Genomic DNA, 55,711 nt, shown 5'->3' on the forward strand with positions numbered 1-55,711 from the left:
AAAATTATACCTATAGTAAATTGCAAAACATATTTATTTCAATTTAATAGTTATAAATTTAAAAATAAATATTAGAAGTCTATTTTATACAATATAAAAAAGTAGACTTTATTTTTTAGTGTTATTAGTTTTAAATATTTGTATATTTCTTATACAAGATTTTTGATAAGCTAAATATTTTACTTACATTTCTTAAATAAATTATATAATTTATCAACTATTTAATTTCGTGTTTACATAAAGTTTTTTTTTTAATATAATGAAACATAAATCTATATTCAATAATTGGACGTGCATAATAAAATAAATAAATGAAAATCATAAGTAAAATATAAATTAGTCACAGGAACAATATTTAAAACAAGTCCCACATAGTGGCTAAGTACTTGCCTTTAGTTCTAGTAAAAGCTATTAACAAATAATAATGTAGAATATATTAATAACATTAATATAGTTGAAAATTTAACATTGAAAATCTAATTATTAATTCTAAAATGTTCTATCCTTGATGTATTTTAATTAAATAATCAATTACATAATTATACTTATTTATTTTACTATTGTTATAACAATAATTAATTTTTATTATCATTATTTTAAAATATATATTTTATAATTAGTTTAAATTTAAATTTAAATTTTATTTAAATTATTTCTTAATCTTAATTTTTTTATTAATATAGTTTTAAAAAATATATATCTATAAAATTTAGTTTTATGGATTTCATATTTTTCTATGATGAAGGTTATCATTGTAACCTCAAGTTTTTATTGTGTTATGAAAAGGAGTCATTTTGGATTTTTGTGCTTGATGTTTTTTGTTTCTATATTATTGTTGGTATTGTCATTGGTTTTGTGTTCTGTTTTTTCTTGGTTAGCACTATGTCAAGTCACCCCAACTTTCTGGTCGGGGTTAGTTATCCAATCAAGATCTACTTGACTGGCTCAACATTACAGATGGATTATTATCCTAGAAACTATAGAGTTTTCTTGGAAATTGAAGGTTGGGAAATGCCATTTATGGATTGTATTAAGGATGACATGTTGGCAACTATCTTCTTCTATGATTGTCCACATATTTGAAGAGGAATAAAGAGAATTATTAGGCATGACATTCTTTTCCCTATAGGAAAAAGATTAATTTATCCCTCTCAGTTTCTATCAATTCTTTTGTCAAATGGCATAGATCTATTTATAGTCTCTATTGAATCTGGAGTTGATAGTTTCTAGATTTATCAAGCTTGGATTTTTGCAAGCAGGCAAGCTTGCTAAAGCTTGGCAGATATATGATCTCTAGAGTTGCATCACTCTCATAGGTAGTTTATTTCACTATCATGCACTTCTCAGTAATCATGGTGTTTATATGGTTTTTGAAAGTATTAAAAAGGCTCTAGTGATGCTGTCATTTGAACCGGTTAAGGCTGCTTTGCAGCAATATGGTGAGCACTTATCTAGAGATTCTATTAATAGTGTGCATTAGGTTGTTGTTTCCATATTGGATCTTTTGGAGCATGATTCTTCTTAGGCACCCATATCCCCACTAATCTCTCCTTCCAATCCCCACTATGCTATATATTTTGTTTATGTGGGTTTTGTCTCTTATTAGTTATGCAAGTTGTAGCATGGATTTTCTTCAACAACTGGATCTAGTTGAGGATGAAGGACAAGTATTTTTTTGCAACATGTCCCTTTTGTGTGGCTTTATGGTTTCATCTCTAGAAATATTATGTTTTAAGTGATAAAGTATGGGCATAAGTGATTCTTGGAAAATTTGTATATAATATTCAAATGGTAGTGTTAGGTCTTCTATCTTCTCTCTTCTATCTATTATAAATTGGAGGTATCATTCTTGGGATATTATAACCTGGATTGACATCCCTTCACTTCTCCTCTACTTTTTCTTATTGATGGAGTTATGAATGAAGTTTTTCTTCTTGCTTCTTTTCTTTGGGAGCTCCTTATGTTAGAATTAGTGTATATGTAAAAAACTATATATATGGCTTTGCCACCTTTTAAAAAAAATAAAAATAAAAATAAAATTTAGATATAAAAAATGACTAAAATGTATAAACAAAATAATGTGTTTATAAAAATAATAAAATAATATATATTTAAAAGTTTAATATATAATTAATAAACAAAATTAAAAAATTCTATAAATGTTAACAAAATTCATGCAATGTGGAAGGAATGATAAAATTTTACAAATAAGACCTCAAAGGATTTAGCCAATCAAATGACTAATAAATAAATTTTTAATATTGTGAACTTAAAAAAATTGTGCTTTTATTATATAAAACATAAAATATATAATTAATAAGAAAATTGGGAAATTGTAATTGGTTTGTAAATATAATTTAATCACTAGTTAAGTGGAGGTATCCAAAAAGTATCACAATAGTACTTAGCCTATCACCAAGTACTAATAAGATAGAAAATATACATTATAGATTGAAAATAGATATATTTATTTAATAAATTTTTATAATATAATTAACTTAAAAATGCCTATAATATATTATAATCGTTTACAATCATTCTAATTACTTAAATATTTAATATATTTAAAAATAATTTTTTTATCATAATATATAAATATATTAAAAGTTCCATTTCATACACTTAGTTTTTAATCTTGCTAAATAACTAGTTACTTTCTATCATCATATAAAAAATATATACAAATATAAAAGCTGAATTTATGTTTTTCTAAAGTTAAAACTGAAATGATGTCAGTGGGTGGGGAAGGACATTGTTGTGTCAAGAATGACATGTGAATGCTAGGTAGCCGAGGCTCCGACTCGCATCCTCCCATGCATCTACATGCATATCTTTCCAATCATTTCATATTGTCTTGTGTACTTAATAGTTTTCTAGCAAAAGAAAATGTTGTTTTTTTTTTTTTTTTTCTATTGAATAAAGAAAAAAGAATAAAATACAAAAGAGTCAATCAATAGTTCCAAAAGCTCATACAATGAATAGCATGATCAGCAACTAACCAGCTCTAAAGAGCCACAACCAAACAAAGACCATGTCAACATAACCGGCTCTAAAGAGCTACAACCAAACAAAGAACATTACACCTTGAATGTTAACATTTTTTGAAGCTCCTTTGAGCAAAATACATCTCTTCTGAAAAGCTATAGCAGCTGATATTTAATTTTGTGAAGCTGATTACTAATCTTCAACTAGGCCTTGGGTGCTCCCTGCAAAAGTTTGGACAAAAAGATCGTTTGGAAAATGATGTCAGAATAAAACTGAAAAATTTCTCCTTCAAGATGCATTTGAGAATTAGAAAATACAGCCCTACATCTGCACTTCCAAATGTTAAGTAAAATAATCTACCGCAAAGAGGTGGCCACAATATTACCTTTAAGATTAATAGCTAAAATAGCTTCCTTCCAACTTAAAGAATGTTTGAAGATAGCTAGAAAAAAAGTGAAGACAGTGGTCCAATTTTTCTTGGCCCATATACAATCCCAAGAGAGATGTTTCATATCTTCCTCTCGCAAACAAAACGGGCATTTAGCAGGTTGGGTCAGCAAACATCTCAACCTATTGCCAACTGGTAGTTTGAAATGTAAAACTTTCCAGGCCAAGAGCTGAGCATTAGCCTCAGCTTTAGAAAGCCAGATCTAGGCACTCAAATTACACCAAGTGTTTTCATTGAATTTGCAATTCCATTTATTATTAAGTCATGGATTTAAAGGCATTGGTGGCACAAAATTTAAGTAGATTTTCCTGAGGGGGAAGTGACCGAATTGATGAGTGGACAGACATGACCAGTCCTTTGAAAAGAAAATGTTGTTATAATGCGTAGTATAAATTGTTTTAGTAATTAATATAATTTAGATCTAACATATTATTTTCTTTTATCAAGAAAAAATATAATTTACTCTAAGAATTATCAAATTAAATTATTTAAATAATATTTTTATTCTATATTTAAAAAAATTAAGTTTTGTTTTTATATTATATTTATAACGTATCATTATTTTGATATAATATTTCAATAATTTCTAAGTAATTTCTATGTTCAAATTTCTAAGTGGATTATAATTTTGATTATACCAAAATGGATTAAGATTAAAGATAAAACAATACTTGCTTAAGACATTATTGAATATTTAATTTTTTTGGTTTACATTATATTTTTATTATTTCAATAAAATGTATCATTAATAGATTAAACATCTAATAACTTTGATTATATTATGATGTTAATTTCTAAAGAAAATAATTTTAAAACTAAAATAAATATATGTAGTCTAATTTTTACAAAAGTGCTTATATACAACAATATATAATTATCTTTTCACTTTAGATAGTAAAAAAAAAGCTCTAAAAATAATATTTTTCTTACAATGAATTACTTATGAAAAAAATGATTTAAAATTAATATTTAATTTCTCAATTTGACTTTCTTTTTTCTCGTTAAAGAGTTTCCCTATTCTTAATGATATGATAATATATTTTTTTTACAATTCGCTAATCTTTAATCATTATTTGCATTGCAGTGTAAATTATTTTAAAATATTTTTAGATTATATCATATTTTTACCTCCTTTAAAAATGTTGAGATGTGTACTTTTATGATATTTTCTCCTAATTACTTATTATTTACTATATTTTTTTTCAACTCCAATTCAATGATAAACATTAGTACAACAATAAAATAAAATAGACTTAAAAGCTAATTAGTTAAAATAAAATTATACATTATTGATAAAATAATAACAAAATATTAATACTTTTCAATTTAATATTAAATAAAATATAGTGAAAAAATTGATTAAAGAAATTCACTTCAGAGATTAAATAAATTAAATAAAGAAAATTATAAATAGAATTAAACAATATGTTGAATTATTAGCAAATTATTTTATTTTGTTTATAATTTTATTTTATGATCATAATGTACTTAAGGAAAGAAAAAGAATAATAGATTTGTTTAAATACAATAAAATAATATATTAATTCTAAAACAATGTATATCGTGCAGTTTTGACAACATTTGTTTGAAAAATTGTATATGCATGAGAGGATGACACCCAAAAAATACATTAATTAGTAATTAATATCATGCAACACATTCTTAGTTTCAAGCTTTATTTGTCATTTTAGAGCCCAAAGGGAGTGAAATAATTTTAATTTTGTATGATAATATGGTATATCAAAATTTGAAAGCTTTGAACATTTGGCATTGAAGCTATAATATTATTTCAGATCATATCAATTCAATTGGACGGAGCCTTTAAGGTGGATAAATTTGGGAGGGGACATCAGTTTCTCGCTCTTGGCGTTCTTTTTCAGATCGAGCAGAAGGGATCACTCAGGCTCACAACTTCTCTTAATTTATGAAAATCTCATTGTTTGGTTTTTAAGGCGTGCAACAGTCAATTGAAAACAAAAAATTGCATCTTATGGCATGTAAGATCTTCACCAAATTATCTACCTAAAGCTATGAAAACACATAGAGACTAGTTCATTATAATTAATACCAAACACATATTTTCTTTTGGGGCTATGCATATTAGCATAATCTCATATTGAAATTCCATGATTCCTCCAAATGGAACCCACTAATAACTATATGCATAAGCATTTTCATAGTATACTCTTCACTAAGCACTATGAATTCTTTGTTCCTTTTTTAAGTTTCAATCATTTATTCCTTGCATATTAATGTATATCTAGCAAATATAAAAGCATTATTGGAAACTTGTGGTAAACTAAAAAGTGATTGTGATACTGCTATCAGGATTTAACTATGTGATTTTAAGTCAAACTCATTGACCCCTGTTTCATAACAATTTGACTTATTGTGGAAATTATCTCCTAGTTATAAAGAGTGATTGATTACATCCTCAAAAGTAGCCAACTTGGAAGGAAACTTGTAGCATCTTGTCAAATAATGTTGGTTCAAAACTTGAACATCATTTCTAGTGGCTCTCAAAATATTCTAGTGATTATTGTGATTAAACTATGGGTGTACGAGATCAACAATAATGAGAAAGATATCCAAAGATGCACAAACAATAGCAATCCAAGAGTTGTATGCATAGCCTTCAAACGTGCTTAGCCTTGTGCCTTTTTCAATTATAACAAAAATTTATATTTTAGACATCTTGATGATGTCAATTTTAAATTAAATTATAGTTTCTAAATTTTCTTTGGTGAGAAGCATGCCAAATAAAAAAATACTTCTTGCCTTAGAACTATATCAGAGTGAATAATTAAAAGTTTATTTCCCTATCAATCAACAATCGGTTTGAGTAAATGTTAATTTAGAATACTAAATGTTAAACTATTCACTAATAAAAAGGGAGAAATTTTGTGGCCTTCTATTGGCCTCTACTGAAGCCTATAAGATTTTCAAGATGACCTCTATTGAAGGTTGTATAATCTTCAAGATGACAACTTATGTCGCTTGCTTTGGCCACTTTTAACTTAATTTTTTATTTTAATTTTCAATGAAGCACAAATGGAAAAAAATACTTGTGCACAAATAAATCAAATAAAACCAAATATTTTCCTTACTTTTTTCATTGCTTGCTGCACTCAACCTTTGTAACAACCTTGAACTCTTTAGCTACCATTACTTTTTGAGGTACCAAGTTTAGAACTGGGCTTTAGCTCAATTCCTTAGATTAAAACTATCTTCTCAGATTACATGAGTTTGTTAAGGTATAAGGGTAGAGTCAAGGCTATTTTACCTTGAAAATAGAGAGTTCAAACTACCCATCATTAATCATGTAGTATAATGAAATGAATGATCATTATATTTCAACAAAAGAATTTTAACTTATATTTGCAGTATCATCATTTAAACCTCCAAATGGAACCCACTAATAACTATAGGCATAAGCATTTTCATAGTATAATGTGTGCTAAGCACTATGGATTATTTGATCCATTTTTAAGTTTCAAAAGTTTATTTCTTTCATTTTAATGTATATCTAACAAATATGAAAGCATTATTGGAAACTTGTGGTAAACTAAAAAGTGATCAATTATATCCATAAAAGTAGCTAACCTAGAAGGAAAACTGTGGCATCACATCAAATAATGTTGGTCCAAAGCTTGAATATCATTTCCAATGGCTCTCAAAATATTCTAGTTGTTATTGTGATTAAACCATAGGTGTACAAGATCAACAATAACTAGAAAGATCTCGAAAGATGTACAAACAACACCAATCTAAGAGTTGTATGCATAGCCTTCAAACATGCTTAGCCTTGTGCCTTTTTCAATTATAACCAAAATTAATAATTTAGACATCTTGATGATGTTAATATTAAATTAAATTATAGTTTCTAAATTTTCTTTGGTGATAAGCATGCCAAATAAAAAATTAATTCTTTCCTCAGAACTATATCAAAGCGAATGATTAAAATTTTATTTTTGTATCAATCAACAATTGGTTTGAATAAATGTTAATTTAGAATACAATTATTTTAAACTATTCACTAATAAAAAGGGGGAAATTTGGTGGCCATCTATTGGCCTCTATTGAAGGCTATAAGATTTTCAAGATGACCTCTATTGAAGGTTCCATAATCTTCAAGATGATAGCCTATCTCGCTTGTTGCAACCACTTTTAACTTGATTTTTATTTTATTTTTCAAAGAAGCACAAATGGAAAAAAATGTTTTTCCACAAATAAATCAAATAAAACCAAATTTATTTTACTATGTTTTTCATTGCTTGCTACACTCAGCCCTTGTAACAACCTTCAACCAATCTTTAGCTATCATTGACTTTTGAGTTGCCAAGTTTAGAATTAGACTCTAACTCAATTCCTTAGAGTAAAACTATCTTCTCAGATTACATGAGTTTGTTAAGGTACAAGGGTAAAGTCAAGGCTATTTTACCTTGAAAATAGAGAGTTCAAACTACCCATCATTAATCATAGTATAATGAACTAAATGACTGATATATTTCAAAAAAAGAATTTTAACTAATATCTGCAATATTATCATTTAAAACCTCAATAATGTTGCTTTGAAACCATAATCATTATTGAGTAGAAAGAAATAAATTGAAATCATATTGATTAGATGAAAACTTACTGTGTGGTGACCCTATCTCTAACCATCACCCCATACCTTCCATAGAATGCTTGAACAATCTATTCAACATGCTACCAAGGTGAAGCTATTATGATGGTAGGGCTTTGTTAACTACTATGCACAACAGGGGATTATATATGTAGGATTACTAGTTTGGATGATTTTATTTTACACATATTTTGGACAAAATTAACATTGTATTTTCCCTTGTTCTGCACTTCCTTCATGTTCCTTTACCATTGGTAGGGACTTAACCTACTCGCGCAACCCTTATTTTATAATAACTTTAACTAATTATGTAGGTTTGTGTTTGTGTCTACACACATGTGTGTGCATATGTGTTCAAGGGAGCATTATGTCTTCAATATGATAATGAAATGAGACTCGGAAAATATGTAATAGTTTTGTTATTAATAATACAAAAGAAAACTTGTTAATCACAAGTATTGTTTAAGCATCACATGAAGAATTTTTATTTTTAAAAGATTAAGAAGGAATGATGATAATATAGGCTTATAACAAATAAATAGAAGACAAGAGATGGATGAAGTTTTGTGGCCATATCCTTCCAAAAGAATGAAACAAAAATTACAAAAGTAGGTTTCAAATCACAAAAAAACATGCACAATCAAAATATATTTTGTATTTCTAATAAAAATTAAAAATGCTTCAATGTAGACCCAATTCAACCCACTTTTAGTTTGAAGATAAATTTTACTAGTAGTTTGCATCTAAGACATTCCATATTTTTAAAATATGGATAGATTGTGAGTAGTTTTGTTTACTTAATCTATCTAATATGTATGTTCGTTTTGTAATCAATTTAAAATCTAGATTTGTTTAGAACCCAAAGAAAGTCATTTTTAACTTCTAAATGTATACAATTCAGGAATATCTTTTCTCTAATTGGAAGAGATGGGAATAAAAAACTAAACAAGAGTAGTGACGTAGATTATTGGAAATCTACTACTAGTTCTATTTTCTTAATTTTAATTAGGCCTCATTAAATGGACTAGAAAAAAATAGATGGCACTACTATCTTCATATTTAGTAGAATACATAGTAAATTAAGTGAGTTCATATAGGGGAGACGACCCAGTAGCCGCCGAGGCTAACTTTGGGCACCTAGGAGTCTAATTTTTTCAATGAGCCTTTGTAGGTGAGTGAAGAGCATAAATCTAACCTTTTGGTTTTTCTACAATTACAAAGATCTCTATCAAACTCATATAAAGTTCCATTTTAAAACATTTTCCTAGAACCTATTATGTTCAACCCTCAATAGTTGCTCACAAAAAAATAAGTACATTTTGCACAAATGGACCAATTGACAATGAAGAAAGCTAAAAAATGATCAACTATTGGTAAACATGTTATTATTTTTTGGGGCCTTTTATGAGTAGTAACTAGGGGGATCTATAATGGTAAACTAAGTGGTCATAGGAGCATGGGCGACTACTAGGTCATCTCCCCTAGTTTGGATTCAAAATATTTTATAGACATTGATTCACACAACATTTCACTTCTACATAGTTAATATATTTAACACAACTATGATGGAAACTAAAATATTCAAAATATTCCCCTTTAACTAATTTATAAATGAAATATTAAAATTATAGATACATTTTAACATTATAGTTTTTTTAGATTTTATAATAAATTTATAATTGTAAAAAAATATAACCTTTTAAAAGTACAATATGATCATTTTCTTTCAATACTAAATATGTTTTATGCCCTTAGTGTTTGGCTCCAGACTATTTTAGGTAAATATCATTGAGAAATAATTTGGAAATGAATTGTGGGTCTTTAAATGTTCAAGCTTGTGTAGCTCTTATTTTCATTTGATAATGACAAACATTTCTATTTTTCATTTAGATAATCTAGCCTCTAATGTCAAACAACATTGTCATATATAAGAAATTCTTAAGAAATTGTTCTATGCAATAAAGAGAATTTCATAGGAATGTTCTTTTTTTCCAAACATGATAGGTGGAAAACGTAGAACAAAATACCATTTTAGTAAGGAAGGTGTGGTTTATAAGAATTGTAAATATATGGGTACAATTAATTAACTAAAAAATATTATTTAATTCACTAAATTATATTAGATGAATACAAATATTAAATAATATTTTTAGAGATAATACTATACATATAAAATCAAAGATGATACTATGTCTCAATTGAGCATTATTACATAGCCCAAAAGGCTAATATAATTGCAATAGAACGATAGATGAGAGATAGAGCAGATGAGAACAATGGACAAGCATTCACAATATCTAGATGTATGACTCTCCATTATGTTTAACGCCTACTAATGCTCGCTTTGAAGGATTTGGTAAGTTGGTGAAAGAAAATTTTGAAAGCATTGAGTAGACATTGAGCATTGTTGGACGAAGCGATGGTTCATCTTGTGTACAAAGCAAGCAAACATGAACACATCTGAAGCATTCCTCCATAAGAAAATTTTCAACTATAACTTTATCAATTACTTCCAAACTATTTCCTTTGTTGTAACATTCCCATACCTACATAATTTTCCTTCAAATATTCAGAAGTTTTAAGATATAAAATGGCTAATGACTAATTGATCTACTATTTAAATTAAATGACATAGAATGACATCCGTAAGATATAATGTCTTACCAATTGTAGAAGGCCTTGGACTCCATCAGAAAGTTGGGTATCTATGTTCTTTCTTCCAGTTACAATTTCTAAAAGTACAATACCAAAGCTGTATACATCAGCTTTGTCAGATAATTGGCCATGCATAGTGTACTCTGGTGCCAAGTAACCCCTACATATGACAGAAAAAAAGATACTAAGTTGAAACACTTTACAAAAGAATCAATGAAGGTTTGAACTAAAAATTATTCACTGTAAAAGGCATGAAATAAATAAATTTTTTTTATTTAAGTATACATGTGTTGCCTAGTTATAAAATTGTTTCAATTCTATAAGTCTCGGTTAATTTTTGAAACTTGCCTAGTTTTAAGCTTTAAATTGGCCATTTTATCTCTAATTTTTTTTGTGAGTTTCTAAATCTTCATGTCTCTACCTCGTTCCCAGGTTTGCACAACACTTGAAATTTTGAAAATCTAACTTCTGAGCCTCAAGTTATAAAAGGTTAATGATAGCCTTCAAAAACATGTTTTTCTTAACCTCTTAAAAGGTTAATGATACCCACCAAAAACATGTTTTTATTAACCTCCCAACAGGTTAATGATAGTCACCAAAAACATGTTTTTCTTAACCTCCCAACCGATTAATGATAGTCACCAAAAACATATTTTTCTTAACCTCCCAAAAAGTTAATGATAACGTTCAAAAACATGTTTTCATTAACCTCTATAAGATAGTTATTAACTTGTTAAAGTGACATATGCAACATTGGTTAATAATGCAACAGCCAGATAGAAGATGGAGAAAAGCAATATGCTAGAGGGTTTCTTGTTTTGATAATAGCTTCTGCATCATGTCATAGAACTGCAAACCTCCTTCAACAATGTGTAGGATAAAAACATTTTTAAAGAATCAATAAAAGTGCAGTTTATTGAGCAACCTCACGCCACCTCATTCAATATATTACCAATAGTTCTACTCAGCACTATAAATAGAAATGAGATTTTTGTGGAAGTTGTTTGACTCTAATCATTCTGTGCTTCATTAGGAGTTGCACAAGACCTGTTATTTGGCTGACATCACTTAGGTTTTAGATTAGAAGAATCTGATTGAATATCAAATCCAATTGTGCCTGCAGCATTTCAATTTTTGAATTTTGGTTCCCATATCTTGAGAGGCTTAAACTTTCGAATAATGATGAATTACTGGAGGTCAAAGCACTATCAGCAAAATAGCTCGTAGCAGGTCTTCTTGGAGTAGAATATGGACTAGATACAGTGATACGTGGGTTGATGTATGAGAAGTTTTTGTTTTGAGAAGATGAATTCATACCCATATATTATTGCAGAATTCATAGACAAGTTGTCCATGCTAGGAAGTATAATTATGTGGCACGCATCTATATAACCTATGAATAAGCAATGATACACGTATATATATCAACTCACCAACACTGCAGGGAATAGTCATAGTCATCTCGGAAGGAGGCAAAACAATGGAAAAGCCTAAATTTTTGCAACAAATGAACTGAAGTCAAAGCTCTACTTCAATCATTGAATGACCACCATAACACAGTGGTTACATGATTGCACATTTAGTATAATAAGGGCACTCTCTATCGAGAGGACATGTGTTTAAAACGTTTAATAAACTACCAAATTTCAGGCTTGAGGGTGCCAACAGAGAAGGCCTGTTAAGAGTCCTCACAGTAGAATGTTCAGAGGTACAGAGTATAGTTGGTGCAAGGCATGTGTTTGACAAAATGCACAATAATGTATCTTGGAGAGGTAATTCTTGCTTGCAAGATGGCCTATGTGATCCAAGAGCTAGCAAAACAAATTTGGTTGGTGGATCCTATCATGCGGGAGATTCTATCAAGTTCAATTTTCCTAGTGAATTTTCTATGACTATGCTTAGTTGGAGTGTTATCGAGTACAATAGAAAGTGAAAGTATGAATCTTCAAGAGATCTCAACCATGTTAAAGAGATCATTAAATGGGGAACATATTACCTTCTCAAGACATTCAATTCATCTTCTGATGATATAAATGTAATCTATTATTAGGTTGGAAAGGGCGATACCTCAAGTGGGATGAGCAATCCAAATGACCATTATCGCTGGGTGAGACCCGAAGATATTGACTATACACCTCCAGTAATGGCATGCTCATTTGGTTCAGATTTGGCTACAAAGGTAGCAGCTGCTTTGGCAACAGCATCAATTGTTTTTAAGGATAACAAGCACTACTCGAAGAAGCTTGTAAAGGGTGCAAAGACTCTTTTCAAGTTCTCTAGAACCCAAAGAGGTTGATATAGTGCTGGTGGTAGTGATGCTACCATCTTCTACAATTCCTCTAGATACTATGATGAGTATGTCTTGAGGGGTGCATGGCTGTATTATGCTACTGAAAATTCTTCATACCTTTAGTTGACCACACCACTCTGCACCAATATTAGAAAAGGAAAATTGTTCTACTATATCTGACCTTGGACACAATGCCCATTCAACTATACCATGGTTCGTATATATCAAGTAAATGGTTCAAAGTCAATAAAGCATCAACAAGTGGATACGATAATGGCTCATCACAATCACACTAAAAAGGATTGAGACTTCTATGATCTATATGAATGGGAAGTCAAGATTGTACTATCACTAACTAGATTACAGTCAATACATGAGCAATTGGTGTTGTGAATTATTGTTTCTTTGTCAATACTCAATATGTCAACTTGGTGACGATCACGAAGAAGAGTCTGCATCAAATAACTCAGCAAGTCGATGATTCAACCTTTGAAGACATGTTCCAAGCCATACATTTCAATTAGTGATCTTTGTCATTTAAGGTTAATTTTCTTGAGGTTAATTAACCTTCCAAAATTACATATTTTGGAGGTGGTTATTAACTACAAAGAGGTAGTTATTAACCTCTATGTCTATATAAGGATGCCTTTTGGCTTTGTAAAGGGACTTTTTGGGCTTTGAAAAAAGGGAGCACTATGCTAAAATTTTGATTAAAAGATGATATTTGGAAAGTATGTACAGATTTTGTCTTTATAATCAAAAATTCCTCTTAAGTTCTTGGTGCAAGAAAATAATGGAATGTGCAGTTTTAGTTCCCTCTTTTCAAATCTAAATTGTTACAAATGTTGATTCTCTTTGTAGTGAGCATTCTCAGAGTATGGTGAAGATGTTTATGAATCTGTGGATCAGCATTGTGCTAGTAATAGTTTTCAAGCGTAGATCTTGATCATTGTTATTAGCATTTTTAAGTTAGTAGTTCGGGAAAGCTTTGAAGTCGTGTGGTGCATTTGTCATCATGAGCTTTCTCAACTTTAAAAGTTTGATTCCATCTTTTATTTGAAAAAATTCAAAATTATATCATATGAGGGAGCTGCCCCTCTAAACGAAAAGGAAGGCCACATACCAAGGGCCTCTCCAACTATTGTGAATGGTTTGCCACACACTTTGTTAGGCAAATTCTACTGTGACAAATCTGTTTACCAACAGATTTTTGGTGACTCTTCTGGGGAGACTGAACAAGAAAGATTGACAGTCGCCTGTAATGAAGCACAATGGTGCTACCACATGAGAACATTTGTCTAGTTCTCCAACCAAACCTTGGCTTCCAAGACACACAGGAGGATATTATTTCAGACTTGAACACTCTAGCCTAGAAGTGTAGACGAAGTGCTCAACAATACCATCTAGTGAATCAAGTTCTTGAATAAGAAGACGAGTTTGGGGAAATCTTGCGAAGAGCTTCTATTGGTCACAATGTTGTAATTGTTGAAAGAATAGTAGTTATCTCGAGAAGAAATAGGCAAAATCTTGTTCACATCCAAAACCAAGTGAAAAATAATCAATAAAATGACCTTCCCTGCAATGAAGGTTGGTGACTCTATTTGAAGGTGGCAATTCAAAATCATGGTTTGGTACAAGGGAAAAGTTTAAAGTGACATTGATACCGATAGTGATGATGAATACTTTTCATATCCTAAGAAACAGATTCCCGATGAACCTCTGCAAGTTGAATTCTTGAAGAATTTCTGTGGTGGTAGCAGGTTAGACCATAAAATGATTCATCCCCACTTACTTCAAGTTTTTCAAAAGATTAAAGAAGAGGATGGAAAGGATTATGGTTTTCTTTTTCATGATCAAAAATCCTTTTTGGAAAAAGATTCAGCATATAAAGATAAAGAAGGCTTTGCTGAAAAATGTGCTTTGTCTAAATCAGCAATGAGGAATACTAAAAATGTCCCTCATGCGCCTGCATCTTAGCAAAACTAGATTGATCCTAAGCAGGAAAGCTTCTTGAAAAGTTTCTATGGTGGACGAAAACATGACCTAGGAGTGATTCATCCATCTTTGCTTCGAACTTTACAAAAGATAGATGAAGATGACAGTAAAGATAATTAGTTTTTCTCTCACAAACCCAAATCATTTTCAGAAGGAAGTTCCACATGTGAGCATAAGGAAGAACTTGATAATAAAAGTATTTCTTGTCAATTGAAGATGGATAGTGGTGGTCAAAAAGGTGTCCCCATGCTTGCACCTATTGCTCATCAAAGCCATACTTCCTTTGATCCCAATTGGGTTGAATTTTTAAAAAGCTTCTATGACAATGCATGCCTGGATCTTGACAAAGTACATCCTTCTTTACTTCAAATGCTCCAAGAACTTGAGAAATAAGACCCATGCAAGAATTTTTTTCTTGATAGTAGAACATCTTCCGATCCAAATATTAGAAAAGATTCATCTAAATCTTCATGCTTGAAAGAAGACAAGGATCCTATGTGTAATGAAGGAGATGGTCGAGGAAGTGAGTCTATAGGAGAAGAAGGGTTTGCAAATGTATCAAGACATGACTATGAAGGCTTCCAAATCTAGGGTAAATTATTCAATCATCTCAATCCTAATGGGAAAGAAAAAGAAATATCGAAATCTCAGGAAACTAAACAACATATGATTGAAGATGAGGAAAATGTGGATCAAGGTGATTTTCATATAACTTTTATTCCTTCTTGGTGCCTCAATGTTTCAGATGATGACTTTCTATGTGGAGAAAATATTCCAAATCATCCTTTGATGACCATTCATGATGATGAATCTATTGATGATATTGATACTTTAGATGTCATAGAACAATCTGAAACTACTACCATTAATGGAGATAAGAACACCAATGAACTTCAAATATTTGCTTTCTTCAAGGAAATGGAAACCTTTACTTTTGATGACATCGATGAACTTGTGATTAAAATATTGGTTGATCAAAAAGTTAAAAATCAGCTTCTAGGAGAAGAAGTTGAACCATGTAACCTTAATTCTTTATCATGCATACCAACTTTCACATTTCATGAAAGTTGTCTTGGAGAAGAAATGGTGATTGAAAAGGGGATAGATATCATTCAAAAAATTGAAAATGAAAGCTATATGGATATGAAGACAAGTTCCTCTATTCCAATGGGAGTGCAATTAAAGTCCTATGGATCATTCAAAGTTCAATGGAATCCTCTTTTTGAGTCTTTTCATCAAATAGGAAATTCTATGCCAAAGAACTTCTATGAGAAGAATAACCATGATGAAGAAAGTAATGAGTTAGTAGAGGATCTCATGGAGGAATCCAGTGAAGAAGACTCTTATGAAGTATTTACTCCAAGATTGTGCTCAAAATCTTTGGATGGTAAATTTCTCTATGAAGGTAATGTTTACTTAAATCCTTTATTCATAGAGAAAGGCATTTCTATTGATGATTCTCAAATAGGTGTTCAAGGACAAGGTCCAATGGCTACAACTCCACATATTTCTTTGCGTGATAGATCATATGAAGGAAACCCAATGCGAGATTTGATATCTTTGAGTCTTAATCACCAAAAGGATCTTCAGAAGGAAAATTTTGATAATAATGGAAAGGAAGTTGAAGTTATGACCAACCATGTTGACAATGATATCAGTGTAACTTCACAATGCCTAAAAATTCAAGATGATATTTTGGAAGATAAAGAAGAAGAAATGGATCATGGAAAAATTCAACTTAACACAGATGTGCATCTAATTTGGAATAATATTATAGAAGATTCAAACAGGATTATGGTAATGGAAAAAGAAGATGGTTCGCCAAGCACAAGAAAAGATCAAAAATGCGTTCAGAGACTTGAGAATCTTATACTTCAACTCTTTCAAAATGAAGTTATCAATGACATGCAACAGGAAGCAGGAATAATTTTAAAGTTTGAGATTTTTGATGAAGCTTGGTTATTTGGATATGTTCTGTCATCCAGAGATGTGGGGCATGCTAGGAATTTCAGGGGTAGAATTCCAATAGCACACTTATATTCAAACCCATGGAAGCTTAAGAATTGTCACATGTTGATACATCATGGTATTTATTTTCCCCAACTAGTGAATGGATTTGCATAATTATAACTTGAGTCATTGGAGGTAGGGAAACCTGCCTTGTATATAGTCTAGTTAGGAGTTTTTGTTGTGCCTAGTTTTTCTTTATGTTGTCCCGTTTTTAGTTTTCGTTCCCTCTTTTATAAAGTGATCCCTCAAGTGACTCTATAACCCCATGGATAAAGCATTGTTCTAATTATTCTGGATTCAAGCTTTGTCATGTATAGTCCTTGTCCCCAGTTAGAGCTAGTTGTTGCCTAGTTATAAAATTGTTTCAATTTTATAAGCCTCAGTTAATTTTTGAAACTTGCTTGGTTTTAAGATTTAAATTGGCTATTTTATCTCTAATTTTTTTTGTGATTTTCTAAATCTTCATGTCTCCAACTCGTTCCCAGGTCAGCACAGCACTTGAAATTTTGAAAATCTGACTTCTGAGCCTCAAGTTATAAAAGGTTAATGATAGCCTTCAAAAACATGTTTTTCTTAACCTCTTAAAAGGTTAATGATACCCACAAAAAACATGTTTTTCTTAACCTCCCAACAGGTTAATGATAGTCACCAAAAACATGTTTTTCTTAACCTCCCAACCGGTTAATGATAGTCACCAAAAACATGTTTTTCTTAACCTCCCAAGAGGTTAATCATAGCCATCAAAAACACATTTTCATTAACCTCTCAAAAATTTAATGATAACATTCAAAAATATGTTTTCATTAACCTCTATAAGATAGTTATTAACTTGTTAAAGTGACATATGCAACATTGGTTAATAATGCAATAGCCAAATAGAAGATGGAGAAAAGCAATATGATAGAGGGTTTCTTGTTTTGATAATAGCTTCTACATCATGTCATAAAACTGCAAATCTCCTTCTACAATGTGCAGGATAAAAACATTTCAATTTTTGAATTTCGGTTGCCATATCTTGAGAGGCTTAAACTTTTGGCTAATGATGAATTACTGGAGGTCGAAACACTATCAGAAAAATAGCTCGTAGCAGGTCTTCTTGGAGTAGAATATGGACTAGATACAGTGATACGTGGGTTGATGTATGAGAAGTTTTTTTTTTAAGAAGATGAAGTCATACCCATATATTATTGCAGAATTCATAGACAAGCTATCCATGCTAGGAAGTATAATTATGTGGCATGCATCTATATAACCTGTCAATAAGCAGTGATACATGTATATATATCAACTTGCCAACACTGTAGGGAATAGCCATAGTCGTCTCGAAAGGAGGTAGAACAATGGAAAAGCCAAAAATTTTGCAACGAATGAACTGAAGTCAAAGCTCTACTTCACTCGCTGAATGACCACCATAACACAGTGGTTACATGATTGCACATTTAGCATAAGAAGGGCACTCTCTATCAAGAGGACATGTGTTTAAAAGGTTTAATCAATCACCAAATTTCAACCTTGAGGGTGCCAATAGAGATGACCAGTTAAGATTCCTCAGAGTAGAATGCTCAAAGGTACAGAGTATAGTTGGTGCAAGGCATGTATTTCAAAAAATGCACTATAATGTATCTTGGAGAGGTAATTCTTGCTTGCAAGATGGCCTGTCTGATCTAGGATCTAGCAAAACAAATTTGGTTGGTGGATTCTATGATGCAGGAGATGTTATCAAGTTAAATTTTCCTAATGCATTTGCTATCACTATGCTTAGTTGGAGTGTTATTGAGTACATTAGAAAGTGAAAGTATGAATCTTCAAGAGATCTCAACCACATTAAAGAGATCATTAAATGGGGAACAAATTACCTTCTCAAGACATTCAATTCATCTTCTAATGATATAAATGTAATCTATTGTTAGGTTGGAAAGGGCGATACCTCAAGTGGGATGAGCAATCCAAATGACCATTACCGCTGGGTGAGACCCGAAGATATTGACTATACACCTCCAATAATGGCATTCTCAGTTGGTTCATATTTGGCTGCAAAGGTAGAAGCTACTTTGGCAGTAGCATCAATTGTTTTAAAGGATAACAAGCACTACTCGAAGAAGCTTGTGAAGGGTGCAAAGACTCTTTTCAAGTTCTCTAGAACCCAAAGAGGTTGATATAGTGCTAGTGGTAGTGATGCTACCATCTTCTACAATTCCTCTAGATACTATGATGAGTATGTCTGGGGGAGTGCATGGCTGTATTATGCTACTGGAAATTCTTCATACCTTTAGCTCACCACACCACTCTGCACCAGTATTATAAAAGGAGAATTGTTCTACTCTATCTGACCTTGGACACAATGCCCATTCAACTATACCATGGTTCATATATATCAAGTCAATGGTTCAAAGTCAATAAAGCATCAACAGGTGGATACGATAATGGCTCATCGCAATCACTCTCAAAAGGATTGAGACTTCTATGATCTATATCAATGGGAAGTCAAGATTGTACTATCACTATCTAGATTACAGTCAATACACGAGCAATTGGTGTTGTGAATTATTGTTTCTTTTTCAATACTCAATATGTCAAATTGGTGACAATCACGAAGAACAGTCTGCATCAAATAACTCAGCAAGCCGATGATTCAACCTTTGAAGACATGTTCCAAGCCGTACATTTCAATTACTGATCTTTGTCATTTAAGGTTAATTTTCTTGAGGTTCATTAACCTTCCAAAATTGCGTATTTTGGAGGTGGTTATTAACCACAAAGAGGTAGTTATTAACCTCTGTGTCTATATAAGGATGCCTTTTGGCTTTGTAAAGGGACTTTTTGGGCTTTGGAAAAAGGGAGCACTATGCTAAAATTTTGATTAAAAGATGATATTTGGAAAGTATGTATAGATTTTGTCTTTATAATTAGAAATTCCTCTTAAGTTCTTGGTGCCAAAAAATAATGGAATGTGCAGTTTCAGTTCCCTCTTTTCAACTCTAAATTGTTACATATGTTGATTATCTTTGTAATGAGCATTCTCACGGTATGGTGAAGATGTTTATGAATCTGTGGATTAGCATTGTGCTAGTAATAGTTTTAAAGCATAGATCTTGATCATTGTTATTAGCAATTTTAAGTTAGTAGTTCGAGAAAGCTTTGAAGTCGTGTGCTGCATTCGTCATCATGAGCTTTCTCACCTTTAAAAGTTTGATTTCATCTTTTATTTGAAAATATTCAAAATTATATCATACGAGGGAGCTGCCCCTCTAAATGCAAAGCAAGGCCACATAACAATTGCCTCTCCAACTATTGTGAATAGTTTACCACACACTTTGTTGGAAAAATTTTACTATGCCAAATCTATTTACCAACAACATGGAGATGATTCTTATTCTAAATAAAGAATCACATTACATCATAGAAACTATAAAATTAGAACATATAACAACAATAATTGAAATTCTTACTATGTTCCAGCAACTCGTGTGCTAACATGGCTCTCATCTTCTAGAAACAAACTTGCTATCCCAAAATCTACTATTTTGGGATTCATTTCTTCATCCAACAAAATATTACTTGTTTTAAGATCTCGATGAATGATTTGCAGATGAGTGTCATCATGTAAGAACAAAAGCCCTCAAGCTATTCCAACTATGATGTTGAAGTGCTTCTGCTAATTCAGCTCTCTACTTCGTTGTGAATCTGAAAATTCAATTTATTTTCTCTTAGCATTACAAATAAACAAACAACCTAAACATTTCTATGTAATTTTTTGAAATTGACTTGTAGACAAAATGGAGTTACCAACAAAATAGAATTTTGCCTAGGTTCTTTTTGATCAAGTATTCATAAACAAGAAAACTTTCTGATCCTTATGTGCAACATCCAAGAAGATTCACAAGATTTTGATGTTGAATCTTGGCCAACAACTTCACTTCATTTTCAAATTCTTGCTTTCCTTGTGGAGATTGTAAAGACAGCTTCTTGACTGCTATCTCTCTTCCATCTAGCATAGTGCCTTGAGATTAACAAATAGCCTGTCAACCAATTTCCATAACACAATTTGACTTATTGAATATGGGTTATACACACAAATATGACTTATTAGTATAAAGAGATTTCATTCTCAGATAATAAGCATGTGCAAGAAGAATGAAGCATATCTAGTTCAATTAATTGTATAAAAACAAGTCGATATGTTATTGAATGTCAAAGAAATAAAGAAGTAATACCTTGTATAAAACACCAAATCCACCTCTCCAAGCTTGCTATCCTCATGGAAATCTCTAGTTGCAACTCTTAATATCTCCAAATCAAATGTTATTTGATGGTATGCACTAAATGGCCAGTCTTGTCCGCCTGCCCACAACGATAAGAGAATATAGAAGAGATTTGGAATAGATTTGTAGGAGATGGGAAAATAATGACCACGAGGAGACAATTGCGCTTATTATAAGGTAGGTATGGGTATAATATTTCAAAGAGCAATAATCATGTTTGATTATAAAAATTGGATAATACGATGTGATCTACCCTATTTCATAGAGTAAGCATTTTTTGATAAAAGTCAAGGAGATTCCCTTTATTGTCGTTGCTCTATGTTAAACATGGAGTCACATAATATTAAAAGAAATATTCCGCTATTCAAGACTTATCATTTTTAACCTCATATATGCAATTTTTGATTGTTCATCAAGTCAAGGAAAGGGTCTGCAAGCTAGAAGGTGAGTCAAAAGGTTCAAATTCCCAATAAGTGAGACCACCAAATGATAGTAAGAAACAAGTTCTTATAGAAGAGATTTTCTCAAAAAAAAACTTAAGAAAGAAAAAGGATTTGGCCATCTTAGAACTTACATACTTAGAATCTAGGGGTTTACTAAAGAGCTCTCAACCATCATCTAACAATGATTCTAATATAAAATCTCAACATTAGAAATGAACCAGCGAAATAATTTGAAATCCAAAAAAAATATAATCTAAAAGAAACCCAAAGTATCAAAATAAAAAAGTTCTTAACATCTAAGCTAGAAATAATAGAAGCAAGACCAAAATTCAAAGAGCCTAAAAGATCCCCAAAGCGGCAAGCACAAAAGCTCCAAACTAGACATTTGACCAATTTTCAAAAGATCAAAAACATCATGAATTTTTTTGAAAATTTCAGCATTTGATCTTTAGCATAGTTTGGAGTCGAGAACAACAAAAGATTTGGAAAAAATAACTTATAGTTCAATAATTCTAAATAACTTACAATTTAAGAATTCTAAATATATAAAGTTGGCCCAAACTACGACTCATTAATAAAAATGGGATTTTGGAAGGCTTAAAAAGGAAAGGTAAGGCTTGTTGGTTCCCAAAACTATAGAATGGAATCCTATGAGCCTTTCCTGCTTGATGCTAGGATATCCAACCAATTAAGGCCAACTTGACGGGATCAATCAATGTGATCTAAATCCCATGTGCTTTTGGCTCTACAAGACCGAGGTAGGTGTACCTGATCCTAGATGAAACACTTAAATCCAAGATGCTTAAAATAGATCAATGCGATGAAAGCTTTCAAAACGGCGAGAATTTTAGAAAGCTATGAAGATTGCAAATTTTGAATTAAGGATAAAAGTAAATAATTGTATGAATACTTTTAAATAAAAATGATTATTACAGATGATTGCAAAAAATAAATATATTATTTCCTGAATGGCAAAAAATGAAATTTTTGCTAGCATATGGATTATGAATTAAGAATAAAAGACCAGTGATTAATTAAATGGGCAATCAGAGTCAACATTATAAGTTGATAGGAAAAACTCTATAAAGTTTAATATATTTAACTATAAACAATTTTAATAATTTTGATGCGACAGATCAATTATATAAACACAATTTAAAGTAGTTTCAAATGCACTTTAACTCCTGTGAAGACAAATTAGACATAAATACATAAATAATAAAACATTTCACAATATCTATGTTTATCAAATTTAAAATGCAATAATGACCCAATCCACTTATCCGAATATGAAAAAAATTATAGAAAATAATAAAAAACACTTATAATGGACACAACTTAATAAAATATTAAAACTCTAATGCAAATACATTAAATAAATACTTCTTACTGATTTGGAAATAAAATAGCACTAGAGACACTCCTTACAGATGATCCATCCAAGACAACTCAACTCCAAACTCACACAAGAATTCAATCAAAAATCCACAATCCATAGGCATAGTTCAAAAATTTATTTCTCCGCCAATTAAAAGAATATAATACATCATAGAGCATGGTTTAGGTAAAAAAAACAAAATATGAAATGTATATCTCTCTCTCTTGATCTTTTACATCTATATTTATAGATAATGAAAAGGTACATGGGCAAATAGACACACCAATTTGGAACCTAATCAAACTAATGCAACTCTTCCTAACTAAAAACTATTGTTAATTCCCTTTCAATATTTTGGGATGTAAAATTTGGATAAACCTAAATGATATATGACAAGAAGAAGGATATATCGATGCCAATAAACTTTATAAATTGGGTACTTTGATAAATGTCAAATTTAGAGTCTCGGCTTCAAAGATATGAATTGGAAATTGCTCCATCACCCTAGACTTGCATGGGCTTCTCCTCTGGTAAGCACTTTATATCTGACTGCACACTAGATGCATCTATATGTCTTTATCATGAGATCTCCACTTTCCACACTTGCTCATATCATTCGCCCTTAATACCTAGTGTCAACAAGGATTCCTTCTTTTTCTCGTCCAAGTACTAAGACAAATTTCCATGGGAATGAAAATTTATTAAGTGGTATGTTGTTTTCCGTACATATATACTCTTCCTCTTCTGATGTGATATTGTTGTGAATGAATCAATTTCAAATTTTTCTAGCATTGAAGATATCATGTGCCTTCTTCAACAACTGTCTGTGGTTGTAGATGGAATATTGAATAAATGTATGGCTTAAATTCCTCGCTCCCTTACTACATGACTTCAGAGGTGATGATGCATCCAAATATTCCTCATTCGATATCCAAAATAAAAGACCCGTGCTTTCTCTTTTCACAGGCATCTCCTTTCTCCATGTGCAATCTGCAAGGAGAAAAACAATATGATTAGGGCATTTTATCCTTAGATTCAGTTGTAGTGGAAGCTGTCGTATATCAAAGTGCACATTTTTTGGATCATATGTTTATCAAAAAATCTCGATGACATCTGTGAAGTGGCTTCTTCAGTTCATTTCGTGCTTAATGATTCTTCCTTTCATGTGCATTGAGATTCCTTTGAAGCATCATCTCCTATCTACCATCACTTGTTGTCTAATTTTCACATTATTTGAACTAAGCAAAGTTGTACCAATCTTCCTTATGGCTCCATTTGGTTATAGGAAGAAGTGAGGCAGAATAGGGTTTCGAGGGCCAACATCTGGTTATGGAGGAAAAAGGGGGCATTTGGATCATCAAACGCAAAACCCAATTTCTACTTTCTTTTTCCAATTTTGCTCAAAAAATGGAAGAAACATCTTCCAAAAAATAGGTGGAAGTTGAAATGAAAACCCAAATTTGGGTTTTTATGAATGGGTTTGAATAAATCATTGAGTTCACAGAATCTGCCTTAGGTTTTTGGATTAGCAAAAGTACATTTTTGTTTTGTCGCCACTTTTTTGTTGTTGTGTTGTGGAAGATGAGAGTTTTTGTGGCTGTTGTGGTGTTTGTTGTGGAATTTGTTGTGGCTGTGGTGTTTTTTGGGTTGTGGCATTTGTCGTGTTTATGGTTGGAGCTAGGGTTTCTCTACTTTGGACGACGGTGATGGCAGCTTTGAACATAGCTCATTTGTGATGGTAGTGGTTGTGGCTAGGGTTTCTCCACTTTGAATGGCTATAGCAGCTTTGAACACAACTCTCTTCTCACATACACGGTTGTCTTCTCCCACCCAAATTTGCATATTGGGTTTTTTTTGGGTTTTTTTTGTTCATTCAAATGGTAATAGTTTGTTGCAGGTCTACTTAGAAAAATAATTAAATATGCTCAGGAATGAGTTCTAGTATGTGCTCACACTATTACCTCTAATTACCTGTATATATCATAGTTAAAGCTCTGATTTTCTGTACCCATAACAATGAAATTTACAAGTATATCAATAGATTTTATCTATACATAGTTTATCATGGTTCTATTTCTATCTGCTATCTACTTAACAATTTAATCAATGTATGTTGTAACTGTTTGTTTCAAATCTGTTTAGCAAAATAGTCAATATGTGCTCACTAATGAATTCTAGTATAGTGTTGTGAGAGATCAATACCAATGAAATGAACAACTAAACTTTGTAATAGTTTCTTTCAAATAATGAGTTCTAGTACAGTGTTGTGAGAGATGAATGCAATACCATTAAATAGAGCCAAGTTGTAAACTTTGTATGGATCAACTATGTATAGATCAATGGCAATCAGAGCTTTTATCTGTACATAGATTATGACAACATAAACTATGTATAGATCAATGCCAATCTTGGCTCTGATCTATACATAATTCATGCACACACAGTTTATGAGGTCATAAACTATGTATAGATCATTGAAATTCCATTAAACATAGCCAAATCATAAACTATGTATAGATAATTGCAAATCCATCAAACACAGCCCAATCATAAACTATGTATGGATGTACCTAACTATAAGCATTTATGCTTGTGACCCTATTTACATGTTTCAGTTTTGCATTGGGAAAGGGTGGATACTAAATTTGTCCTATATTTATGTAGTATACTGTATACATGGTAGATCAATGACAATCATAGCTTTTATCTATACATAGTTGACCTATACATAGTTTTCTTGTGTATCTGCTATCTACTTAGCAAAACAATCAATATATGTTGTAACAATTTGTTTCGAATCTACTTAGGAAAATAGTAAATATGTGCTTAGTAATGAGAGTAATGCAAATCATGCCAATGAAATGAGCAACTAAACTATGTATACATCGACTATACATAGTTTATGAGGTCATAAACTATGTATAGATCAATGCAAAAAGAAACCCTATTCCCACTGCCAACAATGCTGCTTTTCATCTTCTAAAAGACGAGCCTCAACTTTAGCGGATCCAACAGTTTATTAAACCACATTCATAAAAACCCAAATTCAGGTTATAGTTTGTACATTTGTATGTGTACATACCTACATATGTGTTTGTACATTTATACATGTGTGTACATGCATACATAAATAAATACATGTGTGTGTGTGTACATGCACACATACATGTGTGTCTGTACGTACCTACATACATACATACATACATGTGTGTCTATACGTACCTACATACATACATACATACATACATGTGTGTGTACGTACATACATGCATACATGTGTGTATGTACATACACGCATACATGTGTGTGTGTATGTACATGCATACATACATGTGTGTGCACATACATATACACATACATGTGTGTATACATATAGACAAATGGAATCAGTATTATTCTTTCATTGGTATAGATAGATTACATGGAGTAGAATGACACATTATTGTAATTTGTTCATTATGGGCTTATGATCCTTAGTAGTTGGTACTCCTTGCTGTATTTGAATAAATAATTGACTCCTTATGCAATGAGGTTAGCAAATAATCATGTTGTATCTCAATAGGTGATAGTGTTTAAATTGTCCACATTTTAGGCCACTGATGGATCCTATGGAGACTATAGAGGTTCAAGGAAGCATAGTTAGGAAGACCACATACACCTACATTCTCACAATTCTTTTTGCTTTTTCTGGCATAGCCAAAGTACTAGTAGCTTGAGAAGGCAGTCAAATGGGTAAATGAATAAGAAAAGGAAATTCCTTTTGTAGAGACATTATTCATTAAAATGAGGTGGATTGTCATGATCAGATTTGGATGAGTAGGGCAGCCTTCTTTTCTCTAGCTCGTATTCTCAGGTTGAAAGGAAGCTTGAGAGATACGATCCACTTGAAGTTAGAGGAACAACTAGTGATGTTCCTCCACACCCTTGGGCACAATCAAAGGAACCACAAGATTGCCCATAACTTTGGGCACTTAGGAGAGACAGTCAGTCGGTACTTCCACAAGGTTTTGATGATTGTCTTAGCCTTTCAGAGAGATTACTTTATACCACCTAGTCCAAGCACTCCTCCTAAAATTAGTGGGAAGGATCATTTTGAACCATTCTTCAAGGTAAATCACACATTGTTACAAGTTTATCATCTAGATTGTTGTCCTTATCTTATTATTACTTGAGCATACATTTGATTAGTGTATCATATCCCATAGGATTGCATTGGACCCATCGAAGGAATCCATATTCTAGTGCGAGTCGATGTCAACATATAGGGTAAATATCATGATAGAAAAGGGAACCTATCACAAAATGTTATGGGTGCCTACGCCTTTGATTGTAAGTTTTAGTACTGCCTTGCTGGTTGGGAAGGCTTGGTTGTAGACAGTTGTGTTCTAGCCTCGGCTCTATCCACATCAGATCCACTTGTAGTTCCCCCTGGTAAGCCTAATCACATTTTAACATACTCAAGATTTTGCTAAATGGTTCAAGTATTGACAATATACTTTCTTTATGTAGGAAAATATTATCTAGTGGATGTTGGATATCCAAATGCACCTGGATTTCTCTCTCCTTATCAGTGTACACACTACCACTTGAAAGAGTGGTCAAGAGAGAACCCAATAAACTCTACACATGATTTTTTTAACCATCAACACTCCTCTCTTAGAAATGCAATAGAATGTATGTTTGGTATTCTGAAGCAGCATTTTCCAATCTTAAGACATGCAACATCTTATGATATCATGACACAATCCTATATTGTTTTAGCATGTTGCATACTTCACAATTTCATTATGATAGAGGATGGCCTTCCTTTGGAAGTAGTTATTGAAGAGGAAGATGATCGTGATGGGATAGAGGTACCACTACTTAAGACATATGGTTTGTCTCAGGAGGATAGAAATGAGTGGCCCCAATTTCAAGAAGATATAGCAAGTAGGATGTGGGAAGATTATAGATCCTGAGAATAAATGATTTATTAGAAGGCAATGTGCTTTATATGATTAAATTTGTGTATGCATATACAATGATGGTGTGTGATTTCATTATTCTGATATTAGTCCTTGCTACATTCTAATTAAATAAAAAGAGTATTAACTTTCAATTTCACACCTACTTTATGTACAAAAGCTGTTGATCATATCTGCAATACACAATCCAACTTGAAATGTAGATTACATTGTTTTAAATGTAAGAAAGCACAATTACTATACATATTTGCATTGAGAAAGTACAATAACATGCTTCATAATGGAGCTCACGACTATTTACCTACCATTGATATCATCATTTTGTCTTGCTAGTAGTTTTTTTGATGCTGATGTGTTATCATCAATTATTGCTTAAATGTGTATCATCTGATAGGAGTAGCTTAAATGTCTCCCAACTATTCCTCCTATTTGTTGCCTCAAAACCACTCAAACTGTCACATGTTGTAGTTGAATAATGTTTATCATCTTCAATTAAATGCTTTCAAGTTTATTAAATGTTAGCCTCATTGCATTAGGATGTATTAAAAAATGATATTTAAAGTTTATTATCTTCAATTTTAAATGAAATATATCAAGGAGTACCAAAAGATGAAGATCAAAAGCCCACTAGCAATAAGAGAATAGCAAATTTTTTGAAAATCCTATTTTTCTGATGTTACTCCTTGCTGCATTCCATTTAAATTTAAACAGCATCAAGTTTCAATTTCAATTGTATGATTACTTTAAATTGTAATACGTTTACCTATTCAATATGTTAGCCTCATCCCATTATGATGTATTACAAATTGATATTTAAAGTTTATCACCTTCAAATTTAAATAAAATACAAGAAGGAGTACACAATGGCATATACCAAGCTCATGATGAGCATGGATAGATCTGATCATGTGAACCAGATGTCTTCTCCCATTACTTTGAGTGATATAGATGGATCCCTCACTGCAAGCAACAAATCTTCTTCTTCAAAGAAGAAAATGTGGACAAAATCGATGGAACACAAGTTTCTAGATTTTCTCCTCGAACAAGTTCATCTCAAACAAAAAGGTGAAGGTCATTTTAAAAAAGAAGCATGGACTATGATAGAGAGGAAATTCAATGCAAGGATGAACTTGAATCTATCATGAGATCATTTTAAGATCTACAATGCCCCTTGATGCTAAAAAATGACACCCTATCAATGATGCATTTCATGTGCTTGATGAGGACAATACCAATTGTAGTACACCTCTTGATAGCCAAACAGATTTTGATGAAGAGTTATATCATTCCAATCAGTCAAGTGCAAGTGCTAGAGGGACTCCTCCACCATCATCATCAAGGAGGGGAAAGAGGAAGAAGACATCTTTGTCTACATCATTGGATATGATATGCAAAACTATGAAGGAACTGAAAGATGGCCTCGGTAAGCCTCAAATTGTAAAAGATGATAAATCTGAAGAGGATAATGTTTTGAGTGCCACATATACTACTCCCAAAGATGTCCCTAAACTGAGTCAAGTAGTTTTCATGAAAGCACATGATACCTTTGTGCTTCAATGTGAAAGAGCCAAAGTGTTCTTGATGATGGATGAGGTGGAAAGAGTGGACTGGATTGCAATGAAATTTGGTACAATTTAGCTATTTCAGTTATTGACTAGATTGCAATGACATATGCTGCATGATTACTATGTTCAATGGTTTTGCATTAATCTCTAATAGCCCTAAACTGAAACTATATTGATCTCACATCACTATATTGCAACTCATTATTGAGCACATTTTGACTATTTAATTGGCATTTGAAGTAATTCCCATTTATGAATTGCCTCTGTTTAATTGTTTTGCATGGATCAGTTTATGAGTTTTCTTTATTTAATGTTTGGCATTGATCAATACATAGTTTAGTTGTTCATTTAATTAGCATGATTAACATTGATCACTACATAGTTTTGTTGTTCATTTCAGTGGCATGATTCACTTTGATTAATGGTATTGCATTGATCTCTCATAGAAAAATACTAGAACTCATTACTGAGCACATATTGACTATTTTGCTAAATAGATTCTCAAAAAATTGTTACAACATATATTGGATTGTTTTGCTAAATAGATTTGAAACAAATAGTTACAACATATATTGACTGTTTTTCTAAGCAGATAGCATATAGAAATAGAACCACGATAAAATATGTATAGGTCAACTATGTATAGATAAAAGCCATGATTGTCATTGATCTTCCATGTATAGTACATAAATATAGGATGGACATCCATACATAGTTTATGAGTTGGCTGCATTTAATGGTATTGCATTTATCTCAATATTGGACTATTTTGCTAAAAAGATTTGAACCATGATAAACTATGTATAGGTCAACTATGTATAGATAAAAGCCATGATTTCTATTGATCTTCCATGTATACTACATAAATATAGGACAAACATACATACATAGTTTATGAGTTGGTTGCGTTTAATGGTATTACATTGATCTCTATATTGGATTGTTTTGCTAAACATATTTGAACCATGATAAACTATGTGTAGATAAAAGCTATGATTTCCATTGATCTTCTATGTATACTACATAAATATAGGATGGACATCCATACATATTTTATGACTTGGCTGCATTTAATGGTATTGCATTGATCTCTATATTGAACTGGTTTGCTAAACAGATTTGAACCATGATAAACTATGTATAGGTCAGTTATGTATAGATAAAATCCATGATTTCCATTGATCTTCCATGTATACTACATAAATATAGGATGGAAATCCATACATAGTTTATGAGTTGGCAGCGTTTAATGGTATTGTATTGATCTCTACATAGTTTATGACCTCATAAGTATGTTGAATGATTTTACATGGATCAATACATACTTGATATATCCATAGTTTAGTTGTTCATTTCATTGACATGATTCACTTTAATTAATGGTATTGCATTTATCTTCCACAACACTGTACTTGAACTCATTAGTGAGCACATATTGACTATTTTGCTAAATAGATTCTAAACAAACTTTTATAACATATATTGACTATTTTGCTAAATAGATTTGAAACAAATAGTTACATCATATATTGACTATTTTGCTAAGCAAATAGTACATAGAAATAGAACCATGATATGGCTATTATGATTGGCACTATGATATATACAGGTAATCACATGAGCACATACTAGAATTCATTATTGAGCACATATTGAGCACATATTGATTATGTATAGATAAAAGCGATGATTGCCATTGATCTATACATAGTTGATCCATATATAGTTTATAACTTGGCTCTATTTAATGGTATTGCATTCATCTCTCACAACACTATACTAGAACTCATTATTGGCAAGAAAATATTACAAAGTTTACTTGTTCATTTCACTGGTATTGATATGTAAGGAAACTTGGTAATAAAGAATATAACCGTTTCCACATAACCCATAATAGATAAAAAATAAACACGGAATTAAAATCCTCATGCAAGAGAATAGACAACATACCCATAAAATGTGACACAAGATATACCCTGAAAAATCCTCATTGAGGGAAAAAACCCAGCCTCCAAAAGCATCCATCACCATGTATTATTCACCAAAAATACCATTGCCATACAACCATAAAAGCCTTCATGGCCATATCCTAAACCGAGCAAACTATGTGAACAAGCATGAATCCACACATCCCATGCCATGCTTTCAACCTTCACAAATGCTCCCTTGGCTAACCTATCAAGCCTTGTCCCGCTCGACTCTTGCCTTTTGTCTTCTTCTTATCACTCTCACTCTTTACAACAACTACCCTTGTGGCTGCTTATATAGTAGCAAGTCCCACAAAACCACAAAGTGGTATTACATAAACCATGTGCTAAAACCATGTGCTACCTAACCCACTGACCCCACATTTAATATTGGGCATTTAATTGTTTTCCCCAATATTAAATAATTACATGAAATATTTTCACAATGTTACAATACAACTCATTAAGAATATTCCATGGGAATCTTTACATGTTGCACGTCCATCTAGGTACAACATTACATAATAAAAATAAAATAATAAAATAACAATATTATGCAATGTGTGCAACACCCATTATCTCAACAATCTCCCACTTGTTGTATACATTGCATAGGGTCAATCTCTAGCCACATAAATAAACAAGGAAACAATCCCTCCCAGCACATCCACCATCATGGATCAAAATACACCAAGTGCTCCATCCTGGTACCCACAACAAAATCAAAGTATCCAGCATCTCGAACATGAATGATCTCACCTCCTATTATGCCACTCCCACTGGGCATACATAGAAGCCATCCAAAGAGAAAGCCACCCAACTTGTCGCATTAGAAGATCATAAAATCCTGTACCAACTAAAATTTCAAGCACAAATAACCTGATCCAAAGGTAATCACATGTATCCATAGTTGTCAAAATATCCATAGCTGAAATAGCACCCACAACAAGTGCCAAACCCATCCAACTATCCATACCTCAAAGGTATAACAAGTGAATCTCATATCACTGACATATCCAATCTATAACCTGCAATCACAAGCCTCAAGAGCAATACCTACCATATATATACCAAGAAGCTCCCACTGCAAAAGATAATGTCAAATCTATAACCAATCCACTCACAACATCTCAAAAAAGTGAATCCATGTAGTATCAAGGACATCCACAATACATAAACCAATATCCTGCAAAAAAAAAAAAACTCTCATAACAAGTCTTCAATGCTCTCCCAAGTTCACCACAACCAACAGAGGAAAGAGATAAAGGAATAACCATGTCATCTCTCACATGACATACATGAGCACAAACCAGTGATCACAATCTCCAACCAATCTCAAATCCAATGTAGTCAAAACTGAACATCCAGGAAGATAACCAAGACTAGAGAAACCATGCAAATCATAACCTATATCATGTCCTTCTACACACACCTCTAGATGTAAATTGTGCAAGTATGATCTCCTCCATTAAACCCCAACAAGAAGCCTCAACAACACCCAAAGCATACCATATAACTAATCATGGATGTAAGCCTCTCACAAGAAGATCAAACTCAATAAAACCATTCCTAAACCAAGGAATATGCCCAATATAAAACCATCTCCCAAATTCAACCAGCATAACAACATATGCACATGGAGATAGCCAATGCTAAACTATCTTTCAAATGAACCCTCTAGAACTAACTCATGTACCATAGCTCAAGATCCATTTCCATGAAAGACAAGCATAAATATAATGCAACTAAGATAAACAATGGGCTATACCTCTCAAGTAGCAAACCACCGAGTAGACCAAGAGTGTGGAATGAGAATGCTCATCAAGATACCCAAGTCTCCAACCAAGACTCATTTAAGAACAATCTCCTCTCAAGTCCATATCAGGTGACTGCCCCTCGAACTTCCTGTTGAAACCATCAATCGTCCCAACAAATACTTCTTAATCCACGAGAAATCAGCATCACCACTGTCTCTAAGTATCCATGAGCACCTATAACCAATCAATCCATGCCAACTCCAAATGCAACATAGCAATATCATGAAGTATCCAGCTTATGATCAGTGTACTCAATACCAAGAAACTAAACCAAGATCAATGTCAAAGTTCCAACCATGGCCTTAGGAACATAAACATGACAACATGATCTTACCATCTCAACTAAAGAGATAACATGCTCCCTATGAACACACCATAATATGTCACAACTCTAAACGCGTATCAAGAGTATACCATGACATAATAATGAAACCATCCTCATACCAAGGATAACATGCCAAATAAAAGCATAAACCACACCTTTGCCAAGAACCCTGTGAGTCCTCAAGATGCAACCATCTCCACACACCATGAAGAAAACCATCTCCACATACCAGGAAGAACCATCTTCACACACTATGAAGATAACCAAGAACTCCATGAGTCCTCAAGATCTAACCATCTTCAAACACCATGAAGATAACAAGTGCACCATGCAAATGTCAAAGACGCTTCTGCAGCAACAGGATCTAAGAAAGACCTCCAACATCTGCAAACACTCAATAAATATATCAATGCCAACAACTCCCACTCAACCGTGGTACCAAGCCACCTATGGCATCATAAAATCCATCTCCTATATGAAGATCCAAATTAAACTAGGAACTAATCCTGCACTATCACCCCATCACTATCACAAGCTCCCACTAAACTGTGTATCCAAGCTATCCATGACATCATGATGAAAAATAACCATCCTCTAACTATGAGAATCAACCAAGGCATCAAACCATCAAAGAACTCAAAGTGCACATCATGAGCTCCTTAAAAGAAACCAAATAACCATGATCCTCAACCAAGAAGATATACCACCATAACCAAATCAGAAAATTCAAGCTAATGAACATCAAGGATGTACCTATATAACCAATAATGTCATGCCAAAATCTATGAAACCATGATCACATCCATGAACCGAGCATCTGGCTCTCAATATGTTCAACCTATCAGCATAGTCAACCACAATCCTCTACCATGACTATACCTGGTAACAACATCTCATCCCTTCTATATGAAGATAAAATCATGTGACTTAGGGCATAGACAACCCAAATCCAAGCCACCAATCTGAATATGCATCAATAATGAAAGATCAATGGGCAAAGAAAATTCATAACCAAGCTATAAATGCAACCTGTAAGTATAGACCTCTTACAACACTGCACAACTTGTAGATCCAACAAGTCATCATGCATATCCAAAGTAAACATTGATAACCATATCATCATGAGACCAATCTAAAATATGAACTAAGTATACAATGACATCAAATCTTAAATCTTCCAATGCCATAAACTCACAATGTTACCATAGTCAAAATATTCCTATAAACTATTTAGATCAATATATCAACAAATAAATCATGCCAAACTTGCACCTAATCTAAACCAATGTGTAGATCTCTCCAAGAACTTTCCATTGACTACTTGAAGTCCAAAATCCGACTCCGTATGCCCAAGTTATGCCCCAATTCGTGCTCAAAATAAATAACATCTGACTTTAGGGCTCTTAAAACCTGACAAAATTTCAAAATCATAGAACCAAACCTACACCATCTTGTAGTGCTCTAAATTAGCTTTCCAATGCCTATAAGAACTCTAAAATCTGATATTCTGAGAGAAAGTTAGGGCCATTTTACTAAGATAGTCTTTTTACCATTTTTAGTACGATTTTTCATTTTTAATTTTTTTCAGTGACGAAAATTCCGACAAAATTAAATTTGACGGCCATCATGGGCTGAAACAAAAAAACTCTTTCATTTCCTCTTAACATGGCCAAACTAGGGCATATTATATATCAAATTTTATGAAAATGTCGACCCGGATCCAATGGTGAGGTTTGTTTTTACCTAGGAGGTCATTTCTCCATGCTACCCCTCAAAACCCTCATTTAAATGAAACATCCAAAAAAATCCTTTTCACCAACAATTTCACATGCCCAAATCTTTTAACATCCCATCATAATAGCAAATCCAAAACCTTTAGATCTGCAATAAATCATTCATATAGCTTGCCCTTTTCTTTTATCCTCTCATGCATTCCCATGGACTCAATCTAGGGTTACAAACAATAAAACCATAGCTCTGATACCACTTGTAAGGAAACTTGGTAATAAAGAATATAACCATTTCCACATAACCCATAATAGATAAAAAATAAACACGGAATTAAAATCCACATGCAAGAGAATAGACAACATACCCATAAAATGTGACACAAGATATACCCTGGGAAAGCCTCATTGAGAGAAAAAACCCAGCCTCCAAAAGCATCCATCACCATGTATTATTCAACAAAAATACCATTGTCATACAACTATGGAAGCCTTCATGGCCATAGCCACAACCGAGAAAACTATGTGAACAAGCATGAATCCACACATCCCATGCCATGCTTTCAACCTTCACAAATGCTCCCTTGGCTAACCTGTCAAGCCTTATCCCGCTCGACTCTTGCCTTTTGTCTTCTCCTTGTCACTCTCACTCTTTACAACAACTACCCTTGTGGCTGCTTATATAGTAGCAAGTCCCACAAAACTACCAAGTGGTATTACATAAACCATGTGCTACCTAACCCACTGACTCCACATTTAATATTGGGCATTTAATTGTTTTCCCCAATATTAAATAATTACATGAAATATTTTCACAATGTTACAATACAACTCATCAAGAATATTCCATGAAAATCTTTACATGTTGTACGTCCATCTAGGTACAACATTACATAATAAAAATAAAATAATAAAATAACAATATTATGCAATGTGTGCAACACCCATTATCTCAACATGATATCTCATAGCACTATACTAGAATTCATTAGTGAGCACATATTGACTATTTTGCTAAACATATTTGAAACAAACTGTATGTATGTATGTATGTATGTGCATATGTATGTACACGCATGTATGTACATATGTGTGTATCTATGTATGTATGTATGTGTGTATGTATGTACACACATGTATGTACGTATGTATACATACATGATCTATGCATAGTTTAGCCATCCATTTCATTGGCATTCACACGATTGGCATGTAAGTAATTCCAGATGGTTAGTTGACTTTGTTTAATAGTATTGCATTGATCTCTCACAATACTATACTGGAACTCATTACTGAGCACATTTTTACTATTTTGCTAAGCATACTTGATGTATACATACCTAATCTATACGTAGTTTATGATCTCGTAAATGTTTGGTATAGTTGTTCATTGCATTGTTAATTAGAGTTATATTTGAACCATACATACGTGGAATACATGAGGAGTGGAAAATGATGAATCCTCACTTGTAGAACTTGAGAGCATATGCTAATAGAAATGTGATTTGGTAGATGATTGTACAATTCATGATTCTATCCTATGTTATATCTATAGTCCTAATTTGCTTGCATATGTTTTTATTTCTTGTCTTTTTGTCCCTATTTGATTTCCTATGTATGTTCTTGCTGGCAATATTATCAAAAGTATTGAGGATTTCTAGTAGATGATTGTATAGTTCATGATTATGTTCCATGTTATATGTATATTCTTAATTTGCTTGATATTTTTTAAATTTCTTATTTTTTTTTCACAATTTGGTTTCCTATGTATGTGCTTCCTAACAATATTGTTAACGGTATTGACAAAGTGTCTTTCTTTTGTATATTTTATTGCTCCTAATTTGCTAATATTGTAAGACCACACATGCTAATAAAAAGTGAGCTATCTGATGATTGTTTACTATGCATGTTTGTAAATGGTCAAAATTTCTGATGCCACTCCTTGGTGTATTCCATTAAAAAAAATCAGGTTTTAAATTTTCAAGCATGTTTAGTTCATATATGTAGGATTGACCATATAACAATACAGACAGTAATGAGAAGATTGAGTAGTATGAGAGGGTTTCTTGCCAAATGTGGGGCATAAGGGCATACATCATGGATTTCCTAGTGTTTTTGTATTTAATGGTGTGTTTTCACGTGCCACCATTCAGATCATGGATAATGTTCTTTCTCATCAGTTCATGGATATTGTTTTTCTATCTTCTATCTTATGCTACATATATAACATTGAATTATTGATCACATACCTAATTTAAACATATTTGGATCAGATTCATAATTTGAACATATTTTGATGACATTGTTTTTTGAATGTTGGTATCTATTTGATCTATACATAGTTATGCCGAAGGCATTTCCTATATGAAGTGTGAGTGTTGATTATGATGATCAATTGTTTAGAATTTCTGGAAGGGCTTAGACGACCATTATTGAAAAGGATTATTTATTAATTATTTTCAAATTTATGAATCTTGTTTACATGATGGGTAAAATTTTCTAATGGTTGTATAATGTGATCTAGTTAGAAAGTTTTCATATTGTAGCAATTATGTGAAATTCATTATCAGAATTTCATGATGTTAAAATATGATTTATATGACCATAGAGGGATTATTTTATTTTATTTTTCATAATATTGTATGTCAATTTTTATAATAATAAAAATTTATTAGTACATGATCTTTGAAAGAACCTAAGTGTCTATTTATTCTCAAAGTTGCTTGAGGTCACTTGTATAGATGCGTGTAAATTTGGTCACGGATTTCATATGTATTTTAACACCTGAGATGAAATTCTATGGACACTAACAAAGAGAGTGTTTCCATGGGGTTGGTGCAACAACCTATAGCAAGTGATTAATCAATTGAAAAATTAATGAATAAATTATGGATGACACTAATAAAGATAAAATGTGCCTCACCCTTGTCTTGCATGCTAATTTAGGCTCATAAAGGGAGTGAGAGAAGATGCTTTCAGTGTAATGCATAACTAAGCATCTTTGTCAACATGAGGAGGTGGCTTGAATCCACATCGATTGTTCCTCCTTGGGGGTTTGTGCCCTAAGTGGCTAAACTTGGGTAATGTAAGGATAGAACCACATGATGAGACTCTTCCCTTGCAAGTCCTAGTGTTTAACTCCTTATTGGTAATGATGTGATTTGAAATGCCAAATATGACCCTAAAATTGAAATGCATGCATCACCAATAGTTTTAATTACATAAACTAACACTTAGCAATGTGAACCAAGTAGAACTAGAAGCATACCCTATGTTTAGTATATCTAAATGTACACTATACTCTTTTGCAAAGACAAAGGGGATGATACCATCGAGAAGTATTTCCTATATTATGGCTATACAATAAAGCACACCTTTGAGTCCAATTATGAGGGATGATATTGTTCTTATAGTTGGCCCACTCAGAAACTTCACAACCATTGTAAATTGTGTAACTAAGTTTTCACAAGCTATAATTTTGAATTCTAGAGCCATGGAAAACCCTGTGCAACAATGAAACCACCTTTTCATCATATTCAATCAATAAAGATTACATGAACAAAATATTTGCAGATAGATAATGTGTGTCTAAGCTTAATGGAATGATAATGTTTACCTAAACCAAACATGGCTATGTCAAGACCCAAATTAGATGAAATTATTTTAGATGGTTTGAAGATGGATATAGTGTGCATCATTGTGGATTAACTCAAGTCAAACACATATCATTGCCCTAATTCATAGTAACATGTCAAATAGTGTAAAAATACACAAGCCTAATCACTCCGGATTTATTATAAGTAAAATATTTAAAAACTTCCTATAATATTTTTTTGATGTCCCTAACTCTAAAAGCTACAAAATTTCTTTGAGAATTTTTAGTAAACATAGTATACTAGATAGGCTATAGTTAGAGGAAATTTAGTGTTTCAAATATTGTACAAAATAATGTATGTACATGTAATTTGAGTCCATGTACTATAAGCTTTTTTACTCCATTATCAATAGATTGTTGTTATATTTTTCTAGGAAGAAAGTATCTAGATAGAAAGTGTTATATATATATATATATATATATATATATATAGAGAGAGAGAGAGAGAGAGAGAGAGAGAGAGAGAGAGAGAGAGAGAGCACAGGGGGTAGGGTAAAATATAAGTAGAGATAGAGTAAAAAAGAAAAGTGGATAAAAGTAGAGAAAAAATCAATGTTAAAAATTAAAATACTAAAATTAAGTATAAATATAATTAAATTAAATTTTGAAAGCTAAAACTATTTTATAGAGTTCCCTTTAACAATAAAATAACATTAAAAAAAATAGTCAACGAGATTTTGATATTTAAGTATTTAAGAAATAAAAGTATGTCTTTTTTATGTGTAATTATTGTTATAGATGTAATGGTTGTACAAAAATAACCCGGTCAATTGGTTTTTATCTAGGTTGGAACTTGTTTTGATGGGAAATGATGTAAAGTCTATTTGTACATGCACCAAAGTGGATTGAACATTAGACATGCTAAAGTGTGATTTGAGTGAATAGATATGGCTGAAGATTTGGATAGACATTTATATAGACAATTTTTATTTTTTTTTAAAATTGCATGTAAAATCTATGTAGCCAAAATTTCACATTTTTTAAGAACAATTATTGACAAAGTATCATTTTTCTTGTTAAAGTTATCATCAAATGTTTAATGTGTGTGAATGTAAAATAGTATAATTTTTCTTATATAATATTTCATGTAAAATTTTAGTTGCATATTTTGTTGAATAATTAACTAACTTAATAAATTTATTGAAAGGGAGAGATACATAGAGGGGCAGAGAGTGCAAGATAGGAGGGAGAGAGAGAGAGAGAGAGAGAGAGAGAGAGAGAGAGAGAGGAGCTTGTGTGTTCTTGTATCTATAGAAAGATGTCCTCGAGAGATATATACATAGAGGGGGGAGAGAAGAGTGGCCTAGGTTGACAGAGGGATAGAGGGATGACACAAACAAACACATATACAAAGGAAGGGGGGGAGAGAGGGATAAAGGAAGCGAGAGAGACAGAAGGACAAAAGATGGAGATCTCAAACATGAAGCTATTTCTAATGGAGTGAGGAGCCTAATTATCTTCAAGTTATTTTGAGGTTTGGTTTAAGACATTTTTGGATCCTTTTAGGTGGATGCATAGTTGAATTTAGACTATCACATGCAACACAAATATAAAAATAAATACAAATTTTTTCTATAATTTATCACCAAAATAAATTTGGCATACCCATTGCACACAAAGGTGAGATTATTAGTTTATATATGTAGGATTGACCATCTAACAATACTGACAGTAATGGGAAGAATGAGTAGCATGAAAGGGTTTTTCATTGAATGTGGGGCATAATGGTATAGAGCATGGATTTCCTAGTGTTCTCATATTTAATGGCTAAGTCAAAAGGTTCAAGTTCAAGTTGGATAATTATGAAGTTTGGATGATTCGACAATAAATTCAATTCGATGATAAATTCATCTTATATAATTTTTCAAAAATATATAATATATATGATCACAATTTCCAACTATGGAACAAAAAATAACTTTGTAAAAATGATTGCAAGTATAATTATTTTTTACTTTTCTTTGCTAATAAATAGAATTAAAATAAAAAATAATAGTCATTTTATTGATTCTTTACTAACAAAATAAAATTGTGAATATTCAAGAATTAAAAATAATAATAATGTAGTCTAATTATAAATAAATTAGTAATCATAAATATTTAATTAAATATTAATATTTACTCATTATAATACTTGTGTTTCACTAATAAAATAAGATTAAAAAAATTTACTTCAAATTCCAATTTTAATTCAAAAATGAACAACCAAACACAAGAAAAAAATATTCAAAAACCTGGTTATGAGATAACCTGGTTATGACAAAAATTCATCTTCCCCAACCAAACGAGGCCTATGTGATTGTGCAGAATTTCATCATTCTCAACAACTGGGTACATTGAGTGCTGCCTTTCTAAGAAATTAATAGAAGCCATGCATCTATGTACAGTAGCTTGACTTTCTATTATCTCCTTCACTCTTTTCTCAAGATTTATGAGATCCTTTGTTGTTAAGCTACACAAAGTGCCTCCAAATTTAACTCTTCCTGGAATGACATTATACCCTACTCCACCATTGATAAACCCAATTGATAGCACCTTGGAGCAGGAAGAGGCTTCTGGAGTCACAGGCTGTAGACTTCTTGTTAGTTCTCACTGTAAGGACAATTTGTGAACTTGTGCTCACTGTTCAGAGCTCTGTATCTACACATTATATGATCTTGTTCTATTTTGTATCTTTTTCATTGTAGTAAGCCATGGGCCCATAAGTTGAGCATTGGTAAGGATAACTGAGAGCCTGAGACACACCCAGAACAAATTTTGATTATTTTATTGATCTGTTGTAGTCATTTTACCATTCTCTAGAACAAATTTTGATTATTTTTTATTGATCTGTTGTATTCATTTTACCATTCTCTTTGTCACCAGAACAAACTCATCAATATAATTTATCAGCAACTGAACACCTCTGATGGAAACTTTCAGAAATGGCAATATTGTTGCCTCTGCATAACCAAATCTATACATAATCGGCCTGTTCTGATATGTCTTTTAACATCCATGGCTCTTGATTTGAGATTGACATCACACAAACAGTTGACAGTTCTGTTATGAATCCATGCAACCATCTAAATGCACTGTATTTCTATGATCTGAAGGAATATATTGTTGCCTTAGACTGAAGTAATTACATCATTCCTTTCATATGCTGACTAGTATAATCACAGTTTAAATTTTTCTTATTGTGATATATGATTTTGCCAAAACATATTCTTTAGCGATATGTTTATAGAATCCATTCATCATGAAATGGAATTATTTTTGATGTAAAGTCTTTGAAGCCTATATATAAAATTTGACTATTTTTCCCTTCATCATTGTTCATCTAATATAAACTTCGAGTCATATTGTATGACTTTCCCAGTATTGTAACTAACATCTTCAGATTGAATACCTGTAATATGAGTTACCAATAAAGAATATGCAAGAAAAGATTACTGAATAAATACTAAATAGAAATAGCAAGCCTGGATGTGTGAACATAAATCTCTAAATCACTCTTGTTCCAAATCTCCATATCTGCTATGTCATGTTTTCTTTTTAGAGGACTGGTTTATGCAACTGGAGACTTTACACTCATCATATGCAGACCTCACCAAAGAAACACTTTTGATTGTAAGGAGAGCAAAGTGAAATCTCTTTTACGAAATAGGTTTTTGTATACCAAGACATGCTTTTACAATCCTTCATCAATCTCCAAACATATTTCCTAAATGGACACTCTAAAATTAGAGTTCCTTGGTCAATTGTACATTTTTAGGATAGCTACGAAGCCTTCCAAGAAAAGTAAAGTCAAGATGCGTCCTACCTTGATTATCATCCTTCCCATATATTGCATTTGCAGTCTTCAATTTTCTTTCCACAGTAAACAGCAATCCCAACTATAACACAAGGGGGACGAAGCCACCAAGAGAAGCCAGAATTATGGGTATCTTGTTTGAGGACTCTTCTGCATGGAAATCTAAATACAAGACAATAAATCACATGGTCTGATAAATAGAAAAGACCCAAAACAAGACAAGCAAGTATAATTCCTACTTGCAGGTGAAGTTAAAATGGTGGATGAAGGTGGGGGTGAAGGAGAAGAAAGGAAAGCATACGCCTGATATTCAGCAGCACAACTTTCGAAGGTACCCGCGCCTCCAAGACAATTTCGCCCTTCAGTCGCATTCAAAAGACCCCCAATTCCCCTCCTCAAAGACGCCTTGCATTCCTCTGCAGAAACATCTCTCACACACTGAACAAATGCATAGATCTTCGTAATCCACGAATACTCAGATGTGAAACTAGATGAGAACATAATCGGCAACTCCTCCACTCTGCCAGACAAATCAGAGAAAAGCCGCTTAACCGCCGAGATAAAGGCCGCAGGATTCGTGGCATTTATTCCATTGATATGATACATCTCGGTCGTGTTATCCAGTTTTTCGATGAAGTTGGAGGTTTCAAAGGGCAGGTAGCATTTGTCGTTACAGAAAACGACTGCGCTCAGCCCGCGAGAACAAGATTTTCGGATCGTGGAATTTAACAGGAGTGAACAAGCGGAGCATTCTTCGACCGTCAGATCTCCCCTGCATTTAAGAAGGCCGTACATCTGATTTGGGCCTTTTCCAGAAACGGTTGTGTTGAAACCGCCAGATGAGGCCGCGTGGAGGACAAGATTGTTAACTATCGTGTTCCTGTTTTGCCCCATTTTACTTCCTTCCTTGAAGCTCAGACTGCTGTTGCAAAATAAATCCGCTACCTTGCAGGGGACACTTAACAGCATTAAAATGCAGAAGCAGAAGAAATCTTTCTGACTGGAGGAATTGAGGAAACTCATGTTTTGCGTGACTTAACTCAAAACACAAGAGATTTTGCACTTTCATGAGAAATCCTGATATTTATACATGAAATTTGGAAGAAGCTTGGTCTTTTAACTTCGTGGAATTTTTTTTTTTTTTTTTTTGATGAATAGTCATTTTCTATTAATAAAATATATTAAGAATACAATTTACCGAAAAAGAGTCGGGAGATACAAGATCACCCCACGAAAGAGTTCACATGGCCGAAGCTGGACTTAAAAACACGGCCTCAGCCGAAAATAACAACTATTCATTAAAAAAAAATAGAATAAACAACCTTAGGCTTCCAAGGCAGTGCTAGCCGAGGAAGGAGGATCATCTTTATCAAGAAATCCCCATGTATTAGTGGGATTGTGGGGCGGACTGGGTATATTCCAGCCATCATCAGTAGCAGTAGGATCAGGGGCAGCCTCCACATCTTTAACTTCTAGCCACAGAGGAGAAATTGCCAAAGCCAAGCGAGGAAATTTCCCCAATTCTGCCCGCCGAGGCTCAAGAGGGTCGTCGAGGACCAACTAGAACCACCACGGGGTGGGGAAGCAGAGCGGTGCGTCCATTTGCCATCATCACTGATGGGAGAGAGGTGGCGGGAAGCTTGGGAGCACGGCATGTGCGAGTGGCGGCTAGAGGACTAACGGCAAGAATGGCAGCCACAAGGCGTAGAGGCATCAGCCGAGGCATCCAAAGGAACTCTGGCAATGGTGCAAGGAGCATTGCCCCAGTGATTTAACAATTCTTATAAGTGAGCAACTTCTAGGGCAACTTTATTAGCTTGCCCCTGGATCTGCATAATCACATTGTTACAAATGCATGCCTTAGTGTACATAGCAATGTTAACATCCAAAAAATATGAGTGAACAGAACAACATTCCTAACTTTCCATAGAGAAAACAAAATTTTCATCTTGAAGGTATGCCAAATTAGAGTGAATTTTTGAGGAATTCTAGGGGAATCACCCAACAGGATCATGTGCCATGAAAATGGTTCGGGCCTAAAAGGCTTGAAAAAATCATGAATCCAGTGCCAATAATTTTGAGCACGCTTACAATACCAAAAATAATGCAAAAAGGACTCAAGTTAACCACAAAAGGGGCATCTAGGATCAAGAACCCCAATGTGCTTGAGCCAAGGCCCTAGGGGAAGACCTTGGAAGGCAAGGCACCAAGCAAAGTGAGCAATCTTGGGTTCTATAATAGCACTCCAAATGGTGTCAAAACGTTTTCTCCATTGAGAAAGCGAAGATTGCAAATGCTATTGCTGGTTAAGCATGTCAACTATCAGAAGATGGAACAAGAGTCATTTGTACCCCATATTGGGCTTATAATTGGCAAATGGAGTGGCAGGATACCACTTCCAATCATGCCACCAAGGCCGAACAGACTGAATCCCCCCCTTATGAACTAGGTGAACAAGGATGGAAGACAGTAGAAGGTCAAAAGTTTGTTGATCCATACTGACAGGGCAATACTGAACTTGCATATCTTTCCATAACCTGAAACTCATGGTGACTCATGAAAATAGATCTTTAGGAGTTCAGATGTCACGTTTGAAAAAATGCAAAGCATTGGCACCTTGAATCTTGGTGAGAGGAGTACCCTGAATTGCAAATAGGGGAGACCACCAAATGTTCTGTTGATTCAAGGAGAGCCCATTGCAAAACTCATCTCCAGCCCAACAAAGTCATAGGTTAAGAGCTTCCCAAGCTTTCCAAATACTCTTAATAACAAATGAGTCTTGAATGGCCATTGGTTCACACATGATGAGAAGGGTTTGAAAACAAATCCCCTTCCACATAGGCCTGTTAACAAGGAAGCCAGAAGAAATGTAGTGCCTTACTAGAATCTTTCAAGCTTCGTCCCTAATAATAGCTCAGATAATCCATTTTGCACAGAGAGCAAGGCCCTATTTCTGAGTGGAAAGTAGGCCAAGACCACCAAACTCCCTTGGGAGACAACAAAAATCTCAAGCAACTCTGTGAAAACCATGATGGTCAGAACCAGAAGCCCAAAAAAAATCTCTGAGCAAACATTCCAGCTTGAGATAGGAAGCTTTGGAGGGCACCCAATAGGAAGAATAGTACACATGAGTGGCGACCAAAATCTTAGAACAAATCTAGAATTTACTAGCAAGAGAAAGTGGCTTGGTGATCCAATAGTCAAGCTTTTTGCTAATCTTGGCAAGCACAATATTCCAAAGCTCCACAGGAGAGGCCTAGAAGGCAAAGGGAATGCCAAGAAAGTAGAAGATTTCCCTATGAGTAACCCATTTCCAGTGGAACTCACTAAGCCAAGGTGGAGCTAGCAAAAAAGATTGGCGATAGCAGAGCATTTTATGCCATTGGATGGTAGAGCTAGAGGCTTGACAGAAGGTGTCCAGACAATTTAAAGCATTTTTGATGTTTTCTTCATCCTTAAGAAGCGTAAGAAAGGAATCATCACCAAAATGACCATTGACTAATTGGGAGGAAGATTCAGGTAAGGAAATGCCATGAACCAACCCTGAAGACACAAAATGAGCTAGCAAATAGCCAAAACCTTTAGCAGCAAGGACATAAAGTGCTGAAGCTAGAGGGTAACCTTGCCTGATTGAACGAAAAAGTACAAAAGCCTCAGATTGTGAATTATTGATGGTAATGTAAGCATTAGCATCACCAAAGAGCATCTCTATGGACTGAAGAAAATTGGGACCAAAACCCAAAGCCTGAAGCATAGCCAAGATGAAGGGCCATTCAATGCGATCATAGGCTTTAGCAAAATCTATCTTTAAAAAGATAGCTTGTTGCTTGGACTTGAGAGCCCATTCCATACCTTCCTAGAAAGTAATGATGTTGTCAAGAATATATCTGGACTTGATGAAACCAATTTGCTCATGTTGCACAATTAAAGGCAACATGTGCCTAAATTTGAGAGAGAGCGCCTTGGCAATGATCTTATAAGACACATTTAGAAGGGTAATGGGCCTCTAATTGCATATGTCCTCAGGATCACCAGCTTTAGGTATGAATTTGATATTCCCTTTATTTATTATTGTTTCTAAGCTTTTAGTATGATATGCTTCGAGATAGACTTTGTGCAAGTTAGGACCTATTTGTTCCCAGAGGTGTTTGTAAAATTCACAAGGAAAATCATCACACCCAAGAGACTTGTCATCCGCCATGGAGTAAACTACCTCTTTAAGGTCTCTGAGGGAAAGAAGTTGCTCACAGAAAGTACTTTGCTCAACCGCAAGGCAGTTTGGAGTAATAGAGATACAGTTTTTGAAAGCTTCCTCTCGAGCAACTGAATTTTCCTACAAAACAAAGACGTTCTCATAATGATGAACAAATGCTTGCAGGATGTCAGGGAGACTGGATAGAACAGTCATTCCCTGTTTGATCTTTTTAATCCCAACATTGGTATGATGGGCCCAGAGAGCCTAAAAGAACTCCTTCGAGCCTTTATCGCCAACCTCCAACCAGTGGAGACGGGCCTTGATTTGAGCTCCACGGGTAGCATAGTTGTCAACAATTTGCTTGTCATGGCGAAGCTTGGCAAGGTGAATTTGCAAATCCACATCAAAGGGGTTGAAGGTGAGAGCCTCAGAGGCTTTTTTGAGGGAAAGGATATTGGCTTCATAAGAGCATTTCCTGAAAATTCCCAACTGGTGCCCATAGATGTGTAGAAACTTAGCAGTTCTGGTAATGGCATCATTCCACCATTGAATCCATCCCTGTTGGGATGGCGGTCGTGGCTTCAAATTCCAGACACTTTGGATGTGTGAGATGGTGGAAGCATGCAGCAGCACAAACATGTTGAGGAAGAACTGAGACTTGGCCACCTTAGGGACATTTGTTTGCTAAGAAATGAAAAAATAGATGGGATAGTGGTCAGATAATGTCACATTTGTCAAGGGAATGATAGGTAGATCTTGATCTTCAGAAAAAGAAAAAAAAGATTGCCCAGAGATCATAGCACAATCGAGACGTTTTAAATGCAATCAAAGCCAGCTCAAAAGTTGGACCAAGTGTGCCAGACCCCACTACCCTGGTGGCGATTTGTATTGGGATCAAAAAGACCCAATTTATTTCCCATGTAGTACTAGGCTTCTCTTTCCCTAGCTATCCACCAAAGGGGCAGAATGCCATCTTTTTCAGATGCCACTTCAACCATATTGAAGTCCGCACACATGACCCAAGTAGCAGGAGGCAAGTTGTAAGCTAGCTAAACCCACATCTGGGACCTTTCCACAACATCATTGGAGGCATAAACATTAATGACTCCAAAAGAATGATTGTGAATGGAAAGCAAAAGCCAGATAATTCTATGCGTGGGGTGAGAACTGTGTGAAATAATAGGAAAATGAAGGCAAGGTGATAGGAGAGTAACTACACCACCTCGACCAGATTCATGCTAAGAGGAAAACATAACACCAACTTGCCAAATGACACGGCATGCAGCAAAAAGCATGAAACCAAAAATCTTGACTTCTTGCGGGTAGAGAAAATCTAAATTACCAAGTCTATGATATGGGTCCCGGACATAGAATTTTTTGGGGAGGTCTAAAAGACCTCAAACATTCTAGAAGAGGAAGTTCATGAGAACTCTTCCATATAATCCTCATCCTCAAGAGAGGAGTAGCTATTCTGCAAGAAGGTAGAAATCGGGTGAAAGTCAGACGGGAAATCCTCTAACCTTACAACCTGTCATTTCACTTCTGGTATGTCCACACATCTAGGAGGACTACAAGAACATCTTTTTGTTGATGGCACGATGGAAGAAACTGCAAGAGGAGCACGAACCCTAGCGAAGGCAAAAACCCTGGTGACCACCTTAATCCCTTGCATACTAGCAAGATTTGGAACCTGCAAAACCCATGAAATAGGCACTTTTGAAGCCACTTGTGTCCCTATGCTAGCCAGTGCAGATGCTCCTGTGGGAATAGGAGGAACCATGATGACCATTGCATAAGATTTCTTGGGGGAAAAGGGATTCAAGGGAACCTTTCCCTTGTGCCCAACAGTAACTCATTCTTCCTTTTTTCCTTCGGCCTGTTTGGCAATCGCTTCTTTAGGGGTGGGCTTGACCCTAGACATAGCCAAAGGGAAATCCTTGATCTTGTGTTTCGCGGATTGGCACCTATAATAGGTGTTAGGTAGATTCAAGTAAAGCACCTTCTCGGAGAAGGTTTGAGCTCCAATCTGGATTTCCACAGAATCCTTGAGATCCTTAGAAAGATCAACTTCGTTGCAAATGCATCGTTGTGGGTGAGCATTAAAAATTTTCTCAAGCTCCTTGGTGACAACTTTGCTAAGGGCTTTGGCAATGGACTCAATGAAAGGCTAGCATGGCAAGGGAAGACCTGGAAACTTGACCCATAGAGGAACCCTAAGCTTTTTATCATCTGAGACTATGAAGTCTCGGGACCATTTTTTGGAAAACAAGCAGAGCAGAACACACAGACCAAGGTGTATTGTTAAAGATCGCATCTTCTTGCGACAGGTTAGTGAAGCGAAAAAAGAAAAAAAAATATTTGGTAAGGTTTTGCATAGCATCAAGGTGGACTCCATGACGTGTCCAACATTTGTTAACCCAGTCTTGGAGCATAGCTTCAGGAGGAGTCCTACCAACAAAATAACCTATCAAGGTATGTTGCTCTAACCAATCACAAGCAGCATCAAATTCTTGTTAAGGAATGATAATTTCAAGATTACCTCGTGAAAGACCTTTGGGACAAACTTGCATGGGCGTTTGTTTTGAGGTGGCACCATGGCAATCCAAAGCAGCAGTGTGAATACCAGAAAATTAAAAGTTTGCATGAAGCAAGAAACCCTACCAAAGTGAAAACCCTAAAAAAAATCTAAATTTGATCAACTTCGTGGAATTTTCACTTTCATATGTAGGAAAGAATGCTTTTCTGTAACCCTAAAGTTTTCTCCTTCTCTGTGTGAAAGAGGTTCAAGGAAATTGTATTTCAATGGAAACATGTTACTCATGAATGGGCCACGAATTATTCATTTATCGCCTCGGTAGACTTGAGAGGCTAAAGTCTTTCTGCGTGATGTACATAAAAATCTCTCCAGTGAGTACAAATGAGTCAGGGGCTTTAGTATATTCTTTTGTGTTAATCTCATCCAGTCTTTGAAGTCAAGGTCAAGTCTTTGAGCTAGCCTATGAATGTTTCAAATGTTTAAGTTTGAATTAGGTAAGGGTTTAAATATTTTTATTTTTATTTTTTATTTTTATTAAAGTAAAATTAAGTTATGAAAGGATTGGAAATTCTTTTACAATTACACTTTGTGAGGGTTTAGACCTCTATAATAACAAGTAGTTGTAATAGATAGGTTTTTACATATTTGTAGATCAAAATCAATATATAAACAATAATTTAAGTTGATTTTTTGACAATCAAATTAGGATATTATGGAAAAAGAGTAACAGTCGTATTATATGAAGGAAAACTTACAACAAGTAGTTGCAATAGATAGGTCTCTACAAATAGATGACTAAAAACCAACACATAAACAACCAACTAAAAATTAATACAAAATAAGCTCATGCTTCCCAACAAAATCAGAGCCTCTTAACAAAGTAGATAGATTTAAATGTCTCCTTGAACCTACACACCATAAATTAGATTTTGGGGGGCTTCCTCTACCATGAATAGATTTTCACAACCTCTCATAATTATTTTTCAAGTTAAAAGCAACCTAAAAATCAGGGCTGACCTAGAAGAAAAAAAGGTTTCATAAGAACTACAAGCTAGAAGAAACTAAACTTAGCCTACCCCCCTTTTCTAATTAAAAAAACTCCTGCATTAAAAGTATCCCTAGATCTAGAAAACAAAGTATAGACATTATGTATCAAAATATATACAATAACCATAATATTTGAGAGTCCAAAGCAAGACCATGAACTAGCAGATCTGAGTGCTAAAGTAGTCATCATAACAAATGTATGAGAAATAAAAAAATGTAAGAGGAGAATCACACAAGCCACATTGAACACTAGGATAATAGAAGATGACACAACATCCTAGGTATTCAGACATACCAAAGTAGCAAACAAGGCACTAAATCAATAGAATCATTTGAGTCATCATCTAACTTATTAGGAAACAATGTGAGATGACTTGGTAGAGAATTCCTCCATTGGGTTGAGAAAGGCTTTAAACAAATCTAAAAGGTTAAGGAGACACCAAATGTACAATAGCTAAATAAAACCTACAATGACTAAGAGTGCCCCCCAAAATTTATCATATGAGTCTAAGGGAACTTTTTAACTTGAAGAAAAATTAGTTTAATCAAAGCCTTCAACATATCAATATCTATAGGAATATGAATTTATATGAATAATGAGAGAAAAAAATAGCATTTGAATCAACCATTAAAAAACTATGTGGAGAAATACCGATATCCTTAAATAAGTATATTTACACCCAAAATATATGAGAAGATATGGTAATTTTATCCAAATATGGAAGAAATTATAAATTTGATTATAGAATTAAAAGAGTGTTTCTAAGGATGAAGAGAGAGGCGATAATAATCACATTTATAACCCCCACCCCAAAAAAAAAAAAAACATCATCTTGGTCCTTGAGAAATGAAAAACAAACAACAATGTACCCATGATTTGACTAGGGTAAATTTTCATCTTACTTTCAATCATAAGAGTTTAGTGATCCTAGATCTACTTATGCAAGTTCAAAAGCATTGGATAAATATGACAAAACTCAATAATTTATACTTTATGCTATCATAGAAATTGTAATTATTTTCAATATTTATGATACTTTGATTATCACAATACAAGTTAGAAGTGAGATTTTGTGTTAAACCAAGCTCCATAAAACATTTTGGATCCAAAATGCATTCAAGAACTCTTTTTTGGACCAACTCATCAAATTTGAGGTTCTCAGTTCTCTCAAAAGAATCCACCAAGGAAAAATAGAAATTAGTGTTAACAATGAATTGTTCTTTGTACTCCATGATTGCTTTTCACACTGCAAGCATCATTAGGAGAGATAAACATGTACAACAGTGTGGGTCTAGAAAATTTTGTGTGGCGATTGAGGACAACTCCAAAAGAAAACAAAAAATGAAAGAAAAATGTGGACTTCACAATGTTTTATGTCCATTTTAATTTTCCTACAGATCTCACTATAGCTTGCCCATAGTCATGGATGATTTAACTACAACTCTTAGTATAGTGTTGTACTTAACACAATCACACTAAAAATGGAGAATGAAAGAGTTCAATTTGATATGGGAAATAACCTACACTTCTAAATTGTTTAACTAGAGTGCTAGGTCAAAGACTACATTTAATATTTTCTTACTTGACTTCTTCAACATTAGTCAAATTTGTTAAGAAAGCTCTGATACCAAATGAGAGAGCTATAGAAATATTTTTTATTAAATCGATGAAGTCATTATCAAAAAAACATAAATAGAAAGGGAAACCTTGCATTGGTTACGTAACTAGTAACCAAGTTATAAAATAGAAAACTGCAAGTAATGTTAGCTAATGTATTAAAAATCTAACATGATGAGGATAAAGAAAAATAATTATCTTTTTTAACATGTATCTTACCTAGTTCATTTATCAAGTTATCGCTTGATTACAAAACTTGTAAATGGGTTAGCCTAGTACTAACCACTTTAGGGTTTTGATCCTAATTAAGACCCACTCATCTAAATTGCATCTAGATTTACTTTTTAATATTAAAAATTATATAATATATAGACAAAATAATCATATCCACATGATATACATCATTGTGAATTCTATATATCATTTTGTTAGGATAAAACCACAAACAAAAATAACAATTACATGCAAATATAAACAATATCAGAAAATAACAGATCATATATAAGAGAACACAAGACACCAGGATTTAACATGATTCACCCAAAACCTGAGCTACATTCACCAAATAGAAACTCCAATATTATTATGATCTAGTGATTACAACCTAATTACAATCTGTAATCCCTTATAGCTCAACATTAAAGCCAGAAGCAATTTCACATCACACATAATAAAATAATCCCTAACCATAAGCCCTTTTATACAAGTATTTATGTCACTTTAGGGTTAAAATTAGTTACAACATGTCAGCCATAAATTGGTGAATAATCAACTATAAATTGGAAAATAATAGCCAAAAAAAAAATTAGGTCGATGCCTTGAACCCTAAAGATTTTATGAAGTATGTACAATACTTCTCTGATCAATCACCACAATCTAACAATCTCCAACTTGGGGATTGATAAGACTCCATACTAGACAACAATCTCCCACTAGGAGACTGATCCTATAGCAATGTTGCTACTCCATGAGGCTCCCACTAGATCAAACCACCCTGGACCATGTTGTTCTTTTATTTTGTTCAGTCTAGAAGACCAACTGAATCTGAAGAGAAATTCAACTTCTTCCTTGTCACTACCTTTGTAAACATATCCATTGGATTGTCATCTGTATGTATCTTGTCCAACTTTAACTATCCATCACCCAAAACTAACCAAATGAAATGGTACCACAACTAAATGTGTTTTGTCTTTGAATGCAAAGAAGAATTCTCTACAAGATTAATGGCACTTTGACTATCTATAAAAAACTAATTATCCTTCTATGGATGTTCCAATTCTTCTACGAAAAAATAAATCCATATCATTTCCTTCACTGCCTCTATAGTAGCAACATACTCTACCTCTGTACTGGATAAAGCATTCACCTTCTATAACCTAGAAACCCAACTCATAGCTGACCCACCAATAATAAATACATAACTTGTAGTACTCTTCCCGGTATTAATATCTTCTGCCCAATTTGAGTCAACATATCCTTGTAAATTAGTAGTAGAGGCCCAAAAGTGTAGTCACTTATTGGATGTACCTCTCAAGTATCTGAAAATCTATTTTATTGCATTCCAATGCTCAATTCCTGGATGACTCATATACCTGCTAATGACTCCCACTACATGGGCAATATTTGGCCTTGTACACACCATAGCATAGATCAAGCTTCATACAACTAAAGCATAAGGTACCTTGGAAATATTATCCTCCTCTTCTTGTTTCTTTGGACACATCTACTTAGTCATCTTCAAATGACTAGGTAAAGGTGTGCTGACAACTTTAGCATTCTCGATAGAGAAACATTGCAACACTTTTTCAATATAATCAGCCTCAGATAAAGTTAAGTTTCTGTTCTTCCTATCTCTACAAATCTTCATACCAATGATATGTTTTGTTTCTGCCAAATCCTTCATAGAAAATGCATGTGCTAACTGGCATTTCACCCCCTTAATGTGATGCATGTTAGACCTAGCTACAAGAATATCATCAAAATATAAACATAAAATAACATAGCTATCATCATCTAACCTTTTAAAATAAGCCTCATGATCTAAATGACACCTACTATATCCATGCTCATGCATAAGACTATCAAATTTCAGATACCATTGCTAAGGGGCTTGTTACAAGCCATATAGATTGTTCCTCAATCTACACACTAAGTTATCCTTACTTTTGACCTCAAATCCCTATGGTTGTGCCATATATATCTCTTCATCCAAATTGCCATTAAGGAAGGTAGTTTTAACATCAAGATGCTCCAAATGAAAAGCTTCAATAATTACAATACTTAAAAAATATGAATAGATGTCATTTTTAAAACCAGGAGAGAATATGTCATCAAAATCAATTCCCTTTTTATGTGTAAATCCTTTTACAACTAACTTGGCTTTAAATATTTTCTTACCTCTATTCTCTTCTTTCAATCTATAAACCCATTTATTCTATAAAGCCCTTTTACTTGTAGGCAACTTGCATAAATCTTGAGTCTTATTTTTCAGCAAGGAGTCCATTTCATCTTTCATTCTAGACTCCCATTTAATCTTAGTATCCACCTACATAGCTTCATCATAACATTCAAGTTCACCAGGATCGATTAGTAAAATAGAATACAAAGAGGGAGAAAATATTTTTGAAGGTCTACTTAGCCTTGTTGACCATCTAACAGTCACTAGTGTGTGTTGTATTTGTTTTTGTAGTTGTTACAAATCATGAAGAATTTCTGAAACATCATCTTTTGGAGTATCATCCAACACTACATAATCATCTTCTTTCTTCTCATGTTGCTGCAATAGATCTTTGTACAACACTTTCTCATTGAATATGACACCCTTGGTTCTTACAATTTTATGATTTACAAAATCCCAAAGCCTATAATCAAATTCATCAATGCCATATCCAAAAAATACACATTTCTTTGACTTAGCTTTTAGCCTAGTTCTATTTTCAAAATCTATATGAGCAAATGCTTCACAACTAAAAGTTTTGAGAATAGAACAACTCACCTTCTTACCAGTCCATGCTTCCTCTAGAATACCACAGCTCGAGGGTGTAGAGGGACCTCTATTAATAAAATATATAGTAGCATTGATAGCCTCCACCCACATGTTTAAGGGAAACCCTGCATGCAACCTCATGCTCCTTGCACACTCTGTTATAGTCATGTTCATGTGTTTACCCACTCCATTTTCCTATGGAGTCCATGGAATAGTTTTCTATCTATGAATACCATTAGTAGAGAAATAATCTTCAAATTTATGACTATAATACTCACCACCATTGCTCGATCTAAGATATTTTAATTTCTTACCAATCTTATTTTCAACCAAGCATTTCCATTTCTTAAAAGTTTGAAATACATCATATTTTTGAAATATCCCTTTATTGATTTTGTATGATATTTCAAGCCTCAAATC

General features: G+C 33.3%; 1 pseudogene; it reads right to left on the reverse strand.

Annotated features, from left to right (window-relative positions):
• Window positions 1-10,357: 10,357 nt before the first annotated feature.
• LOC149549669 (cysteine-rich receptor-like protein kinase 8) lies at window positions 10,358-43,932 on the reverse strand (annotated as a pseudogene).
• Between the last annotated feature and the right edge of the window lie 11,779 nt (window positions 43,933-55,711).

The sequence above is a fragment of the Cupressus sempervirens genome, chromosome 7 (genome assembly GCF_028749045.1).
Source record: "Cupressus sempervirens isolate cs-2001-9-10 chromosome 7, ASM2874904v1, whole genome shotgun sequence".
NCBI classification, from domain to species: Eukaryota; Viridiplantae; Streptophyta; class Pinopsida; order Cupressales; family Cupressaceae; genus Cupressus; species Cupressus sempervirens.